General features: G+C 45.8%; 1 protein-coding gene across 1 annotated transcript; it reads right to left on the bottom strand.

The window, feature by feature from the left end:
- Nucleotides 1–3,171: 3,171 nt before the first annotated feature.
- ANKRD46 (ankyrin repeat domain 46) lies at nucleotides 3,172–47,124 on the bottom strand. The gene is made up of 5 exons (XM_082259888.1): nucleotides 46,955–47,124; nucleotides 42,713–42,787; nucleotides 33,852–34,179; nucleotides 27,379–27,612; nucleotides 3,172–3,764 (listed from the first exon to the last, which is right to left on the bottom strand). Exons 3-5 carry the CDS (start codon nucleotides 34,160–34,162, stop codon nucleotides 3,548–3,550), a joined length of 762 nt encoding a protein of 253 aa, XP_082116014.1. The 5' UTR covers nucleotides 34,163–34,179; nucleotides 42,713–42,787; nucleotides 46,955–47,124; the 3' UTR covers nucleotides 3,172–3,547.
- Nucleotides 47,125–72,089: the final 24,965 nt, after the last annotated feature.

A 72,089-nucleotide genomic window follows, 5' to 3' on the forward strand; every position in this document is an offset into this window, starting at 1 on the left:
ACAGAAAATTGATTTTTTTTTTTCAATACAGTTGTGATTTATCTTAAACTTGCTTGATTAGTTAAGTTCGGTCCAACAAAGTTTTTCTCTCCTCATCTCTTATGAATGTGACAAAACTGCAAGATCTCCAAGATTCTGTTCCAGCCCGACTCCTGCTACAACAGGGTCCTTCACAATTTTTGTGCTCTTAATATATAATAAATTGAAGATCCAATTGGAGGAGAGTGCTGCCTCTGTGCAACTGCCACACCTGGTGTGAAAACCTAGAACACCCTGACAGAAGAAAGCATTTTGTGTTATTACTGTAAAACTTATCTAAAAGCAATTTATAATGCAATAATGCTATACTGTCCTGTATTATCATTTTTGCACACAGATTTGTAAATTCTCCTTCTAGTGGTCACCTATATATAAGGGAATGTTATCAGCATGCACAATATCTAAACCCAAAAACAAACATTTTACACATTGCAATTTACCAGTACTCTGCGGTGGCTGCATTAGTATTTTATTGTTCTTTTTCTGTTATTTTCACCTGCTGATCATGCCAGTAACTTATTTCTTGCATAGGATGACACGCAGATTCCTTGAACTGTATCTATAAAGAAGCAGTGTGGTCACACTAGACTGCTCTCCTGGGCTATAAGCATCTCTTCATCTCCATTATTATTATACAGGATTTATATAGCGCCAACAGTATATAGAGGAAAGAGAACCGTAGTTCACAGATAATAGCCAAGAAAGCTCATATTATTTGAGATTTCAGTTCAGCTCACAGGAAGTTACGAGGACTCAAGAGATCAATTAGTATTTTTCTGCACTTGCAGAAAAAGAGGCAAAACGAATGCAGCCATCACATTTATGGACAGGTAAGCTGCAATATATAGAATCTTTGTCCTAAGGTCTAGACATACTTTATTGACTGCTGGAAAAAAAAGCTTTGTTATTGTTATATAGAGTGTACTGAGCCAAAAAGCAAAGTCATTAGGAAGGAAGCAGTGTCTGCATACATAAAAAACAAATATGGCTGCTTCCAAGTCAATATATATACATACACATACATACATTACATCTACACAGTATCTCACAAAAGTGAGTACACCCCTCACATTTTTGTAAATATTTTATTATATCTTTTCATGTGACAACACTGAAGAAATGACACTTTGCTTCAATGTAAAAGTAGTGAGTGTACAGCTTGTATAACAGTGTAAATTTGCTGTCCCCTCAAAATAAATCAACACACAGCCATTAATGTCTGAACTGCTGGCAACAAAAGTGAGTACACCGCCAATAAACACCTCCAAATTGGGCCCAAAGTGTCAAAATTTTGTGTGGCCACCATTCTTTTCCAGCACTGCCTTAACCCTCTTGGGCCACCATTCTTTTCCAGCACTGCCTTAACCCTCTTGGGCATGGAGTTTACCAGAGCTTCACAGGTTGCCACTGGAGTCCTCTTCCACTCCTCCATGACGACATCACGGAGCTGGTGGATGTTAGAGACCTTGCGCTCCACCACCTTCCATTTTAGGATGCCCCACAGATGTTCAATAGGGTTTAGGTCTGGAGACATACTTGGTCAGTCCATCACCTTTACCCTCAGCTTCATTAGGAAGGCAGTGGTCATCTTGGAGGTGTTTGGGGTCGTTATGTTGGAATACTGCCCTGCGACCCAGTCTCAGAAGAGCGGGGATCATGCTCTGCTTCAGTATGTCACAATACATGTTGGCATTCATGATTCCTTTAATGAACTGTAGCTCCCTATTGCCGGCAGCACTCATGCAGCCCCTGACCATGACACTCCCACCACCATGCTTGACTGTAGGCAAGACACATTTGTCTTTGTACTCCTCACCTGGTTGCTGCCACACACGCTTTACACCATCTGAACCAAATACATTTATTTTGGTCTCATCAGATCACAGGACATGGTTCCAGTAATCCATGTTCTTAGTCTACTTGTCTTCAGCAAATTGTTTGCAGGCTTTGTTGTGCATCGTCTTTAGAAGAGGCTCCCTTTTGGGACAACAGCCATGCAGATGATTTTGATGCAGTATGCAGTGTATGGTCTGAGCACTGACATGATGACCCCCCACCCCTTAAACCTCTGCAGCAATGCTGGCAGCACTCATATGTCCATTTCCCAAAGACAACCTCTGCCATGGCGAGGCCAGTTCTGAGTGGAACCTGTCCTGTTAAATCGCTGTATGGTCTTGGCCACCGTTCTGCAGCTCAGTTTCAGGGTCTTGCCAATCTTCTTATAGCTTAGGCCATCTTAATGTAGAGCAACAATTATATTTTTCAGATCCTCAGAGTTCTTTGTCATGAGGTGCCATGTTGAACTTCCAGTGACCAGTATGAGAGAGTGAGTGATAACACCAAATTTAACACACCTGCTCCCCATTCACACCTGAGAACTTGTAACACTAACGAGTCACATGATGCCGGGGAGGGAAAATGGCTAATTGGGCCAAATTTGGACATTTTCACTTTCGTTGCTAGAGGTTTGGACATTAATGGCTGTGTGTTGAGTAATTTTGAAGGAACAGCAAATTTACACTGTTATACAACTCACTACTTTACATTGTAGCAAAGTGTCATTTCTTCAGTGTTGTCACATGAAAAGATATAATAAAATATTTGCAAAAATGTGAGGGGTGTACTCACTTTTGTGAGATACTAATTATATATTACACACACGCACACACACATATACATATACACACAGAAACAAGATTTTTATTTTTTTTTTTTAAACTTTGGCCTCATTCAGAAGGGCAGCAAGAGCGGTGGCAAAAAAAGGAGGCAGAGCTGTGGTTTATTTCTCCCTCAAGAAGATGTGTCTGCTCATGGTTGTAAACATGGCGCCACAAAAATGAAACCCTCTCATGTTCGGGGAGCAGTACACCCAACAAATACCAGTAAATAGTGCTGCCTTTTCAACGTTACAAAGAAGGCGGTGCGGAGGCGACATATCACCTCCTAGGCGTCTGTCAACTGTCCTCTGCTGCCGCTCCCGTGAACCAGGCCATAGTGCTAAGTTTACCTTTACCTCTCCTGTTACCTTGAAGTGAAATATCAGCTGGGGTAGGCTGACCCTATATTGTTTTCGCAGGTTAACAGACATGTTAACGTAGATATCACAAGATTGATTAACAGAAATAATAACTAAACAATACCATTATAGGAGGCACAAAACAATATATAACCGAATATCAGTTTTAACACTTCTGGAGAAGAAATGAAAGGTGTGTGAAAACACAAAATGACCATTTACACTGGAAACCTTCGGGCCACTTGATGAGTCAACAACTTGGTTTTCCTGATGTTGCCAAGTCACCATGATATGGAACAACTCCATTGCTCTAGATTCTTTGTCCCAAATCCAAAGGAAGTCCATCCCTTCAATAACCTTTAACAAGAAGCTTCCTGGAGTCCTTCTAAATAGTTAACAAAGAAAGGATGATTAAGACAAGTCCAATCTAGGAGAGCAGTGGCCAAAATCCAGCCAGTGCTAAAAAAAGGATGACGGGTGGGAACCACGGCTCTAATGGACGAGTTCAGGTTGATTCTCCACGAATGGCAGTACTCCGCTGACATAGTACGCTATGCCAAGAGAAAGCAGAGCAATGACAATGAGGAGGAGGAGCACCCTCCAGAATCCCAGATCCTCCACAAATTCCTGCCAAGTGGTGCGAAAGCTGGACAGGACTCCTTCCCCCTGCTGCAAATTTGGATTCAGGAGGGAATGGCTTTCCATAGCACTGAAAAAGAAGCAGACAAGTCAGAAAACACACAGCAAATATCCAATATATGTACACAACATATCACATGCAGGAAAAGTGGAGGTGCAGAGGGAGGGAAATAGAGGAGCTTCATTCTTCGTCATACAACCACCAATCATATTCAAACCTCTGCTGGGAAATGACACTGGGTGAAAAAGTAAATCTCACTGACTGCTATGTCATGTTACAGATAGAGAGATACATGCTGATGTATTAAATCCAGTGTGTTTTGTGACCCCCAAAGACTAAAGCTAGCTATACAATGTACAGTTTTTAGCCAGTTTCCTAGGAAATTTCCTCAGCGGATTGCCCTGTTGGTTGCCTCCCACCTGAAAAATTGAAGGAGCCAGGTGGAAAATTGTTGGCAGAAAAGTAGCCACAATCAATCAGATGCAACAACTGTTTGGGTATTTTGACACCCGGTCATCAAAAAACAATAGTCACAGCACAAGATCTGCACTGTACAGTGTGAATGAAGGAATCTTGTTGGCTTTTATTGTTCAGCCTGCTCAGAGTAGCCCCAATTCTCCACTTCTTTTGTCTCCCACCAAGTGCATCGAGCACGCTGTGTGTGTTCATAAGCAACACAGTACAGGGCTTGGCCCCGCCCCTGCTTCCCGCCTCACTGGCTGTGATTGACAGCAGCGGATGCTAATGGCAATGCTGTCTCTGAGCCAATGAGGGAGAGAGGCAGAAGAGCAGCTGCTCTCATGCACATCACTGTAATGAGGGAAGGCTCAGATAAGTATTAGGGGGGCTGCATACATAGAATGCATGATGGTAAAAACCTTTAGTGCCAGGTCACACTTATGCGATGCGGGAAGGCTGCGAATTCGCAGCCTGTTCCCGCATCGCAAAAGCACCCTTGGTAGTTCACACTGCCATATGCGATACGCTGGGGGTGTCAATGAAATGTTAACGACACCCCCAGTTTGATCGCATATCGCAGTGCGATCTTTACAGTTCGCACAGTATCGGATCGCACAAGTGTGAACCACTGTGCGATCCAATCCTGATGCGGCTGAAAAAAAGGGTCATGTGCGACTTTTGTGCGGGTGCAGTGCGAATTTAGCCATACAAAGTGTATGGCTGAATTCGCACCGCACAGGCGATCGCATGTAATGAAGGAGCAGTGCGCTCCGATATTACATGCGATCGCCGCAGCCACAAGAGTGTGAACCGGCACTTAGTGCCGGTTCACACATATGCAATGCGGGAACCCTGCAAATCCACTGTGGGTTCCCGCATCGCACTCGACTCGCAGGCAGTTCATACTGCCATATGCGAATCGCTGGGGGTGTCAATATAAAGTTACCAACACCCTCAGATCAGTTCGCATATCGCAGTGCGAGCTGTCAATTCGGGCATGAATCGGATCCCATAGGTGTGAACACCCATGTGATCTGATTCTGGTGCGGACCAAAAAAAAGGGTCCTGTGCATCTTTGGTCCTAATGCGATGCAAATTCAGCCATACAATCTGTATAGCTGAATTCGCATCACACAGACATTGAATGTGATTTGCAAAGCAGTGCGCTCCGAATCACATGCAATGTCTGACATCGCATGTGTGTGAAACGGCACTTTATGTACACTCAACCCCCACATCATCAGTTCTGGTTTGTCAGGTGCAGGAGCCCCTCTATTTATTTCTACGGAGAAATGGATTATATATAATTTAGCAATATAGATTTGGAATTTCAGACACCATATACATAGAACATCTTCAATTTGTCACAGATGCGACTGGAGGTTTTTTCCGTACCTCTTGATAATCGAAAAACGTACAGGTATCAATCAGCATTGATGTGGTGGTTTATGAAAAGCCCAGGGCTAGCCATACAAGGTTAGATTTCATTTGTTCAGTCACTCGAAAGAAATCCACATTCAGCATGGATAAAAAAAAAAAAAAAACTGCTCTACCAGCTTTCGTATTTAAATGGCCATGACACCCACAGCTACCAGAATACCCTGATAAGAGGAAGTCACTGTTTGGCTGAGAATTTTCAACTTGACTTCATCAACGCCAGCAGTGGCTACACCTTTCGATAAAGGCAGGTTTGCCGAAACGCGTCAAGGTCACGCAACGGACAGCCTATCCATGTACTTTTGATGCATAATTCTTGAGGATGTCTGTAAGTGTATTTGCTTTATTTTAACAATAAATCTGTAGCGGTATCACACTATGTTCTGCTCCTTTTCAGTTTATTTTCATCATTTCTGATTTGAGAGCCACCTTTGTGCATATACTGGCTATTAAATTACACTGAGGAACCTGATGACATTGTACGGACTCGTCTAACCATCATACACCATCCAAGCTGTGAAGACCCAGGTACTATATGGTACTCTGAGTCCTCTATTTCTGGTGAGCGCTTATAACCTCTCCTGTTGGTGTTGGGATTCCATGTGCACCTTAACCACCTCCCACCCGGCCACTGTACATATACGGCCGGGTGGGAGTCTCGTCCTTCTGATCCGACGTTCCGGAACGTCCTTCAGAAGGAGCGAGATTGCGCCGCCGCGGGCACGCGCAGTGGCGCGATCTCGATGTGCCTGTGTCCCTCGGAAACACAGAGCAACAAGTTGCGACAGGATGACCCTGTGATTGGCCCTCCTGATCACATGACGGCTGTGTCCAATCACAGCTGTCATGTATTGTAAATACAGCCGTTATAACGGCTTTGATCTCTTCTTCTCCTCACACAGATCCTGACAGTGAGGAGAAGATGATCTGTGCTGCAGCCAGGGGGATCAGTGAGTTTTTCTAATTACTCACTGATCACAGGGGGGGGGGGTCTGTGCTGGTAATCAGAACATTGATTACCAGTGCAGCCCTGGGGGGGGTGCCACTAGAGCCACCAGGTATCCCCTCCCATGACCATGACCACCAGGGATGCCCACCATGGCCACCAGGGATGGCAATCAGGGCTCAGAGAGCCAGCAAGTAGTGCCCTCCATATCAGTGGTGCCCAGCAATGCCATCTATCAGTGCCGCCCACCAGTGCCCATTATTGCCAACCAGTGCGGCCTATCAGTTCCCATCAGAGCTGCCCATCAGTGCCCACCAATGCTGCATATCAGTGCTACCTATCAGTGCCGCATATCTGTGCCCATCAGTGCTGCATATCAGTGCCACCCCATCAGTGTCTCCTCATCAGTGCCTGTTAGTGCGGCGTCATTAGTGCAGGAAAAAACGTATCTATTTACAAAATTTTATAACCTAAACAAAAAAAACTTTTTTTTTTTTAAACTTTTCGGTCTTTTTTTATTTGTGCACCAAAAAAGAAAACCTGGCGGTGATCAAATACCACCAAAAGAAAGCTATTTGTGGGGAAAAAAATTACACAAATTTGGTTTAGGTACAGTGTAGCATGACCGCGCAATTGTCATTCAAAATGCAACAGCGCTAAAAGATGAAAATTGGTCTGGGAAGGAAGGGGGTTTAAGTGCCCGGTATAGAGGTAGTTAATCACCTATTATTACGTTGGACACTTTTCCCTTCACTTTTTTTGACACTTGGGACTTATGCTAGATTTATATCACCGTGGACTATTTAGTTTGATACATATTATTACATGCGTTTGTTTATATGTAATAGTTTACTAGCGCTGCACGTTTTTTATTTTCGTTTGACTTTTTATAGTAAAGCCTTGAAATCGGCTCAATTAATGATGTACAAAGATTTATTGGTTTGAAGAAAAAAAAAAAACTGATGAAAAAAGTGTAAGTGTCAATCACCTTTTGTGAAATGTACATTACAAGCAGTTTCAAATACACACTATATTGGTAAAATTATTGGGACACGTGCCTTTACACACACACACACACGCACACACACGCACACACGCATGCCTTTTAGTGGCATCCCAGTCTTAGACTGTAGGGTTCAATATTGAGTTGGCCCACCCTTTACAGCTATAACAGCTTCAACTCTTATGGGAAGGCTGTCAACAAGGTTTAGGAGTGTCTATGGGAATGTTAGACCATTCTTCCAGAAGCGCATTTGTGAGGTCAGACACTGATGTTGGGCGAGAAGGCCTGACCCATAGTCTCTGTTCAAATTCATCCTAAAGGTGTTCTATAGGGGGTTCCTGCCCCCTTCACCAAATGATTTGGACCAGTGCACAAAGCAAGGTCCATCAAAGACATGGATGAGCGAGTTTGGGGTGGAGGAACTTTACTGGCCAGCACAGAGTCCTGACCTCAACCCGACCAGGCCTTTTTGTCCAACATCAGTGCCTGACCTCACAAGTGCGCTTCTGGAAGAATGGGCAAACATTCCCATAGACACACTCCTAAACCTTGTGGACAGCCTTCCCAGAAGAGTTGAAGCTGTTATAGCTTCAAAGGGTGGGACAACTCAATATTGAACCCTAAGGACTAAGACTGGGATGCCATTAAAGTTCATGTGTGTGTAAAAGCAGGTGTCCCAATACTTTTGTAAATATAGTGTGTATAAAAAAGCACATAGAAAAAAATATATAAAAAAAAAAAAAAAATTGGCAAGACACATTCTAAAGATATATATGAGCATCATGGCCAATAACTGAAACACATGTAGTTACATAGTTATTCTAGTTGAAAAAAGACACAAAGGTCTATCCAGTTCAACCAACACAGAAAAAAAAACACCCACACCCACAAATAGAAAACCTCCATATACAATAATCCTACATTCACAGTTGATCCAGACGAAGGCAAAAAAAACCCCCAATAAAGCATGGTCCAATTTGGTCCATTTGTTTCAACAGGGGAAATAATTCCTTCCCGATCCCCCAACAGACAATCGGATATTCCCTGGATAAACTTTACCTATAAAATATTAGTAACCAGTTATATTATGTGCATTTAGGAAAAAATCCAGGCCTTATTTAAAATCATCTACTGAGCTGGACAGAACAACTCTTGAGGGTGTCTAGTCCACATTTATAGACAGTATATGGTATATATCACTGGTGTGCATCCCCGGATTCCCTGGCTTGTGTGTACGCCATTCCCTACAAGGACATGACTTACTAGAGACATCTACTGGTTATATTGGGAAATGACCATGAAACCACTAAATAAAGGAGAGCATCAAGAATACTAAACTTGAGCCTATAATAAAAGCTACCATTGAGATCAAACAACTGAAAAAGTGTTTAAGGGTCCTTTCACACGGCCGCTCCGTGTGTCCGCAAATCATCCTATTTTTTTGCGGATGATTTGCGGACATAATGTAAGTGAATGGCATTGCGGATGTCAGCGGAATACCATCCACTGACATCCGATTTTCCTCCTTTCAGTTCTGTTCCGTTTTTTGGAATGGAACAGAACCCTATTTTTTCATCCGTGTAAAAAACGGAAAGGAAGGAAAATCGGATGTCAGCGGTGTCATCCGCTGACATCCGCAATGCCATATACTTACATTATGTCCGCATATCATCTGCAAACGGATGGGATGATATGCGGGCACACGGAGCGGATGACACAAATGTCATCCACTCCGTGAAAAAAAAAAAAAAAGTCCCGCAGCGGACTAAAGCAGCGGAGCGGCCGTGTGAAAGAAGCCCAAATCAGATACGAAGCCAATGTTTATAAACTGAACAGAATACTTGTGACATACAGTATATACTGATTTTCTGGCCATTTTTGTTTAAAAAATAATGCATGGTGTTTCTATGATCTCCCTGTGCTTGTATGGATTTCCTTTGGGTACTCCAGTTTCCTCCCACACTCCATAAGAAATGCTGGCTGGAAAATGGTCTTCTGCCTACATTGGCCCCAGTGTATGTATGCATATAAAATAGGAACCTTGGATTGTAAGCTCCTTGCTGGCAGAGATTGATATGAATGTACAATATGTAAAGAGCTGTGTAATTTGTCAGCGCTATAAAATTGCCTATTCTAAAGAACTAAAATTGCACCATGATCCATATCTGGGGCACTTGCCCATGTAGCGTCCATTTTTGGGACAAAATACTGCAATTGTTTGCTGATCTTGTGGGTGATGCATACCCTAACCAGCCCCAGATTTCTGTCCCTTCTCTGATGCCAGGCTCCTACAACCAGATAGTAAATGTCTAATCAGAATGCTTTCAAACCGCAGCTCGATCTGTTATTGCTGAAATAAATCACATTGAATATATGGAAAATCTGATATCTTGGGATGAAGCAAAACCTGATTCTTAGTCTTCTATGGAATGTCTGGAATCATTTCCAGTACTCCTCTACATTCAACGCTTCTGGAAGAATGGTCAAATCACTACCATGGTTTAGTCTCCTGAGTAATTCTGGGATCCTCAACAGTTTGTTGCCCTTCTGTTTTTATGTAGGTACTTAAGACCCTCTCATTCCTCTTCCCTCACCTCTCATTCCCCATTTTAATTACAGTAAAACCTTGGTTTGAGAGTAACTTGGTTTGAGAGCGCTTTGCAAGACAAGCATATTTTTTAAATAAATTTTGACCTGATATACAAGCGATGTCTTGATATGCAAGTAGCGTCATGTATAAAAAAGAAGAGAGGAGCATCTAAAGTGTAGCAATATGGTTACATTTAATGAAGGTTCAATATTTAGCAACTCACACGGTTGATGATTAAAACAGGTACATCTAAGAATGCCGGCATCCAGGGTAAAGCTGTCCACATAGACCGTCCTCCGCACCGCCATCTTCATCATCCCTTCCCCGCTGCACTCCACGAGTGATTCAAAGCCTCACTTTCAGATCACTCTACTGCAGGCTATTCTTCCCGGTCACGATTGCAGACTGACAGTGGTGAGAGTCGGTGGTTCAGAAGACGGTCTATGTGGACAGCTTTACCCCGGATGCCTGCATACTTAGATGTGCCTGTTTTAATCATCAACCATGTGAGTTGCTAAATGTTGAACCTTCATTAACCACTTCCCGCCCGCCCTATTACAGATTGACGGCGGGAATGTGGTTGAGTTATCCTGACCGGACGTCATATGACGGCGGCAGGATAACTCCGCTCTGGGCGCCCCCCGGGGGCGCGCAGAGCGGCGATCGGTGATGCGAGGTGTCAGTCTGACACCCTGCATCTCCGATCTCGGTAAAGAGCCTCTGACGGAGGCTCTTTACCATGTGATCAGCCGTGTCCAATCACGGCTGGTCACATAGTAAATAGGAACAGCCGTTGATCGGCTTTCCTTAGTTCGTGCCTGACAGGCACGAGTAAAGGAGCGCCGATCGGCGGCTCCCCTGACAGGGGGGGGGGTCGGCACTGGTAATCAGATCATTGATTACCAGTGCAGACCCTCGGGGGGGGGATGCCACTAGATCCACCAGGGATGCCCACTATGACCCCAGGGATGCCCACTATGACCCCAGGGATGCCCACTATGGCCACCAGGGATGGCAATCAGGGCTCAGGGAGCCCCCCATTGCCCTCCCCATCAGTGATGCCCACCAGTGTCCTCCCTATCAGTGCTGCCCACAAGTGCCCATCACTGCCATCCTTTAGTGTCGCCCACCAGTGCCCATTATTGCCCACCAGTGCCGCCTATCAGTGCCCATTAGTGCCCATCAGTGCCGCCTGTCAGTGCCGATCAGTGCCGCCCATCAGTGCCCATCAGTGCCCACCAGTGCCGCCTATCAGTGCCCATTAGTGCCCGTCAGTGCCACCTATCAATGCCCGTCAGTGCCACCTATCAGTGTCCATCAATGCCGCCTATCAGTGCCCAGCAGTGCCGCCTATCAGTGCCCACCAATGCTGCATATCTGTGCTACCTATCAGTGCCACATATCAGTGCCTATCAGTGCCGCATATCAGTGCCGCCTATCAGTGCCACCTATCAGTGCCACCCCATCAGTGCCACCCCATCAGTGCCACCCCATCAGTGCCACCCCATCAGTGCCTCCTCATCAGTGCCTGTCAGTGCAGTCTCATCAGTGCTCATCAGTGCAGGAAAAAAATTATTTATTTACAAAATTGTATAACATAAACAAAATTTTTTTTTTTTTTTTTTAAACTTTTCGGTCTTTTTTTATTTGTTTAGCAAAAAGTAAAAATCGCAGAGGTGATCAAATACCACCAAAAGAAAGCTCTATTTGTGGGGGGAAAATGACATAAATTTGGTGAAGGTACAGTGTTGCATGACCGCGCAATTGTCATTCAAAATGCAACAGCGCTAAAAGGGGAAAATTGGCCTGGGCGGGAAGGGAGGGAAGTGCCCTGTATTAAAGTGGTTAAATGTAACCATATTGCTACACTTAGAGGCTCCTCTCATCTCTCTTATATTCTGTAGCTCTGCTAGATTTTTCTTCTAATCCCCTTGGGAAGGCTGCATATTGTGGATGGACGTTTTATGGTTACACAACCTATCACATTGCTATAATCTTTGTATATAGACTATAAACTGAAGGACTTGTGGAACGAATCATCTGACTTTCCATTATTTCTTATGGGGAAATTCGCTTCGATATAAGAGTGCTTTGGATTACAAGCATGTTTCCAGAACGAATTATGCTCGCAATCCAAGGTTTTACTGTATTTTATGTTTATTTTGTGTTTGTTTTTGTATTTTACCTATCCTCTATTTTTCGGTTGTCTATCTTTTGCTATTTCTGGGCTTATTCTTTTTATTACGCTTTCTGTTCAGGGTTTCAGAGGTGCTCTGATTCACAGATAATTATTTGTCAATGTCCTACCTGCAATATATTGCTACAGTGGGGGGGGGGGGTCTGTTTTTTTTCCCCTACTGATCGAAATATGGAACAATGGTTGTTTCCTATTTCATGCAAATACGGTTTTGTTGTTCCTGATGGTTATCATTATATACTTTACCTATATGTGCAGGTTTGGATATGTTAAATGTTCCTTTGATACGTTTGCATTTCCTTGACTTGCTTGTGTGTCTTGATGAACTCAATAAAATGAGATAAAACAAATAACTAAAAAAAGTTTTTTAAACTTTTTTTTTTTTTTTTATAACATGACTGCCATCTCTTTGTCTTGTACTGTAAAGGCAAGTGCTGGGAAAGCTGATGTATAACTGCACCCCAGATGATGTCTATTTAGACGAAACGCTTCAGGTCTACTGCATATGCTGGAGGATATTTATCTGTACAAGCACTTTTTACACTGGATTTCTGTAAGGCCCCTTTCACGCGGTCCGTATTCCATTGCGGACCGTGCTCTGCTCAGCGGGGATCGATCTGCCGATCACCGCTGAGCCGGCAGATGACAGCTCCGTCTCCGCACTGTGTTGCGGAGAGGGAGGTGTCAGAGCCCCGCTGCTCTCTATGGGGAATCGGATGAGAGCGGACCGCCTGTCCATTCTCATCCGATCCGATCCCTAGGATGGATGGAAAATAGGGTTTCCATCCGTCCGGATTTCACGGACAGGATCGGATGCGGATGGCAGCGGGTGTCAGCAGACATGTCACCGCTGACATCCGCTGCTCCATAGGGCTGAATGGGGCATCCGATCCGCCTAAAAAAAAAAAATGACAGGCGGATCTGATCGGAACGCCCATGTGAAAGAGCCCTAAGAGGGTTTTTCCTTTGATATTAAATTGCTCTTAAAAAAGTACACAGTTTTTTGTTTCCTTGAGCTTTTTGTGGATAGTTTTTTTCTTCTGTGGGCATTTTCCTATCATGATTTGTTAAAGATGAGTCTATACCTTTCTATGGAAGATCTGTGACATCTGCCATAAGGCTCATCTACCTTTGTGTCAGCCTGACTGATCCAAAAAGTATACGTTTTGTTGGGTCCCTATTATCTGGTAAGCCTCCGATTTATTTATAATATTGGTGGTGGTCACATATCTAGGATCATCGAACGAGGATTCATCTGTACTCTTTGGTGGATGTTATATGAACTTTTCCATGGACTAATCATTTCTTAAACATATGCACTTTATACATGCATATAAATTGTAAATATTTTATTATATCTTTTTGTGACAACACTGAAGAAATGACACTTTGCTACAATGTAAAGTAGTGAGTGTACAGCTTGTATAACAGTGTAAATTTGCTGTCCTCTCAAAATAACTCCACACACAGCCATTAATGTCTAAACCACTGGCAACAAAAGTGAGTACACCTTGGGCCCAATCAGCCATTTTTCCTCCCCAATGTCATGTGACTCATAAGTGTTACAAGGTCTCAGGTGTGAATGGGGAGCAGGTGTGTTAAATTTGGTGTGATCTCCCTCACTCTCTCATACTGATCACTGGAAGTTCAACATGCACCTCATGGCAAAGAACTTTGAGGATCTGAAAAAAAAATAAATAAATAAATAAATAATTGTTGCTCTACGTAAAAGATGGCCTAGGCTATAAGAAGATTGCCAAGACCCTGAACCTAAGCTGCAGCATGGTGGCCAAGACCATACAGCGGTTTAAAAGGACAAGTTCCACTCAGAACAGGCCTTGCTTTGGTCGACAAAAGAAGTTGAGTGCACATGCTCAGCGTCATATCCAGAGGTTGTCTTTGGGAAATAGATGCATGAGTGCTGCCAGCATTGCTGCAGAGGTTAAAGGAGTGGGCGGGGGGGGGGGGGGGGGGGTCAACCTGTCAGTGCTCAGACCAGACACTGCATCATATTGGTCTGCATGGCTGTCGTCCCAGAAGGAAGCCTCTTCTAAAGACGATGCACAAGAAAGCCCGCAATCAGTTTGCTGAAGAAAAGCAGACTAAGGACATGGATTACTGGATCCATGTCCTGTGGTCTGATGAGAACAAGATAAACTGATTTGGTTTAGATGGTGTCAAGCGTGTGTGGTGGCAACCAGGTGAGGAGTATAAAGACAAGTGTGTCTTGCCTACAGTCAAGCATGGTGGTGGGAGTGTCATGGTCTGGGGCTACATGAGTGCTGTCGGCACACATACACACACACAAATATACACACACACTAGGGATCTACCGATATCGGTTTTTCGTTGCCGATACCGATAGTTTGGCCATCGCATATCAGTATCGGCCGATATTTTGTACATTTAAAGTTTTGAAAAATAAAGACAATTTTTGACACAAATCTGGTACTGAACATGTTATTTTTTGTTTAATCCTTAATGACCGACTTGCTGGCACCCTGTGGTGGTGGGTGGCTGGCTGGCACCCTGTGGTGGTGGGTGGCTGGCTGGTAAAGTGCCTGTGGGCGGCTGGCAGGTAAAGTGCCTGTGGGCGGCTGGCAGGTAAAGTGCCTGTGGGCGGCTGGCAGGTAAAGTGCCTGTGGGCGGCTGGCAGGTAAAGTGCCTGTGGGCGGCTGGCAGGTAAAGTGCCTGTGGGCGGCTGGCAGGTAAAGTGCCTGTGGGCAGCTGGCAGGTAAAGTGCCTGTGGGCGGCTGGCAGGTAAAGTGCCTGTGGGCGGCTGGCAGGTAAAGTGCCTGTGGGTGGCTGGCTGGCACAGGTGATGTGGGTGGGTGGCTGGCAGGTACAGTGCCTGCTGCTGGGTGGTACAGGGCCTGTGTGTGGATGGCTGGCTGGCTTGCTGGTACAGGGCCTGTGTGGTTGGCTGGTAAAGGGCCTGTGTGGCTGGCTTGTACAGGGCCTGTGTGGCTGGCTGGTACAGGGCCTGTGGGTGTGGGTGGCTGGTACAGTGCCTGTGGGTGGCTGGCTGGCACCGTGCTGCTGTGGGTGGGTGTATGGCTGTGATACACTCCTGCGAGACTAGTCCAGACTCCAGATGAGGCTGTCCAAGGTAAGGGAGGCGGCCTAAGAAGACAGAATGACATCACGAAAATAATCGGCAATAGCTGTAACTTCCGGGGCCGATTTCGATATATATCGGGGAAAGTTCATATCGGCCTTGCTGATAATCGGTCGATCCCTAATACATACACACACATATATGGATATGTGGGATGCACCGAAATGAAAATTCTGGGCCGAAACCGAAAATGCAGGATGCCTTTGGCCTGAAAACCGAAAATGACTTTTTTCCCCCAAATAATTTTAAAATAGAACAGGGGCATACACCAGAAACAGGCAGCGACATACACCTGTAGCTGCCACCCTGTCGCAGTATATGTACTGTGACGGGTTGGCAAGTGGTTAAATACCAATGGTATTTGTATTATGCAGCATGAGAGGGTTAATGTATTGCCACTGGTCACTGATGCATTAGTGACCGACCAGTGGCAGTTAATTAACCCCTTTGTGCTGCATTAGTGCAAACAGTGTCAGTGTTAATTAACACTGTTGCACGAATGCAGCACACAAAGGGGTTAATTAACTGCCACTGGTAGGTCACTAATGCATCAGTGACCAGTGGCAGTACATGAACCCCCTCATGCTGCATAATACAAATACCATTGGTAACCTCGCCTCAGCTCCCCCACCACCCACCACCGATGGCAATCTCCTTACTTGTGGGCACCTCCATGTCACAGGCAGGCAAACTCTCCGCTCCTCCTGAATCATTCCTTTCAAAAATCCCGCCTCATGGTGATGTCACTACTACGACTATGTGTATGAATGAACTAACACACCGGGCAGGCGGGCGAGCGGCCGCTAATAGCTGTGACTAAATGAGCCCTTCACTTCCCTGTCAGCGGATATATTCGGCATCTTTAACCCATTTTCGGCCAAAATGGAATAATCTATCTATCTATATATATCTATATCTATATATATATTACACATACGCAAGGAATCTGTCACAATGTAAAAAACCGAGGTGGGAACAGATGGAAGTAACCATTGTCCACACTCCATATGCAAGCTGTGGGGCAATAAGCCTGAACTTATTCATGGATAATAAAGTAATAACATTCACCTTATTAGCACTGAATGGTTCCTTATGCTGTTATGGTTTGCACTGTTGGTAGGCTAAAGTCTCATCATTTGATTGCAATGGGGCTCACTGAGAGTGCTTGTATGTGAACAGTCTAACGGTTATACCAAATTTCACCAGTGGATGGTGCTGCAACTAGATTATGTGGACAGGGGAATATCAGCTCTTGCTAGACACACTAGTCATTCCACTCAAATGCTGATCAGAAACTGCCATCCTATAGCATACTACATTGGGAACAGTATGAGCTAAACCCCATCCCTGGGTTATATCAATAATACATGTCAGTCAATGTAAGACATATGACTCAATGCTCCTTTGAAGGGAAGGACCTCAATATTCTACAAAAATGTGCTACAGAAAGAAATGCTACAATTTTTTTTAAGTACATCAGAATCCATAAACAATTTTTTTTTCAGTATTGTAGCTTACCTATCCTTAAATGTGGTGGCTGCAATTGTTTTCTTTTGCAAACTTTTTTCCTTTTTTTTAACTTGGTAATTCTGCTATTAACACACTTCCTGCCGTAGGGTGACAACCATATGGAGCATCATTGTCACCCAAGGACAGTGAATGTGATAGAACTATATCACACCTCCCTCTCTTCTGCATAATATGGGAGGTGTGTTGTAGTCCACGAAGAAAGCAGGGAAGGATGCTAACTGATAACAGTCCAGATGCAGAGTACAGAAAGTTATCAGCTCACATGATTTCTGCAAGAAAGAAAACCTGTTTTTTCAAACAGATATAATAAAAAGTTTGCAGTGCCATACCTAACAAGGAGCAAACCAGAAAAACGGATTGTTAGAGTTTACACACACTTTAAATGCATACCCTCTTGGATTGATAATAAACTGGAATATATGATTAACTTTAACTCATCCATAATGTTTTAGAAGAGTGTTACACATTAGCCCAAGAAAGGTAAAAATCAAAGGTCACCTTCACTATGAACTCACAAATACAGAGGTCAGCTTCCATTAAAAAAAAAAAACTGAATTTTTGTAAAATCTTACCTGTAAAATTCCTTTCTCTGAGTCCTCCGACAGTCGCCGCCTCTTCATATTCGTCACATATGGGGTATTAGACTTTGCTCCGAAGGAGTAGCTAGGCAACAGAATATGTTAACAATAAAGCTTTAACATATCCCACCCTCAAGGGGTGGTCCCCTCAGTCAATACCCTCCTACTTCCTGCAACCATATCTCAGTTTTAGTGGAATAGCAGTAGAGTATACATTCAAACCCCAAAAGAGGGGCGGGGGCGGCGACTGTCGGAGGACTCAGAGAAAGGAATTTTACAGGTTTACAGGTAAGATTTTACAAAAATTCCGTTTTCTCTTACGTCCTCCGACAGTCGCCGCCTCTTCATATTCGTCACATATGGGGACGTCCCAAAGCAGTGCAAACATGAGGGGTGGGAAACGCATCCGCGCCGAAAGGCAACGCAGTCTCCACATCAAAGAAAGGAACCTTACCAAAGGAAGGAAACCAGCTGGGCAACAGCAAAAATAAGTGCTCAACAGGAGCAACAACCCAGGAAAAGACAAAAAACCAGGGGATACAAAACTTATCCCAACAGCCAGGAGTCCCCAACAAGGGGCCCTAGGGAACAGCCGCACTAAGAACCTTGCGGCCAAAGGAAGCATCCGCCGATGCCTGAACATCTACTTTGTAGAATTTTGTGAAAGTGTGTACGGTCGACCAAGTCGCCGCCTTACACACCTGGGCTACAGAAGCCCCATGACGACAGGCCCAAGACGTACTCAGAGATCTAGTAGAGTGCGCCTTCACAGGCACAGGGGGAACCTTCCCCTGCAAGGCATAGGCCTGTTCAATGGTCTGCCTGATCCATTTGGCAATGGTAGAGGCGGAAGCCGCCATGCCCTTCCGAGGACCCTCTGGAAGAACAAACAAGGAGTCCGTCTTTCGAAAAGACTCAGTCGATTTAAGGTAAACCCTAATCGCCCGAACAACATCCAGAGAATGCAATCTCACCTCCTTTGGATGTGTAGGCTTCGTGCACAACGAAGGCAGAACAATATCCTCGTTAAGATGGAATTCCGAAACTCGTTTCGGCAGAAAAGAAGGATTAGGTCGCAAGACCACCTTATCCAAATGAACAACCAGGTACGGAGACTTGCAGGACAAAGCCGCCAGTTCCGACACTCTGCGAGCCGAAGTGATCGCCACCAAAAAGGCGACCTTTTTGGACAACATAGACAACGAGATCTCCCTGATCTGTTCAAAAGGAGCACGTTGTAACACAGATAGGACCAGATTCAAGTCCCAAGGGGGCAAAGGATCCCTCCTAGGAGGAACCAGATGCCGCACACCCTGAATAAAAGTGCCAACCAAGGAGTTGGAAGCCACGGGACGTTGAAACAGAACGGCCAGCGCAGACACCTGACCCTTTATCGTAGCCAGCGCCAAACGCTGATCGACACCCGTCTGAAGGAAAGACAGCACACGGGAAACCGAGTACGTGCGGGGTGAAAACCCCCTGGACTCACACCAGGCAAAATAGGCCTTCCAAGTACGGTAATAAACCTTTCCCGAGGAAGACTTCCTCGCGTTGATCAAGGCATGAACAACCTCTGGAGAGAGACCCTTCTCCTTCAGGACCTCGGTCTCAACAGCCAGGCCGTCAAAGCCAGCGACTGTAAAGCAGGATGGTAAATCGGTCCTTGAGACAGTAGATCGTCCCGAAGAGGCAGACGCCAGGGGGCGTCGACCGCCAGATTCACGAGGTCTGCGTACCAGGACCGGCGAGGCCAGTCCGGTGCCACAAGAATCACCGTGCTGCGTTCCGAGTGTAACCTGCGAAGGAACCGGGACAGCAACTGAATCGGTGGAAACGCGTACATCAGCCTGTACTGATGCCACGGGGCCACTAACGCGTCCGACGCGTCTGCCCGAGGGTCGCGCGTCCTTGCCACGAACCTCTTCACCTTGTAGTTGAGGCGGGACGCGAACAGGTCCACATCTGGAAGACCCCACTTCGCGCACAACATCTGGAAGACAGCCGGATGGAGAGACCATTCCCCCTGATCCAGGGTCTGGCGACTCAGATAGTCCGCCTGCCAGTTCTCCACTCCCGGAATGTGAACCGCCGTTATCGCCGGGACATGAGTCTCGGCCCAAGACAGAATGTCGGCCACTTCTCGAGCCGCTCGGGCACTCCTGGTGCCCCCTTGGTGGTTGATGTAGGCCACCGCCGTGGCATTGTCCGTCTGCACCCGAACCGGGCAGCCCTGCAGCCGGTCCGTCCAGCGATGAAGACAGAGCCTTATCGCACGCAATTCCAGAATGTTGATCGGGAGGGAAGACTCCCCCTCCGACCAGGTCCCCTGGGCGGACAGAACGCCCAGAACACCACCCCAGCCCGACAGGCTGGCATTCGTGGTGATTATCGTCCACGAGATCGGACGAAACGACTTGCCCCCGGACACCAACGGGGACTGAAGCCACCACAGAAGGTTTTCCCTGGTGCGATGACTCAACGAGATCTGAAGATCCAGAGATTGAGGTCGCCCGTCCCACTTGGACAAGATCTCCGCCTGGAGACCCCGCGTGTGAAACTGCGCGAAAGGAATCGCCTCGAAAGCCGAGACCATCAATCCCAGACATCTCATACACGTCCGCAGAGACGAGTTCGGAACGTCCCTGAGGGACCTGACTTCCTCCTGAAGAGTCCTGAGTTTGTCTTCCGGCAGGAAGACCTTCGCCTGCACCGAGTCCAGTATCATTCCCAGATAGGGAAGACGAACCGACGGACTCAGTGTCGACTTTGGAACATTTATCGTCCAACCGAACTCCTGCAGAGTTTGCATCGTGACAGACAGGTCCTTCTCCAGACCCTGACTGGTCGCAGACCGAATCAGAATGTCGTCCAGATACCCCAGGACAGAAATGCCCTGGGCCCTCAATAATGCCAGAACCGGTGCAAGCACCTTGGTGAAGACCCGCGGAGCCGAGGCGAGCCCAAAGGGCAACGCCACGAACTGGTAGTGATCCTCCGCAATGGCAAATCGAAGGTATCTCTGATGACCCTCGAATATGGGGATGTGAAGATACGCATCCTTCAAATCGATGGAGGCCATGAATTCCCCCGGAACCAGGGCAGCCACCACCGAGCGCAGGGATTCCATGCGGAACTTGCGAACCCGCACAGAGCGGTTCAGAGCTTTCAAGTCCAGAATTGGACGAACCTTGCCCTCCTTTCTGGGCACGGTGAACAGATTGGAATAAAACCCCCGAAATCTGTCCCGATGAGGCACCGGAACCACCACTCCCTGAGCCCTCAGGTCCCGCACCGCCAGGTGCAGATCCCGCAGGCGCTCTGGAGACAGTTGTAGATTTGAGAGAAAAAATCTGCTCTCCGGCCGAGAGAGAAACTCGATCTTGTAACCAGATCGAACGATTTCCAGAACCCATCTGTCCCGCACACGGGCCAACCAGGGTTGAAGAAAACCGAGCAAGCGTCCCCCCACCCCAAAACTGGGTGAGGGCGCCCCTTCAGGCCGAACTGTTATGGGCCGCAGGTCCGGATTGGCCGGACTTCTGTTTCCCAGACCAGGGTTTCTTCTGAGAGCCCTGGCCCTTGAACGGTTTGCCCTTGTAGTGCGGCCGAAAGGCACGAAAGGACCCCTGAGGGGGCCGAAAATTCGCATGCTTCTTCCCAGAAGCCCCCTTAGCCTTGGGGAAATGGGGCAAGAGAGTGCTCTTACCCCCGGTGATCCCCTTAATCAACACATCCAAGGACTCCCCAAAAAGGCGAGACCCATCATAAGGCAGATTGGCTAAGGTTTTACGTGAAGATTGGTCCACCGACCAACATTTCAACCAAACCAGGCGGCGAGACAACACCGCCACGCTGTGCACACGTGCAGCCAACGGAATCAAGTCCAGGTCCGCATCACACAGATACATGACACCCTGGTGGATCTGATCCACCATGTCCAGGGTCGCCGCCGAGGCCGAATCGGCCACTAGGACGCGCCTAAGCATCTGCGTCCAACTTGCGATCGCCTGGGCCGCCATGAGAGAAGCAAATAGAGCTTTAAGCATAGAACCCGTAACAGAATAAGTATGACGGGCAAGAGACTCCAGTCTCCTATCCGTGGCATCACGGAAAACAGGGGATCCCTCTGCAGGAATCGCAGTGGCTTTGTTCAAAACCGCAATTGCATGATCCACTGGTGGAGGCACACACACCACCGTTCATCAGTGGCAGAGGAGAAAGGATAACGCAGCTTGAATTTACTTGGTACCGCAAAAGGTTTGCGCAGATCGCGCCATTGATCCTTTACCGCGCGCTGAAAATCAGCATTGCAGGGAAAAACCTGCGGCGTCCTGCGTTTTCTCTGCGTCCCATAAGCCGCCAAGGCAGCGGGGGGACACACTTCGTCCTGCAAACGTAGCGTCTGCTTAATGGAAGCAATCAACTCATCCATGATTGCAAGCTCTTCAGGCGAGCCAGGGGGAGAATTATCAACCCCCTCAACCTCAGCCTCTACCTCAGACCCCACTAGATCAAGAGAGGAGCGGGACCCCGATAGGGAGGTCCCTGCCAGAACAGCCCCATCACCTTCACCCTCAGAATCGGAGGACAGAGTAACTCTGGGCCGTTTAGTAGATTGAGCAGCCACCAGCATTTGCACCTGGGCAGCAAGGCCAGCCACAATAGTGGCTAAATCCCCCCCTGGGGGGGAAACAGCGGTCCCCTGGCTCTCCACCAATACTGTGGGAAACTTGCCCTCCTGAGAATCCATTGCCCCTGTACGCCAGACAACCAAGGGTTAACTGCCCCCTTTCAGCAAGCGCGGTAAGCGCAGCCCACCGCACACACTCAGGCACAATGAGACCCCCACAGGGAATATACAGACTGAATACAGGCAATGGACAACAGGAATAGAAGGATAAAACCTGAGGAGACCCCGCTGCTGCTGCTGCCTCGACCGGTGTTCCAGGAAAAAGGAAGTGATGCTGCCAGGGCGCTCTATGTAAGCCTATGGAGGCTACAAGAAAATGGCCGCCGTGCATGTAAACCATGCGGCCGGAGCGGGCGCCGGTAAAATGGCGTCGTTTGGCGCCGAAACCGCCGCTCCACAGTGCATAAAAACACACACAATTTCATCCCATTATATGGATACATGTTAGATCGCCGCAGCGATCGCTGTATATGCCCCAACATGCCATTAAAAACATGCCCCACAGCACACAGCTTCCCACACTGCCCAGCCTGACACACACAGTGTCATACAGCTCCCCCCCCCCCTTGCAGCCCACAGCATGCAGCCGAGAGATAGGGAGACAAGCAGTGTGATGTAAAGGCAGGTTACACAGTCCCAGACTGAGACCCCCCCCAGACAGACAGGTCCCCACATAGACACACTTACCTCATATGGCGTGGGGAACCCGCACAGGCGAACAAGCCGCTGCACATGAGGCAGGGAGAGTCGCAATTCAAGACGCCCACAATGGCGGTTAAGAAACCGCACAGCGTCCGGTGAGGTAGCCACCTCACCAAACATCCCTGCACCGAACAGGGATGGGTCGTTCACCGTGCCAGGAGCGTTACCTGGCTGAACGCTCGATGGCAGACTGGGAAGCCACTGACCCACGACCTGCGATCAGGGGGATCAGCCCGAGACCCAGTCCGCATGATCCTCTTCGTCCGAAGAACTAACTAATGCTGACAAAAAACAACAGCTAAGTAAAGGTAGAGAAAAAACTCAAATAAAATATTAAAAAGAAGAAAGAGTCTGGGACAAAAAGTCCCAGCACAGAGAGAGCCAGCCACTCCTGACAAGCTAGACATTAAAACTGAGATATGGTTGCAGGAAGTAGGAGGGTATTGACTGAGGGGACCACCCCTTGAGGGTGGGATATGTTAAAGCTTTATTGTTAACATATTCTGTTGCCTAGCTACTCCTTCGGAGCAAAGTCTAATACCCCATATGTGACGAATATGAAGAGGCGGCGACTGTCGGAGGACGTAAGAGAAAACTGCATTTTAAGAACAGTCATTCAGAGATGCAGCCTGTGCAAGTTGTATCTAAGCTTAAAGCATTTGTAGCTGTGGCCATCTTGAGTAAAGGCAGATAAATTGTGTAGCATGGAATCCATTGGTTCTTAGCTCAGGCAGGCAGTCAGGATGGTGTGCTTATCTAAGAAAGAGCCTTCTCCAGTAAAAAGAAAAAACATTTCCCTGAAGACTCCTGGGATGTATGATGTCATTTTGGCTTAGACCAGAAACCAGGAAGTAACTGAAGAAATGTAAAAATAAATAAACAAGAAGAGGGGGGGGGGGGGGAGTTAACACAAGTGACCTCCTAACCACTTTCAAACTTGGGCTGGTAATGGGGGCAACCTAAATCCCCCCCAATCAATCCTCTCTTGGACCTTTCCAATGGCCCCACTTATTTACCATACCGAGCAATACTTTATGACAAATCGAATCTCAACGCTCTACCCTGACTGTCCATGATGCTTGGCGGACATTACACCCAGAATTAAAAAAAAAAAAAAAAAATATACATATATATCTCACACGTTCTTTTTCCTGCCACATCAAAAATACTCCTTTCCTAACTTCTCTACAATGGTCAACAATTGAACCCATGCTAATCTCTGATCCCCCATCTCGTTATGATGACTTTACTCTTCCCAGATTGTGAACACCACACCAAACTTGGGCAGTTTAACCCTTCTTTACCGAGTTATCCCATTAACCTACAGAACTCCCGTGACTGAGGGAAGTATATTTCAAGTTTTTTTTTCATTTTTAATTTTATTTTTTTTGCACAGTACAATATAATAATCCACTAATCTATTACCATGCCTTTTATCTTTAAGGTACTCCACAAACTAGAAAGGTGGTACGTAATCTTTCCATCCCCTTCTCCTATCCTAACCCTAGTCCCCCACCTTTTTTGTCTCAAGGCCCGTACACACGTACCGATTGTTGGCCGTAAAAATTCGGCCAACGTTCGATCGGCAGATTGTTGGCTTGTTAGTATGATGCTTCCGACAACCGACTGCGACTTTTCGGCCGAACAAAATCTGGTGTGCATGCTATAAAATTTTTGTAGGCCAACAAAGAACGGCCGATTGTTCGTCAGTCAGTACAGATTTCGGCCGACAAACATCAGATGAGCAAGACTGGGCAGAGAAGAAAAAACACACGGAAAGTTAACCATCACATGACATCACTTCTGCAGTTGGTTGTTGTTTGCCTACAAAATTCGTGTGCAGTCTAGAGCACATTTCAACCAACACAACAACAATGGACAAAAGACGGCCGATCGCTCGGCCGACAATCGGTGCGTGTGTACGGGGCTTCACTCTTTCCCTTTCCCTCTCCCTCCTTTTTATCCCTTTCCCCTTCCCTAGCTTTTTTTGTTATCATAGTTTTCAAATAAAATGTTTATTTTCTATCCCGCTCTCCCCTTAAAGGGTGTCTGAGAGATTGAGTGCCGGTTCACATTTGTGCGATGCGGGAACACTGCGAATATGCAGCGTGATCCCGCATCGCATCCGCACCTCTGGCAGTTCACACTGCTATATGCGATACACTGGGGGTGTCAATTAAAAGTTAATGACACCCTCAGTTGCGATCGCATATCGCAGTGCAAGTTCGCACAGAATCGGATCACACTAGTGTGAACCACTATGCGATCCGATTCTGCTACGGATAGAAAAAAGCCTCATGTGCGAGTTTAGTGCGGATGCTGTGCGAATTCAGCCATACAATGTGTATGGCTGAAATTTGCACCGCACATGAGATCGCATGCAATTTAGGAGCAGTGCACTCCGAATTACATGCGATCTCCGCGATCGCACTAATGTGAACCGGGGCTCAAGGACATTTTTAGCTCTTACATCTACATGGGTCCATTGCTATATATAGGAGACTATTCCATCTACTTATGAACGACACACCGTACCTTCTTCATCTCATCTCCCAAACACCACTAATAGGTAGCTGAGGCTCTTGAAATAATTGGCAGGACCAGTGATCGTCAATTGGTTCTGGATGCTTACCTATTCTTCCAGGGATTATGGCATTTACTTTACATAATGGTGTAAAAAATGTTGATTGAGAGAGATTCATTTCGCTTTAACCTTTTCTGTAAATTCAAGCTTAGGTCCACCAGACTGACTCCTGAGGCTCCCAATTGGTCGGTGAACATACCTATCCAGTTAGAGGACCAATAGGCACTCTCGGAAAGAAGGGCTAAGCTCAAAGTTTGGAAGAAAGGTTGAGATCTGTGCATATCTTTCATTACGGATATCTCTGGATCTTGCAATCATTCCAACATGTAGTTTTTCCTGGAGGTAACCTCAGATTTCCTATTTTTCTTCACCTGCTTAGCTTACATTGCCTAGGTTTATGAAATGTTCACTATAAACACTGCAAAGAGGACATTTAAAAGGCAATAATGTATTATGGTGCCATTTAGCTAGGATTTATAACACAGCACAAGCTGCAGGGTGATCGTGAACACAGTGCAATTCAAAACTTCACAGGGCTTGTTAAAGGTAACCTGTCATGGAATACATATGTAGGGTGCCCTTTCTTTAAAACTCACAAGCCATTATTGGTAGGTTTGCTCTGCATGTGAGTAGGGACTTTTGACTTTTTTTTTTTATGAACTGCGCAAGTATTTTAGGTTAGTAACTCAAAGTATTGAAGCCATAGGCAAAAAATTAGGCAGACAACTGGCATCTTCCAAATTAAATTAGCATTGGCTTCTGCATTTCCGTCATGTCAGGTTTACTTGCGATGGTGCATGCCCAGGTTGTGTGCTCGGTGTAGAAGAGGCCATTTTGTTGGTTAGAAAAATATTCATGCAATTCCAGCCTATCAACACTCAAGATCACAATAAAGGATTGTTAGGATTAGGATTGTTCATCTCTTCCATTAACCAATTCGGACTAGCAAAATCAACAAACTTTGCCTGCTGGCGGGATGAAAGGTGAATATAGACGTTCAATGGCCATCTCTCGCCTGTCTGAATTCAGATGACAACCTCATATCTATGCACTAATATATCTAAACAGTAGACTCACCAAGCTGACCAATTTTGATGCAAAAAGTAGCAGTAAAAAGGTTTAAGAATCTAGTCCAATTGTTTTTGGTTTCCCCACACAAGACCTTTCCAGGAGGCATAAACCCATGGGCCAGGGTGATCTGAACATGCATGTCTATGGCCAAAACTGCAGCAAAAGACATCTCCCTGTCCTGCCATCCTAATTCTATAACTAGCCTTAGATTACCCTCCACGTCCTCATATCTTCACTCCCTGGGCCAAATTAATGATCTGCTCCAAAAACAAAGTGGCTTAAATCACCTATACAATTTCCAATTTTATTTTTAACTAACCTTATTTGTGGTACAAAGCCACACATGGCTCTATGGCTTTGCAAGACACCAGCAAGTGGTGCAGGAGCTGGAATCTGTGCAATATTGGCTGATCGTGCAAACAAGTCAGCGCACAGCCAACCAACATTCTATGCAGGGGTGCAGACGCTGTTGCCATTGTCACCTTAAGGCAAAGTCTTACTGGGAAGTCTTACTGGCAGGATAAACAGAAGAAAGAAGAAAAAGGCCACAGGGAGAAAACAACTCCCCCTTAATTATCAGAAAAAAAAACTTTTTTTTACCCCCTTACAAATAAAGCATTTTTGCTGAATTTTAAACTGTCAGAGGTAACAATACATAATACATCCTGCCCTGTAGGGAGATAAGGGTTGAGGCACTGAAGGGAAAGGTTAGCACATGAGCAGTGTTGTGTGCAGGCATGAAGGAATTAGGTAAAAATATAAAAAGCTCCCAACGTACCAATCTTCCTCCGTGGATCCTTCCGACAGAGTGCTGTGTCCCTTTTCCATGAGCATCTCAGAGCATTGGACATATCTTTCGCTTTCAGCCGTCTGCATTGTCTCCATCTTAGAGTGAGTACCTCTATTGAAACCCTTCACTTCTTGCTCCTCCAGAGACTCTAACATGCGGATGACTTCTTTATTCACCCCTCTGCGTTTGGCCAGGACAAGTGGAGTGGCCCCTTGGTGATTGCTGGGAAGATATTCAGAACATGTACATTAAAGAAGAACTCTAAGCAGCACTATGTTTCCAAAACAAAATCCCACAGCCATTTTAGAACCAACTCCTCCCTCTGTGGAAACATTTAGGGGCTTCAAGGATGACAATTGTCACCAAACCAAGATGGGAAATCTCAAATTTTACAGCTGTCACCAGGACAGGGACAGAAGTCAAATCTTCCAACCTGTTTCAGTGACAACTGTTTACCTGGGTAATTCCACTCATTTTGGAAAGATCTCCTCACTTCCTGCCTTGTTTTTGGGACAGAAAGTGAAAAGAAACATCATAGAGATATATATATATATATATATATATATATATATATATATATTTAGTTTTTAAACTACGGCACTGGCGGGGTGGAGGAGGGGGTGGGCCACGGTGCACACAGATCGGATGGTGCCAAGGGAGAGGTGCGTGTGGGGGAGCCTTTCCACGCGACGGAGACGGGTCTACTGGGGGAGGGGGCAGAGGGTGCACGGCGGTGCCGATATATGAAGAGGAAGGCAGAAACTTTGGCTCTGCTGCAGGTAAGCAGCAGACCTGGAGTTTTTTTTTTTTTTTGGAGCTTCCCGGTCCCAGGAGCTGCAAGTCAGGGCTCGCACTTGGTTCTGGAGCGGTGAGGGCTATACATATATACACTACACACACAGTATCTCACAAAAGTGAGTACACCCCTCACATTTTTGTAAATATTTTATTATACCTTTTCATGTGACAACACTGTAGAAATTACACTTTACTACAATGTAAAGTAGTGAGTGTACAGCTTGTATAACAGTGTAAATTTGCTGTCCCCTCAAAATAACGCAACACACAGCCATTAATTAACGACAGGCTGACCCCCCACCCCTTCAACCTGTGCAGCAATGCTGGCAGCACTCATACGTTTATTTCCCAAAGACAACCTCTGTATATGATGCTGAGCATGTGCACTCAATTTCTATGGTCGACCTTGGTGAGGTCTGTTCTGAGTGTAACCTGTCCTGTTAAATCGCTGTATGGTCTTGGCCACCGTGCTGCAGCTCAGTTTCAGGGTCTTGGCAATCTTCTCATAGCCTAGTTCATCTTTATGTAGAGCAACAATTCTTTTTTTCAGATCCTCAGAGTTCTTTGCCATGAGGTGCCATGTTGAACTTCCAGTGACCAGTATGAGAGAGTGAGAGCAATAACACCAAATGTAACACACCTGCTCCCCATTCACGCCTGAGACCTTGTAACACTAACGAGTCACATGACACCGGGGAGGGAAAATGGCTAATTGAGCCCAATTTTAACATTTTCACTTGGGTGTCCTCACTTTTGTTGCCAGCGGTTTAAACATTAATGGCTGTGTGTTGAGTTATTTTGAGGGGACAGCAAATTTACACTGTTATACAAGCTGTACACTCACTACTTTACATTGTAGCAAAGTGTCATTTCCTCAGTGTTGTCACATGAAAAGATATAATAAAATATTTATAAAAATGTGAGGGGTGTACTCACTTTTGTGAGACACTGTATATATCTATCTAGGAGAAGACGTTGATGCGGGAGCCCAGGCCTATGTAGAAGAAGCACATCTGTCCCAGATCCATCCGCATTTTCGTGGAAGAAGAGAAGACACAGGGGACAAACATACAGCCCAGGCAGCTTCCCCCCTACATCCTCAACCCGCAACACCTCCACTACGTCCAGCTCCCGCTGAGTACTGCCAGTCCACCCGCTTCATCAGGTGGGGGCTACACAGGCCTCAGGGGTCCCCCCACCTTACCCTCCGCCAAGGCTGAACCCCACCCACCTCTCCACCTCCCGCACCGTGTAGGTGGGCTACAGGGGGAGGAAGGCCAGCTTGGTGGCTGCAGCACGGTAAGCAGCAGAAGAGCAAACACAGCTACCATAGAAAGAAGCTATTCATCTTCAGACCCTGCTCAGGCCACCAGGGGAGAGAAATCTGGCCATCCCTGACCATGTCACTCATGCTGGGTCTGACAGCCGGACAATGGGCTCCTACCCCGCGTACTGCCTGCTTCCGGGAAAACCATGGAGACCATCAGGGAGGAGAGAGAAGGATCAGCTATCCGGCGCCTCGAGCATATGTCCGGGGGTCAGGCAATGAAGGTTGTGGTGAGTGGGCAAGCAGAAGCCCAGGCAAAGGGATTTATTGAGCCCTGAATCAAGGGACTGCTAGATGTGCTAGTCTCAGTTGATTTCGAGTGACATTAGGTGACATCACTACTGTGCTTCCCACTGTGCCCCTTGCTGGAGAGGAAGCTGTACCTGAGCCCCTACAGTACAAGGACCTACCTACTTCTGCTTCATTCATTTAGTAAATCTGTGCTTTCTGCACCTTTTCCCCTGCTGCCTTCCCATCAGTTATCATATAACCAGTCATCAGGGGGCACAACATGCAATGTACAACATGGGAACTAATATAACCAGGATTTGTCAATTTCTGAACCAGAGAAACAATCTGAACTATAACATAGGCATAGACCAGCTCATGATCTATCTAGATAACACAGAGGTGAACACTGGTCTGGAGAACCTGATAAAATATATCAAATTGTCACACATTATTGTGTACTGTATATAAGAATTCCCCTTCATCTTTTAAACTGTACTCATCTATGACCTCTAAATAAAATGCAAATGTGTCTTCACTGACATTTATTTCAACAAACAGGGAGCCTGAGATCAAATTACATGCAAACGCTCATCCCTATGGTAATCATAGATGGAAATCGGTGCACTGAATAAATGCAAAAGTAAAACTATTCAAGTTCCTACATTTCTTAGAATTACCCTGCTGTATCTATTTTAACATGCCCCTCTGTCTAAACCAGCGGTCTCCAAACTGTGACCCTTTGCTTGCCTTTATATGGCCCTTGGGGCACTGTTCTTCCCCCTGATATGAGCCACTATTCCTTCTACTGACACCAACAACGAGGTACCATTCCTCCCACTAACACCATTGTTGTTGCACTATTGCTTCCACTGACACAAAGGATGGGGCACAATTCCTTGCACTGACACCAATGATCATGCACAATTCCTCCCACTGACACCAATGATGGGGCGCGATTCCTTTTCCTACTGACTGCAGGCCCTATGTAACTTACTTACCCCGCCACTGACCCCAAAGGCCAAAGCATTGTTTATTTCAGGAACATTTTCTACTCCTATTGGCCACAGTCTGGCCTCCCTAAAGTCTGAAGGATGAGAAACTGGCTCTTTGTTTAGAAAGTTTGGAGACCCCTGTTCTAGACTATGGGCATTAAAGTATTTTCATTTGTCTAACAAACAGTAAACAGTCACCTCTCTAGCTGCTTGCACTGTGAAGTAACTCATCACAGATCCTTAAGTTGGTTTCAATCAGCTTAAAAATGGAGATAGACCTAACGACCCCAAAATGTTTGAACCCGGACGCGAACCCCATTGAAGTCTTTGGGAGCTGAACAGGAAAAATCAAAAGTGCCCATTTTGAAGGCTTATATGCAAGTAATTGGCCATACAAAGTATATGGGGGTCCGGGTACTGCCGTGGGGGACATGCATCAATGGAAAACATTTTTTTTTTTAAACGTTCGTTTTTTCAGGAGCAATGATGCTTAACCACTTTACCACCGGAGGATTCTCCTGCTAAAAGACCAGGGGTTTTTTTGCGCTTTTTTACTGCGTGACTTTAACGGACAATTGCGCGGTCGTGCGACGCTGTACCTAAACAAATTTCATGTCCTTTTTTTCCCACAAACAGAGCTTTCTTTTGGTGGTATTTGATCACCTGTGCGATTTTTTGATCACGCGCTATAAACAAAAAAAGAGCGTAATTTTTGCAAAAACAACAATATTTTTCACTTTTTTTATATGAAATTCCCCCCCAAAAAAATGTAAAAATCAAAATTTTTTAAAATTTTCGGCCAATTTGTTTTACGCTACCTATGTTTGGTAAAAAAAAAACGCAAAAAGCGTATTTTGATTGGTTTGCGCAAAAGTTATTGCGTTTACTAACAAAGGGAAAGATTTTTGTCATTTTTGGTGTTTTTTTTTTTAACGAGTAATGGCGGCGATCTGCGATTTTTTTTGCGGTACTGCGACATTGCGGCGGACAGATCGGACCCTTGACTGACATTTTTGACACTTTTGGGGGTACCAGTGACATTACTGCAGTAATCAGTGCTATATATATGCACTGTTACTGCAAAAATGACACTGGCAGGGAAGGGGTTAACAGTATTGGACAGGGAGGGGTTAAGTGTGTCCTAGGGGCGTGATTCTAACTGTGCAGGGACAGGTCTACTAGTGTAAAAACAAAGATCAACAGTTCTACATAGTAGAACTGTCTGATCTTCACTTTTACACAGGGAGAACTGACAGGCGGCTTGTTTACATAAGCCGCTCTGTCTTTCTCCCGCTGTACCGGCGATCGTAGTGTGACCGGCGGACATCGGGTCCGCCAGTCACACTCCCGCACTCCTCCGTGAACGAGCCGAGGCGGGCGCACGCCCGCCCGCTATTGGCTCTAGAAGGAGTGACAGGCGAGCGACGTAGACCTACGTCACTCTGCCTGGCCGGGGCCGACTGCCGCAGTAAATATACTGTGCGCAGTCGGCAACCGGTTAAAGTGCAACAAAATTAATAAAAAATACCTTTAAATATAGTGCCTGGGGGAAGGGGGGGGGCTTAGTCTGCCTATAAAGAGGTGCATGTGTAGCATATATATAACATGCTGCAGCAAAACTGCTATTTCTAAAGGAGAAAAAAAAGGAGTCAAATCCCATTTAAAATAACCCACTGTTGCAATTGCCAGCACCCGGCTATTAAAAAATTAAAGAAAAATGGCATCCCCCCCATAAAAAAATTCTACCAGACCCTTATCCGCACATGCAGCCTGGCAAGTCAGGAAAGGGGGGATTGGTATGGGGTATGAAGTACCCCTACCTAGTCACCAAAAAAAGTGTACAAAAAAAAAAAAAAAACACACACCGTGTCCCTCGATGTAAATCCATAGTCAATCATGCCGCCCGCCAACCCGAAAAAAACAAACCAAAACCATCCACCTTCTAGGACGGCAGCCCGTCGAATACCTCCTCCGCGCTTTGACAGTTCTTAAATGAATAAGTGCAGGGCCACCCAGAAACATCACCTGGTTGCCACGCCCCTTGTGACATCACTGACCCAGCATGCATCGGTCCATGATGTTACAAGGGGGCCCTGCGCTTATCTATATAACTGTCAAAGTGCGGAGACGGCATTCAGCAGGCGGTTGTCCTAGAAGACGATTTTTTTTTTTTTTCCAGGGTGGCTTGATTGAAGACGGATTTAGATCAAGGGACACTTTTTAATAAAGGATTTGTTAAAAAATGTTTATTTTTTTTAAACTTTTTTTTGGTGAATGGGTATGGGGTACTATACAGAAACTACCCCATACCCATTCACATAGGGGGGGGCAGGATCTGGGGGTCCCCCCTTGTTAAAAGGGGGCTTCCAGATTCCAATATTTCCCCCTCCCGCAGATCCTGACAACCACAGCCCAGGGTTGTCCAGAAGAGACCATTGCCAAGCCCCCCCTGCCCCAGGCATGTGGCCTGGTATGGTTCAGAAGAAAGGGGGGGGCGGGGCGGAGTGCTCGCTCGTTCCCCCTACCCCTTTCCTGACCTGCCAGGCTGCATGCCCGGATAAGAGTCTGGTATAGATTTTGGAAGAGACCCCATGCCGTTTTTCTTTAAAATTTTGGTATGGGGTTTCCCCTAGAATCCCTACTGGGTTTGGTATGAAATGTGAAGGCGGGGAAACCACCCTGCAAATTCGGGTGTTGGGCGAACGGTCGAACAGGATGATGTTTGGTCGAACAGGATAATGTTCGACCCAAACTCATGAAGCTGCAAATGATCTATACAGCCGGCCACAGCAATGTATGTAGCCATACTTGGGTATACACTGATGTTTTCGTGTATCAGGCCAAACACGTGTATGACATTCCGAGAATAATGAAATTCTGCGTACAGGGAATATGTTCTATGTGCATACATATATTTGAACGACCTGATTTTTTTGGTGATTGTCAAAATCATGTCATCACCTTTTCTATCCTCTGCTTAGTGGCAGGGGACATATTACCTATAATGACACTTGTGATTATATTTACAGTCCTCCTTTGCGTAATGGGTCTGCTTGGTAGGAATCTGAGGTAGAGAAACATGAAACACGGACATCCCTGCAGCAGGCACTTACCATATGTCAATCTTAAGGCCATTGGAGACAAGGAACTGAATAGTGTCAACATGGCCACATAAGTGAAGTGCTGTGTTTCCCTGGTAATCCGTTGCCAGAAGATCTGCTCCAAACTTGTGGAGGAGCTGACAGATGTCTACGTTTCCTCTAGCCGCAGCCAAATGCAGGCCAGTGCGGCCACGAGTGTCCCGGATATTAGGGTCAAAGCCACTTTCAAGGAGCCGCTTGGAGTAGTTGAAGTCCCCATCAATGCAGGCCTGCAGCAGGGGCACATTGGTCAGGGATGAATCATTCACAAACACATAGGACATGGTTGCACGTGGATGAGCTGTAATAATCAAAAAGAAAGATATTTACTCACAGAATATTTCCACTATAGAAATGTTTTTTCCGCCATAAATGGTTTGTCTCCCTCTAACTGCTGCATCTGCAGGACAGCTTGTTCTGTTGAAAAACAACAGACTTACTGGACAGATCACCAGGTGAAAATAAAAAAGCCTAAATAAGAAAACTATTCCAGCCATCACATCTAAGAACTGGTAAGCTGCAATATAATGAATGTTTATGTTTGAGTTTAATACTGACACTTGAAGTTGAAATCAGTATTTTTTGCTAGAAATTGCTTAGACCCCTAAACATATATATTTTTTCACAGAGGTCCTAAAGAATAAAATGTTGGGTTTTGCATTTTTTTATGTTACATGGTATTAGTGTAGAGATTTTTAAATGCAACATTTCTGGGAAAAACAAAAAAACAAAACACTTTATGAATTTTAATGCACACAAACACATTAAAATACCCAATTTTTTTGATAAAATATAAAAGATGGTGTTACGCTGAATAAATCGAAACCCAACATGTCACACCATAGGCAACACTTTTAAGTCTTTTACAGGTTACCAGTTTAGAGTTACAGAGGAGGTCTGGTGCTGGTTTTATTGCTCTCACTCTAACGTTCACGGCAATACCTCATGTGTGGTGCAATTGCAGTTAATGTATGTGTGCGGGACCACAGGGGGGGTCCCGCACACATACTTTTATTTCTGTCACAAGAAATGTAACCATCCCTAGGCAGTTCCATAGGCACATCCAAGGACAGGATTGGCCTATATAGTGTTTTTCTGACAGGTTTACTCTAAAGCAGGCATGTCCAACCCGCGGCCCGGAACAACAGGCAATGCGGCCCACCGCCGGTGGCTCACAGACACTCGCAAGTGCCGCACGATCTCCTGGCTGCCACGGGAGACTTAGGATGGCTGCAGTCAGTGACAGAGCCGCTGCTTCCTGTATAGTTCCGGCTCTGTCACAGGCGGAGTGATATGAAATGCACTCCGCCTGTGACAGGAGCCATATGTACAGTACCTCTGCAGTTAGGGTTTCGTTTCTGGATACAGCGTGACTCAAAATGGTCCCTTGTTTTACAGTGGATGAGATGGAAGCACCACTGCCACAGCTGGGAGCCGGTGTCACTTCAGGCGCACGGGTGAAAAGGGCAGCGATCGGATTGGAAGCTGTCGAGCATGCAGCTGCATACTGGTGCTTTGCACCTTTAGCGTGGCTAGACAGCACTGTCTCTCCCATGTTCGAAATGTCAAACCTTTTACGACACAGTGTACATTTAGCACGTCCCGGGTCCTGATCTTTCTCCAGCCACCTCTCATACTTTTCATCATGAAGCCATACATTTTTAAAGCTGCATTTCCCTGGCATTGCTACACTGTGAACACGCTAACTTTAGTTGAAACTGTGTTACCCCCAAAAAGTTAAAACTTGTAATTTGACCAATATTGTTATACCTGAAGGGTTTCACATGTACTGTCACTTTAAGGCTGGCTCCACCCAGGAGTGATGACAAGGGTCAAGGGGCAGAGTGGCCATCTTAGAGACATGTAAGAGATGCATGGATATACTGAGCTGTCCTGTAATGCATGTTTGAGTGTACAGTGAGTCCTGAACAAACAAACGTTGTTCCAGATCAGAGTCCTGTGTCTCTCACAACACGGAAAATATAACAGTGGCGACGAGGATGGGATTTACAAGGTTACGATCAGTGTGAGAAAAGAAAAGAAGAAAAAAAACTCTGGATTGTCACCTGGATACAAACACCCACAGAGCCCAGCAGGAAAATGTCATTGATCGGGACATTAAGTGAATTTGATGGAGAACAGACAACCTGGAGTTCCTGGATTGAGAGACTGGAACAGTATTTTTGTGCAAATGCCACCCCAGTCGACAGGCAAGTAGCAGTATTTCTGACACTGGTTGGTGCTAGGACATATGACACTCTTAGTGATCTCCTTTTCCCTGAAAAACCAGCAACTAAGACTTTGGCAGAGCTCCTGACACTGTTAGGGAATCACTTCCAGCCTAAACCACTAGAGATTGCAGAGAGATTCAGGTTCTATCAGCGGCAGCAACAGCCGGGTGAAGATATTAAGGCTTATGTGCTCGCCCTTCGCAGACTAGCCTCAACCTGTTCTTTTGGGGAGTAGTTACCGACTGCACTGAGGAATAAGTTTGTCATGGGACTGAATAGTGAGTCTAGCCAAAAGAGATTGTTAACAGAGAAAGACCTTACCCTTACAAAGGCAATTGAGATAGCTTCAGTGATGGAAATGGCTGTGAAAGATACAGAGGCTTTGAACCCCCAGAGCAGAAGGGAAGAGGTTAAAGAGGAAGTTTTCAGAACAGCAGTCAAGCCAACAGCAGCAAACTGGAAAAATAGACCCTCACCAACCCAGGAGTAAGCTTGCTACCGTTGTGGGAATACAGACCATGATCACAAAGTCTGCCGGTTTAAGGATCAGTTCTTTCATAATTGTGGTAAGGCAGGCCATCTGAAACGAGTCTGCCGTAGTAAGAAGGTGTGAAAAAAAACAACCTCTGAACACCAGGACAAAAGCATATATACTGGGAAGATGTACATCGTCATCGGAATCAGAGGATGAGGAAGTGCTCCACAGATTGGACATACATCATATGCATTCAGCACCGTCAGCAATGACTGTAGAGGTAACCGTGGAAGGAAAGAAACTCAAGATGGATGTAGACACAGGAGCAGCAGTTTCAGTTATCACCCAGAAACAATGGAGAAAACTTCTGATCTGAACAACTGTCCGTCCAACACCAATCAAACTGCAGACGTATTCAAAGCAGATACTCCACCCACTGGGTTACGTGAAAGTACAGGTATCCTACAAGGGTCAGACGAAGAGAATGCCATTGTATATCCTGGAACATGGGGGACCCCCCTCTCTTTGGGAGAGACTGGATTGCTCACTTTGGCATGCCAGACATCACCATAAACCCCTGCAAAACCGTGACCATCCCATCAAGAGATAACGAGGGATGGGTGGAATCCCTGAAACAGCGATTCCCACAAGTCTTTGATAACCAATTGGGAAAAATAAAGCATGACTGTGCGAGACTGAGGCTGAAACCCAACTCCCAGCCTAGGTTCTTCAAAGCTTGGACGGTACCTTTCGCACTCCGAGCAGGTGTGGAAGCTGAACTAAGCCGGCTGGAGGAACAAGGTGTCATCTCAAAAAGGTAGAGCACAGCGAGTGGGCATCACCAGTTGTACCAGTAAAGAAAGCGAATGGGGACTTAAGCATTTGTGGCGATTTCCGCATGGTACTAAATTCTCAACTGGAGATAGACCAGTATCCCCTACCCAGAGTAGAAGACATTTTTGCCTCTCTTGCAGGAGGTCAAAAGTTCACCAAGCTTGATCTCAGGCAAGCTTATTTACAGTTTGAGGTCCACCCTTCGTCCCGCAAGTTTCTAACCATCAACACTCACAAGGGACTGTATGAATACAATTGGATGGTGTTTGGGGTAGCCTCCACCCCAGCCATTTGGCAACGCAAAATGGATGAGATTTTGGCGGACATTCCTTTCACACAGTGCCTGTTAGAGGACATGCTCATCACGGGCCTGACGGACCAGGAACACAAGCGTAACGTGGATCTTGTGTTGGCCAGACTCCAAGAGCAGGGTCTAAAAGTGAACTTAGCGAAATGCCAATTCATGGTACCTAAATTGGAGTTTTGTGGCCACCTTGTGGATGCAGAGGTTATACACACCACGGAAGTCAAAGTTGATGCTTTAGTAAAAGCTCCAGCCCCAACCAACGTCCAACAGCTGCGATCATACCTGTGCTTGCTGAACTATTACCAGAAATTCCTGCCGGATCTAGCACACACTTTGTTTCCATTAAACAAGCTTTTGGAGAAACACTCCAGATGGAACTGGTCCGCTGCATGCAAACGTGCTTTTGAAGTTTCTAAGCGAAAGCTGTTGGCGTCACGCATGCTCGTGCACTATGACCTCCAAAGGCCTCTCACCTTGGCTTGTGATGCCTCACCCTATGGTCTAGGGGCTGTACTATCTCACATTTTACCAGATGGGTCAGAGAAACCTGTGGCATTCGCCTCCAGGTCCTTGACAAAAGCAGAAAGCAATTACTCTCACATTGACAAAGAGGCTCTGGCGCTCATATGGGCAATTAAGAAGTTTCATCTTTACCTGTATGGTAGGGAATTCACCATACTGACTGATCATAAACCACTCCTTCAGATCTTTAGACCTGACAAAGGCATCTCCCAGACGACCGCGGCCCGTCTTCAACGCTATGCCCTATTCTTGGGAGCATATAGCTACAAAATCCAGTATCGCAGCCATGATGCGAATGCGGACGCCATGTCCCGTCTGACAAGGACATTAACAGACTCTTCTCCACCTGTCAAGAGTTGTCGTTACACCAGCCTGTCCTTTCTGTCTTCCGGGGAAGTAGCAGCCCATACAGCCAAGGATACCTTCCTTAAGACAATACTCTCCTGGGTACGGTACAGTTGGCCTGCAACTGTCACACAGGATTATGAACCTTACTTCCGTAGGCGTCTGGAATTAACTGTGGCTGGCAACTGTTTTATGGGAAGACCGTGTGATCGTTCCACAGACCCTCCGGGGAGACATTCTGGACTTGCTACATACTGGTCATCCCCGGGGGCGCACGTATGAAACAAAAGGCCCGAGGCTATGTGTGGTGGCCGAACCTCAACTCAGATATCACGACATATATGAATGCGTGTGCTGGATGTGCACAAACTGCAAGAGACCCTCCTCGAGGGTGCGTCCAGCCCTGGACTTGTCCCACGGTTCCCTGGTTTGGCCTACACTTGGACTTTGCAGGCCCGATCAGAGGACACACCTTTTTGATCATTATTGATGCCCATTCAAAATGGCCTGAGGTCATTCCTGTTACCCAGCTGACGACTAAGGCGATGATTTCCATACTGTTACATCTCGCTGCTACGTTTGGATACCCCAGAGAAATTGTCACAGGCAACGGTGCACAATTCACAAGCCAGGAGTTTCAGAGTTTCCTGACTGCCCACAACATCAAACACAAGTTGACCGCACCTTACCACCCGGCTACAAATGGTCAAGCAGACAGGTTTGTACAGACCTTCAAATGCTATTTCAAAGCTACTGTGGCTACAAGTAAACAACAGTCCCTTTCACCCCAGCAGCTGGACTCCTTCCTGTCTGCTTACAGAAACACACCACATGCAACCACTGGGAAAACTCCAGCTGAACTTCTTTTGGGTCGGCAGCCATGGACTGTTTTGGACATGCTCCGCCCTCAAACAGTCCAGGAACATGTACGGCAGTCCCAAGACAAGAGGGTCTAACACGACGAGATTCCCAGGTTTACAGCCCAGCAAAAGGTATGGGCCCGATCTTATGGCGCTTCCAACACTCATTGGCTTCCTGCTATCGTCGCAGAGACTTTGGGACCCAAAATGTATAGGGTCTGCCTGGAAGATGGTTCCATTTGCAGACGGCATGCGGACCAATTGCGTCCTTCTTCTCAGCTGCCCGAATCCCTGACATCGGCTGCACCTCCAGTGTCTCAAGGATCTGCTCCTACCGGATCAGGAGGCATTGAGACTGATGCTTTGGGGGGACTCTGAACTTTTGAACTCAGCTCCAAAGAAGATTAATGACAGCTCCTGCTTGGGGATAAAATAAAGCTTCAGTTCAGGCAGTCATGAGGTGCAGCCGGACTGGTATGGATGGCACAGTCAGATGCACAACTTGCGGCGCTTACTCTTTAGGCCGAAGCCACAGTCATAATGGAGGTGCAGGCGGACTGGTATGGATGGCACAGATACACAGATGCACAAATGCGGCACTTTCTCTTGTCTATACTGGAGAAAGAACATTAAATGGGCGCTCCTGCTTGCCAGGAATAAAGCAGTTCAGGCGGTCATGAAGGCGCAGCCGGACTGGTATGGATGGCACTGTCAGATGCACAAAATGAGGCGCTTACTCTTTAGGCCAAAGCCACAGTCCCATGAACAGGGAGAAAAGAGTTAACAAAAGGTGTCACTCAGTGGAGCGGATGCTTAATAATTTTATTGACACATATTTTACATTGGTGTAAGCATCTATTGGACTGGTAGGCATCCTTCCGGGTCTGCGGTTTGCCCGGAGACTGGCCAGCAGCAGCAGCCAAGAGATGACAACCAATCAGGCAGCGGAAGCGCATAGTCACTGGAGGGAGGGCCGGCCGCATGAACGTGATGACGTGGGGGTGTGGTAACCGGACCAGTTACCGCCCCCCACATCATCACGTTCATGCGGCTGACATTCCCTCCAGTGACTAAGCACTTCCGCTGCCTGATTGGTTGTCATCTCTCGGCTGCTTCTGCTGGCCAGTCTCAGGGCAAACCGCAGACCCGGAAGGACGCCTACCAGTCCTATAGACGCTTACACCAATGTCAATAAAATCATTAAGCATCTGCTCCACAGTGGCGAGTTCTCAATATTCCATGACTTTTCCAAAACTTATTGGGGTTTAGTCATTTTCCATAACTTTCCCAGGCCTGGAAAGTGTCATGTCAAAATCCCATGACTTTTCCAGGAATTTCATGACCGTACGAACCCTGCATATAGGAAGCAGCGGCTCTGCTCTCTACTGCAGTACCCACATGACCAGCATTACCCACCAGCAGTGCCAGCATTACCCACCAGCAGTAACGGTATATGCATTAGCCTGTGTAAATTGTTGCAATATGTTTTTTAATAACTAGTTGTGATTTGTCATAATATGTCATGTCCTTGTTCATACATGTATGAATATGGACATGACATTTTATGGCTGCCTAAGTCAGTCATATGTGATAGGGGTGCAACTAGCCGCCAGCACATAACTGTAAATATTCCAGTATGTGCAGTGTTTCTGACTCCTACCACCATGACCACTTCAAATCACTGAAGTGGTCATGGTGGTTAGAGTGTCCCTTTAATATCTCTCTCAGAATAAGTAAACCTCTGTATACTGATTCCATTTCATTTGATCATCCACTAGTTGTGTTAAATTAGTGTGGGTTGGGTGCGGCAGGGTTTTATTTACTTCTATACCAGAACTATAGAATAGTATATATTTTATATGCGGCCCGAGGAAATTTCTCTACACTCAATGTGGCCCAGAGAAGCAAAAAGGTTGGACACCTATGCTCTAAAGGATAAGTTCACCTTTACAAAGAAAAAAAAAAAAATTTGCATTTTTAATTGTTTTCCCTAAGAAGCCTGCAGAGCATTGCACCTGCGATTAGTAGATCGTGGGTGCAATGTAAAGATCCTACAGACTCTCATGAGAGCTGCCTGCCCATACCTCTGATAAGGGCAGGCAGTTACTTGAGTGTGGGAAGATCAATGTACTATAAGAGTGCTCACCAGTACCCTCGCAGTTAATTTGAAAACTACAAGCAGTCAACCACAATGGCTGACGGTACTTGCAGTCTATCCATTTACAGGAAACTGGTCGTGTGGCCGGAGTCCCTCATGGTATAGAAAATATGGTTAATTAATTATTATTTTATAGTATTTATATAGCGCCGACAGTTTACGCAGCGCTTTAATTGGGCCGACCTACTAAATAATTTACCCTACAATGCCGTCACCAATCAGTGTTTGCCGACATAGCTTAAGGACATACAAGTAAAAAATACCCCGTATAGACACGAGAAAAAGAAGCTATGTCAGCAAGGAATTAAGGCAGAGGGAATTGTTGAATAGAGAATTATCAATTTATTAATGAATGGCAACATTCAATGGTTTCAAGCTGGTTAGCAAAACTAAATTAAATAAAATGATACAACAGTGAACAAACACAAGACAGAAGACCAGACAAACATGTAAACAATTGTACAACCGGCCGGTCACCAGGTACCCCTTGCCTATAGAGGGACACCTACGGCATACGCCGTGTAGAGCTACCAAATGGGGATATCCAAGGATCCCTCTAGATGTAAGCCCCTGGGAGCTCGAGCTGCAAGAAGGAAGGAAAGAAATGAGGAGGAATGGAGGATACTTCCATGTGAGATGGATATGACAGTGAAGTTCAATAAATTCCTTGGCTAAGTATGGAGGGGAAATGTCCAAGATGAACCGTTTTTTTTATCTTGACTGATGGTAAACAATGCCTACCAGTCCATCTAAATTGGAAATATATATATATATATATATATATATATATATATATATATATATATATATTCTCTCAATAGGTCTCCCCTAGAGCAAGATGAAGATGATGTCTTTACTGCCTATGGAAGTGGATCCCTTGGCTCCACTTCTGGATAGCCTCCGCTGAAAGTATATGTAGGGATGATGAACGTTCGGGGGAGTTGGCTGAAGGTGCACAATAGCAAAATATAGGGCCGTTTTCAAATTGTGACAGCGGGTTCAGGGAGCAGATAGTGCACCTGCTAATACATGGTCCCCATGTGCCAATAAAAAAATTGTAGTTTGTCTTTAACTAAACTAGCATGAAAAGAAATCAACTTACTTGTCTTTCAATCAGCCAATGGAATCCAGTCTATATCTCCACTCCGTTCAGTTTAATATCTTGCAGTCCAATTTACTTTCAGATCTGGAAAACAGAAGAATATTTCTGGTCAGTTCACACATACCGTATACAGATTCTCCATGAAGGCAATACTCAGGGGCATGTCTGAGATTCCAGGCATTGCTGGTCACTCCATGTTCAGTCAACTTTGCTGTACAGATTCTCATTTATTTCTCTTTTTTTTTTTTTTTTTTTAAACTAGAAATTTTAAAAAAAGAGGGTTCCAAAATGATTATAAAAAGTTACAAGACTCCCAGGGCTACTTCCATGGAGCAGGTACAGTGGGTACGGAAAGTATTCAGACCCCCTTAAATTTTTCACTCTTTGTTATATTGCAGCCATTTGCTAAAATCATTTAAGTTCATTCTTCTTCCTCATGAATGTACACACAGCTCCCCATATTGACGGAAAAACACAGAATTGTTGACATTGTTGCAGATTTATTAAAAAAGAAAAACTGAAATATCACATGGTCCTAAGTATTCAGACCCTTTGCTGTGACACTCATATATTTAACTCAGGTGCTTTCCATTTCTTCTGATCATCCTTGAGATGGTTCTACACCTTCATTTGAGTCCAGCTGTGTTTGATTATACTGATTGGACTTGATTAGGAAAGCCACACACCTGTCTATATAAGACCTTCCAGATCACAATGCATGTCAGAGCAAATGAGAATCATGAGGTCAAAGGAACTGCCTGAAGAGCTCAGCGACAGAATTGTGGCAAGGCACAGATCTGGCCAAGGTTACAAAAAGATTTCTGCTGCACTTAAGGTTCCTAAGAGCACAGTGGCCTCCGTAATCCTCAAATGGAAGACGTTTGGGACGACCAGAACCCTTCCTAGAGCTGGCCGTCCGGCCAAACTGAGCTATCGGGGGAGAAGAGCCTTGGTGAGAGAGGTAAAGAAGAACCCAAAGATCACTGTGGCTGAGCTCCAGAGATGCAGTCAGGAGATGGGAGAAAGTTGTAGAAAGTCAACCATCACTGCAGCCCTCCACCAGTCGGGGCTTTATGGCAGAGTGGCCCGACGGAAGCATCTCTTCAGTGTAAGACATGAAAGCCCGCATGGAGTTTGCTAAAAAACACCTGAAGGACTCCAAGATGGTGAGAAATAAGATTCTCTGGTCTGATGAGACCAAAATAGAACTTTTTGGCCTTAATTCTAAGCGGTATGTGTGGAGAAAACCAGGCACTGCTCATCACCTGTCCAATACAGTGCCAACAGTGAAGCATGGTGGTGGCAGCATCATGCTGTGGGGGTGTTTTTCAGCTGCAGGGACAGGACGACTGGTTGCAATCGAGGGAAAGATGAATGCGGCCAAGTACAGGGATATCCTGGACAAAAACCTTCTCCAGAGTGCTCTGGACCTCAGACTGGGCCGAAGGTTTACCTTCCAACAAGACAATGACCCTAAGCACACAGCTAAAATAACGAAGGAGTGGCTTTACAACAACTCCGTGACTGTTCTTGAATGGCCCAGCCAGAGCCCTGACTTAAACCCAATTGAGCATCTCTGGAGAGACCTAAAAATGGCTGTCCACCAACGTTTACCATCCAACCTGACAGAAATGGAGAGGATCTGCAAGGAGGAGGAATGGCAGAGGATCCCCAAATCCAGGTGTGAAAGACTTGTTGCATCTTTCCCAAAAAGACTCTTGGCTGTATTAGATCAAAAGGGGGCTTCTACTAAATACTGAGCAAAGGGTCTGAATACTTAGGACCATGTGATATTTCAGTTTTTCTTTAATAAATCTGCAACAATGTCAACAATTCTGTGTTTTTCTGTCAGTATGGGGTGCTATGTGTACATTCATGAGGAAGAAGAATGAACTTAAATGATTTTAGCAAATGGCTGCAATATAACAAAGAGTGAAAAATTTAAGGGGGTCTGAATAAGAATAACTCCACAAAAAAAAAAAAAAAAAAAAAATGGTGTGGGGTACCCCCAAAATCCATACCATACCCTTCCCCACAACCCTGGCCCAGTGGTTGTGGAAGTGCAGGGGCTGACCTATCGAAAACCTGGTAGCCCCCCCCCCTATGTGAATGAGTATGGGGTACCGGACATAGTACCCTAATAATTCACCCAATAAACAATAGTTATAAGTAAAAAAAAAAAAAAAAAAAAACAGCCAGTTTTTGCCAAGTCCTTTAATTCATAAATAAATAAAAAAAAAAACCCAAAGTAAATTCACTTTCAAACAATGAAAGCTGGCTGCCCTGACCCTTTCCAAAACACACACTCGCCAAAAACGCAATGCAACACAACCTGTGCAGCCTGAACAGCAAAATCTTATGCACTTTTATGCTGTGTGAGTGGCTGCACTCTGTATAACCTTTGAACAAATCTTCTGTCCTCTAGGACAGTGGTCTCCAAACACTGGCCCTTTGCCAGCCTTTTACCTGGCCCTTTAGGCACTATTCCTCACATTGACACCGATGAGGCATTAATTGGAGGTCTGCATTAGAGAACGCAAGATTTCAATTAACCCCTTGGCACCGGCGCCTCCCGGCTCTTTAAGGTGTTTCAGATGATAGAAGGTGGAGCAGGGTTTATGATCATGTGACCACCGTAATTGGCGGTCACCTGATCGGAAAGCTCCCAAACACAAGCAGGGATGGGGAGCGTTCAGTTAGCCGCCGGTAACAGTGTTGGGAGCGCGCATTCTCTCTGAACAGCTGTGTTTGCAACGTGGTACGCAAATAATCGTCTGCTCGGCTCCACGGCCTACACGATGGGAGGCCCCATATTTGAGTGCCGTCAGCATCAAGGGGTTAAAGAACCAGCAGCACAAGGGACACATCCCAATCCCATTGATTGTAAGTAATGTCCCTTGTGCCAATTTTTTTTTTTTGTTGGGGGTTTTAAAGTAAGGAGGGTTATAACCCCGGTAATTTGTGTTACCATTTGTGTACCATTAGAAACATTTCATTCGGCAAGGTCTCGGCATCCACGCCGCAGCTACGGCCACATCGCAGCATCCCCGCCGCAGCTATGGCCACGTCTCGGCATCCACGCCGCACCTACGGCAACGTCTCGGCATCCACGCAGCAAGCTACGGCAACGTCTCGGCATCCACGCAGCAAGCTACGGCAACGTCTCGGCATCCACGCAGCAAGCTACGGCAACGTCTCGGCATCCACGCAGCAAGCTACGGCAACGTCTCGGCATCCACGCAGCAAGCTACGGCAACGTCTCGGCATCCTAGCAGCAAGCTACGGCAACGTCTCGGCATCCTAGCAGCAAGCGACGGCAACGTCTCGGCATCCTAGCAGCAAGCGACGGCAACGTCTCGGCATCCTCGCAGCAAGCGACGGCAACGTCTCGTCACCCTCGCAGCAAGCGACGGCAACGTCTCGTCACCCTCGCAGCAAGCGACGGCAACGTCTCGGCATCCTCGCAGCAAGCTACGGCAACGTCTCGGCATCCTCGCAGCAAGCTACGGCAACGTCTCGGCATCCTCGCAGCAAGCTACGGCAACGTCTCGGCATCCTCGCAGCAAGCGACGGCAACGTCTCGGCATCCTCGCAGCAAGCGACGGCAACGTCTCGGCATCCTCGCAGCAAGCGACGGCAACGTCTCGGCATCCTCGCAGCAAGCGACAGCAACGTCTCGGCATCCTCGCAGCAAGCGACGGCAACGTCTCGGCATCCTCGCAGCAAGCGACGGCAACGTCTCGGCATCCTCGCAGCAAGCGACGGCAACGTCTCGGCATCCTCGCAGCAAGCGACGGCAACGTCTCGGCATCCTCGCAGCAAGCGACGGCAACGTGTCGGCATCCTCGCAGCAAGCGACGGCAACGTCTCGGCATCCTCGCAGCAAGCGACGGCAACGTCTCGGCATCCTGGCGCAGCTACAGAGAGCTCATCTAAGCCCCTCACTAAAAATGCACAGCTCCTGACCATTTGGTCTCAGATGCCTTTTGCTGTATCCCCCACAATTCTACACCTTATGACCCATCCCTGGACACTGCCCTACAACAACATCTGGGCATCCTGCCACAGCTATGGCAATATCTTGGCCCTCTATCACTGCTATTGGAAGCACATTTTAACCCTTTATCAATAATGCACCGAGCTCCAACCAAACAACATGATCACCAGATCCACCTTCTTCTGGGCACAGATGTCTCCCCTCCCCTAGTCCTGGGCACCTCCAGGTCCAGCCCCCACCATTACATCTTGTGCATATCTGCTCGCAGCCTCTTACCTACAATCCAGCTCCCGGGCACAGTACAGGCCAGTCCGCTGCTAACCATCCATCAAACAACCGGAAGTGAGGGAACCAGGCTGCAGGAGGAGGGGGAGCGAGGAGACAGGCGCGCTCCCGCACAACACTAGCAGGTACGCGGAATATGCATAGCTTAATGCAACGACGTCATGCGCGCGCACGTCGAGCTCTGCGTGAGCGTGCTTCGTTTGGTGTGACGTCAGATTGGCGTCCAGAGGGCGATGTTCTGCAGAGTTTGGGCTACACACAGGGTTTGCTGCACAAGGACTATTCTGTGGGACTATAAGTTCCAGCATGTGTCTGCTGCATGCTTCCTTACATAACTATGTGGGCTGCCATTGCTGGCTACCAGCCTTTCTCACACTTTTGTCCCCAGAGGAATGCTGGAATAACTTCTAAATGTAGGCCCCATTCACATTTCCCCTGCGCGTTAATGTGTGTATTCACACGCCATGCATAAGGCGGCCCCTTCCTTCAGATACAATGCCACATGCATGGCAAATGTGCCAATAGAAGCTTCTGCACCAATTCCTAGTGATCGTCCAATATCGGTTTTTCGTTGCCGATACCGATATTTTGGCCAATTTTTTTTTTTGACAGGTACTTTTGTGGAGGGACCTGGGGGTCTAAAAGACCCCAAACCCCTCCTCTGCACTTAAAAGCATTCAAAAATCCAAGTTTGGCTGTTTTGAATGCTGTAATTTTTTGGAATCTGGCGCCAGACAGTACCCGGAAGTGATGTCACTCATGTCATCACTTCCCGTTTTTTGCATGGAGACCCAATCAGCCGAATGCGGCTTTGATCAGGTCTTCGGCGGCCGTGCAGGCTGGTTGCCCGGGTCTCCTGGTGGGACGGGAGGAGGCCTGAGCGAGCCACGAAAGGTGGCGGGAGGGGCGTCCCCTCCCGCTCCTTGTAATGACAGCCGAGCAGCTTCTCAGCCACATCGGTTGTCATTACAAGACAGCCAACCGTCGGTACCGGGGTGGTGCCTCTAGCTGCAGGTATCACCCCAGTACAAGCACTTTCCCGAAATATCGGCAATATCGCTAACCTTCGGGGCCGATTCCGATATTTCGGGGAAAGTGCATATTGGCTATAGGTAGTCGATTCCTACCTATTCCGATATATTTTACCATTTCTCAGGCATTTTGTTGCATGGCAAAACACACGTTTGGGGTGCCATTAACATGTCCAAAAAACATGGTGTTTGTTTTCTATGTATTCTGGAACACGCATGCTACTGCATGTGTTTCTGCAATGCGCAGTTGTCAATGGGCCTTCAGGGGAACTCCAGCTAAAATCTAATTCAATGGAGGTCAGTGCCCCTTAGGGGTCCTTCACACTTGCTGTGGAGTGTGGTGCCCTCTGAAGAGTGATCTGCATTTGGATCACTTTTGAGAGTATGACAGTCGGTAGAGCTGCTCGATTCTTGATAAAATGAAAATCATGATATTTTTTTTTTTACTTAGAATAAAGATCACAATTCTCCCATGATCCTCTGCGTAATATCATCTTTCACATTATACAAAACGGGCTAACTTTACTGCTTCGTTCTTTTATTTTTTAAATTTATTAAAGTGTATTTCTCTTTTGTTCACTGACGGACACAGATCCATGTCTCCTTAGACCAGGGATGGTGAACCTTTTGTGAGCCTGAGTGCCCAAACTTCATCACAAAACCAACTTATTTTTTTTAAAGTGCCAACACTGCAATTAAACTGCACACCTCCAGCCACCCAAGTTACATAGTTACATAGTTAGTCAGGTTGAAAAAAGACACAAGTCCATCTAGTTCAACCAAAAAAAAAACACCAGTATTGAAAACCCAACCATACAATCCCATATACACAATCCTTTATCCGCAGTTGATCCAGAGGAAGGCGAAAAAACCCCAGCAAAGCATGATCCAATTTGCTACAGCAGGGGAAAAAATTCCTTCCTGATCCCCCGCGAGGCAATCGGATATTCCCTGGGTCAACTTTACCTAAAAAAATTTTTTAGTACCCACTTACTGTATATTAAAGCGGAGTTCCACCCAAAAGTGGAACTTCCGCTTTAGGGAGTCCTGACCCCCCGACATGCCACATTTGGCATGTCATTTTTTGGGGGGGGGGAGCGGGTACCTAGTTTTGACAGGTACCCGCTCCCACTTCCGCTCGGAGCGCCGCGGCGCCCTGAACGGAAGTTCTCCTCTCCCCCTCCCTCCCTGCAATCTTCTGGGACACGTCAGAGGTCCCAGAAGATTGCCGGCCAATCACGGCGCGCAGCGCGACTCGCGCATGCGCAGTGGGTACCCGGCTGTGAAGCCGCAAACTGTAACAGCCGGGTGCCCACAGCAGTGATGCCGGCGCCAAGGGAGAGGATCGAGGCTTCCGGCGGCCGCATCGCTGGACCGTTGGACAGGTGAGTAAATGGCTGGAACTCCGCTTTAAGAACACCCAGGAAAGATTTCAGGCCTTTTTTAAAGCAATCTAGTGAGCTAGCCAGAACCACCTCTGGAGGGAGTCTATTCCACATTTTCACAGCTCTTACGGTGAAGAAACCTTTCCGTATTTGGAGGCGAAATCTGTTTTCCTCTAGACGTAAAGAGTGCCCCCTTGTCCTTTGTGATGACCTTAAAGTGAACAAGTCAACACCAAGTTCACTATATGGACCCCTTATGTATTTATATATGTTGATCATATCCCCCCTTAATCTCCTCTTCTCAAGAGAGAATAAAGTTCCTCTAATCCTTTCTCATAGCTGAGGTCCTCCATGCCTCTTATCAGTTTGGTTGCCCTTCTCTGCACTTTCTCCAGTTCCCCGATATCCTTTTTAAGAACTGGTGCCCAAAACTGAACTGCATATTCCAGATGAGGTCTTACTAAAGATTTGTATAGGGGTAACATGATATCTCTCTCTCTGGAGTCCATGCCTCTGTTAATACAAGAAAGGACTTTGCTTGCTTTGGAAACCGCAGCTTGGCATTGCATGCTATTATTAAGCTTAGGATCTACCAGAACACCCAGATCCTTCTCTGCTATGGATTCCCCCAGTTCTACTCCACCTAGTATGTATGATGCATGCATATACTTAGCCCCAAAGTGCATAACTTTACATTTATCAACATTAAACCTCATTTGCCACATAGTCGCCCAATGAAACGGGCGTTTCAATGAAAAGTGCATTGAGGTCAGCTTGTAAGTTGGAGACATCCTATAAGGACGTTATTCCACTGCAAAGCTTGGTGTCATCTGCAAAGACTGAAATGCTACTTTTAATCCCAGACCCTATATCATTTATAAAGATATTAAAAAGTAAGGGTCCCAACACTGAACCTTGGGGTATACCACTGATATCCTTAGACCATTCAGAGTAAGAATCATTAACCACTACTCTCTGAATTCTATATTTTAGCCAATTTTTTATCCAATTACAAACTGATCTTTCCAAGCCAGTAGACTTTACCTTACACATTAGCCGTGTGTGGGGAACAGTGTCAAACGCTTTTGCAAAATCCAAGTATACTACGTCCAGGTGATGATCGCACACTCCAAGAGAGGTTGTACTCAATTCAGTACTCACCTGGCTCCGGAGTCCAGTGTCGGTGTGCCTGGCAGCAGCTTCTCCTTTTGTTGGGACCTTTGATCACCCTCCTCACTCTTGATGGTGTCCTCTCAGCGCCGTCTTATTTTCTCAGGGCATGCTGGAGCTGTTGTTTTTATTTAATTGATTAAAATGGAGCCATAGTCTTCCCGGAAAACATGTCCCATGGTGCACTTGTCTTGGCTCCTTATTAGTCCCCTGCTTCAGCCAATGGGGAGGCAGAAGGAATCAGAGTGGGTGACGATCCCTGCAAGTTCCGCTCTGTCCCTGTCCCATGCTGCTTGACAGAACTGGGGGGGCAGGTGGAGGAAATAAGCTGACAGTCCACGCTGACTTCTCCTCTTGTCACAGGGTGGGTAGTAGCGGCGGCTCTCGCATGTGGCACGTGTGCCATAGGTTCGCCATCACTGCCTTAGACCCTTAGGCTCCTTTCACACGGCCGCTCCGTGTGAAAGGTCCGCTGCGGGACTTTTTTTTTTTTTTTTCCACGGAGCGGATGACATTTCTGTCATCCGCTCCGTGTGCCCGCATATCATCCCATCCGTTTGCGGATGATATGCGGACATAATGTAAGTATATGGCACTGCGGATGTCAGCGGATGACACCGCTGACATCCGATTTTCCTTCCTTCCCGTTTTTTACACGGAAGGAAAAATGGGGTTCTGTTCCGTTCGTAAAAACGGAACAGAACTGACAGGAGGAAAATCGGGTGTCAGCGGATGGTATTCCGCTGACATCCGCAGTGCCATTCACTTACATTGATGTCCGCAAATCATCCGCAAAAAAATAGGATGATTTGCGGACACACGGAAAGCAGCGGAGCGGCCGTGTGAAAGGAGCCTTATGCTTATGCTGCTCTTGCTTCAGGAGTAGGACTAAGTGGAAACAATTTTAGCTACGCCCCCCTGAGGCAGTCCCAGGGGGTATAACATTACTTCCTGCTATAGGACTTCAGTTTATACTGCCTGGTCAGGAGTAAGGACCTGGCTCTCTGCTGGGATTTGCAGTCCTGGCATTTTTTCCTTTTTAAATTTAATTTTTTTCCTTTTCTTTATTATTTTGTTGGATCTCGTAAGGGGCAGGCCGCGTCTGCTGCAACCATTTCCAGATGGATCAGGCAGATGGTGATGCAGGCCTATTCTATTAAGGGGCAGGTTCCTCCTTTCCCTGTCAAGGCGCATTCTACGAGGGCGCTTAGTGCCTCCTGGGCTTTCCGTCATCAGGTGTCAGTGGTTCAGGTGTGCAAGGCGGCTACATGGTCATCTGTACACACATTTACAAAGGTGGGTGTACTTGCATCTTCGGATGCTGCTTTTGGCCGCAAAGTTTTGCAGGCTACAGTTGCAGAGGCTTCCGCTTCTCGAGGTTGTATTTTTTTTCTGGTGTTACGCTCCAGTTGTTCCTGGTTGGCTATGTTTAGCCTTGTTGGGAATTATATGTATTGCTGTGTTTTTCCCACCCTTCATATGAAAAACTGCTTTGGCACATCCCAAGGGTCTAGAAGACATGAAGCTATGTCTGTCAGTGACCGAAAGGGAAAACTGGATTTTTGTCTTACCGTGAAATCTTTTTCTCTGAGGTTTACTGACAGACACAGCTCCCGCACCTCTGTTGGGTTGAGTTATGTATTCTTCTGACACTGTTTGTTACAAACTAAATTCCTATAGCAGGAAGTAATAGTATACCCCCTGGGACTACCTCAGGGGCATAGCCAAAATTGTTCATGCCTAGTCCTACTCCTGAAGAGAGAGCAGCCTAAGCCAAAGGGTCTAGGAGACATGGAGCTGTGTCTGTCAGTGAACCTCAGAGAAAAGAATTTTACGGTAAGGCAAAAATCAATTTTTTTCCCCCAAAAAATTGCATTTGAAAGACCACTGCGCAAATACAGTGTGACATAAAATATTTCAACAACTGCTATTTTATTCTTTAGGGTCACTGCTAAAAAATATATGTTGTGACTTGTGAGCAGAAAACGGCTCTGCACTGAATTGTGGAAATGCGGGATTAAGATCGTGAGGTGGGATAAATCGAGATTGCGTCTTTTTATCGATTAATCACGCAGCTCTAACAGGCGGTGAGATGGCGTTATAACACCTCCTTAGCACCTCTTTTTTCCCCCTTAATGTAAGCTTTTTTTTCGATCCTTCCCGGGTAGCTTACAATACACAAACATAAAATCTGATATCAAGAACCAACACTTTGCCAGTTACATGAAAGAAAAAAAAAAATCAGCAGCATATCCCCAAAATATTACCAACCCATAGTCTTAACACCTGATTTAACCATGTAATGGTGCACTGCTGTACTGGAATCGCTTGTATTGCATGCAACTGTACTGTTAAACTTAATGGAGGAGTTTGACAGCCAGTAGAACCTGTGTTGGGACAGCTCAGGTAGGCAACTGGGGGGGGTTGTAAAATGACAGCTTAGCTGCCGCTTGTTACTACCTCCCCCCCAGTCACCCATCTGACCACCTGGTGGTCAGGAGGAAGAATGCCCCCATTACAGACAAAAGATCAAAAGTGTAATGTTGTTGGGTCTGCCATGTGGGTTTGGCACCGGAACTATGGTTGCACCATACACTATCAGATGGGAGATCAATCAGCCACAGCTCAATGGACCACCAGCAACCTCTGAAGTAGGGATGAGCGCAGTCAGGTTCGAAGATGAGCTTTCCTGCCAGGAAGTTGTCAAAGGCCAATTTCACACTGGCATATGGAAGCATATGCGCATGTAAGGGCCATGTTTGCGTTCACAGAGATTCAGAGGCCTTTCATGCAGACAGTCCTATTCATGTCATTTGGGACACAGTACTGCGTTCCGGGACATGCACCAGCACTTATGCAGCTGTCTAATTTGGAGCACCATCTGTGTCCATGCAGCTACTGTGTCCCAATAGAAATGAATAGGACTGCCTGCATTGTGAAGCGCATAACACATTGTGCATCCCTGTGTGAGCAAACACTGCCCTCGCACAGGTGTATGCTGTAGCACGCCCATGTGAAGCCAAAGCTGGCAGTTAATCATAGGTGGCATTCTCCACGCCTCAGCCACACACATGCAAGGGGTGTGTGTATGCATGCAGCTGCAAGTTGGGGAATGCCTTCGCTGCCTATGATTTGCTGTCGACTTTGACAGCTTCCCAGTAGGATAGCCCAGGCGTGTCTGGGCTCCTGTCTGAACGTGCCTTGAGCTCATCACTGCTCTGGAGAAACCCTAGGGTTCCATGGAACCCTGGTTAAGAGTGGCTGCTGCAAATGATAGTTACCTGGACTTTGAGTTGGCTTCCAAAAACAGAGGTAAAAAATAATGGGACAATGGGTTTTTGTACTTACCATAAAAATTCCTTTCTCTGAGTCCATGGAGTGACAAAACTGCCCCGTCTAGATGGATCAGAGAGAGTCAGGTGTAAACGGACAGCGGTGATTAAATACCACCAAAAAAGCTCTATCTGCCTCAAAAAAAGTGCTAAAAATGTCATATGAGTACAGTGTTGCATTACTGTGCAATTGTCATTCAAAGTGTGACATTGCTGAAAGCTGAAATTTGGCTTGGTCAGGAAGAGGGTATAAGTGCCCAGGTAAGCAAGTGGTTAAAGAGCCTATCCCTTCAACATGCTTTTTTGATGTTTCTGTGATGCTTGGATGATGATTTTTGAAGCTTGGAAAATGCCTTGATTTTTGATTTGTTTTAAAGGGGCCCAATAAAAACCCAGCTCAGTCATACCCCATTTCAGCAGATCCCCAGCTCATTGGTACCTTTGTTCAGTAGATCCCCAGCTTATTAGTACCCTCATGCAGCATATCCCCTGCTCAGTAGTACCCCCAGCTCTGCCAATCCCCTGCTCAGTACTAACCACCCCGCTCTACTAATCCCCACTCAATGCTAACCCCCAACTCGGCTGATCCCCCACTCAATAGTAACTCCCAGCTCTGCTGATCCCACACTCAGTAGCAGCCCCCACTTCTGCTAGTCCTTTGTTTTGCTGATATTCCTTTCTCTCTGGTCCCCACTCACCTCCTGGTATATTGCTCCCATGTTGCGCACAACGTGAGACATTGCCAGTTGCTCCTGCTCCATTCCCCCAGCTTTACTAATCCTCTGCCACTCAGTCTTCTCTGATGTCCGCTCTCCTTCTTCTGTTTTGTTCCCATGTTGCATACCACATGTGTCCACTGTTATTTGCTCAGCTCCTCTGGACCCCGCTCACCTTTCTGCTGCGCCACACTACACATCAGATGTGACATCTGCACTAGACACTTCAGGAATATATACAAATAATCAGAAGTTACCGCTAATGACGTCTTTCTGGTTTGCTTGTTGGTTTCACGGTGCATCCCGTGATATCTTATTCCTGCAATACCTCCAAAACAAAGCGAAGCTAAAGCTGAATAAAAGCCTCTCAAAAGCTGCAGGTGTTGTTAGCGAGCTTTGTCATAGATTTCTATGGAGGCTTTGGAGATAATTTGAAGCACCAAGAAAGTGACATGGGGTATAATTTTTGAAGCAAAGCAAACACAACATGTAAACAGGACTGTAAGCTTACAATTTTATTTAGTGACAGAAGCTTTGCTTGGCATTCAGAACGCTTTAAAAAGGCGCGGTTGCCTTAGCAACGAGAGACGCCACGCCACGCCACGCTGTTCAATCTGACTTGCTAGGCGCTAAGCGGTCGTTGCAGGACAGAGGCGGGTGGACGCTGCTTCTATGCATTCGTAAATGCCTTTTTATCATGCTCGGATTGTGGGTAGCATTCTGTGGGGAACTGGGGACTGGTGTGTATTTCAATAAATGTTTTGTGGAATTACGCTATGTGTCCCCTGTTGTGCTTACACCTACATGGGCATATGGGCGATTGAGAAAAGAATTTCAGTTGAGAGCCAAGCTGTGGGTGCCAATTGTCCAGTGGTGGAAGAATTTGCTGTGATGCTTACAGGCTTTTATTTATCATCGATCTGGTGAGTCTCCATTTTGATGGGTGATCACGGCTTGCTGGTGGAGGCACACAGATTATGCAATTAGCTGCACTTCTACCTTACCATCTTTGTCACCTGCACATATATGTTGGACTGTTTTTTGGCTCAATTGATATTCATATCTCTAGCGTGTGCATTGGATTACAGATGGACATTCAGTTGATGATTTTTTAGCCATTTATGTGTATTATATGTTAGCGCTGCTAGTGTTACAGATTGGCTCGTTGAGTTTAATCAGTTGCACCTGTTTTATCTATCATCCATTTGGTTATAGCAGCAGCTTCAGCCTTTAGGGCTTTGTTTTATATAAATTTTATATAAATTTTCTGTTATTTAGCGCTGGGTGAGTGAGATTGATTACCCAATACAGTGTTTGACTTCTTGCTCCTTTTTTTAAATTCAGCATGTTGAAATTCACAAAATAACAGTTCAACATGAAACGCAAACTTTTTCTAAAATCCCTAGTCCCTAACGTCATGCTTGCGGCTGCCCCACAAAAGGCTTCTTCTGAAGATTTTATGTTATGTCCACCCTTTCTCTTCTTTCCTCAATACAGTACATATTACGTTTCTAAAGTCTCTTCTCATTAGTTTTATTCCCCAGACCTTTCAATATTTTTGTTGCCCATCTCTGGCATTCTTCTTTCTTTTCAATGTCTTTTTGTAAGTGATGTCTTCAGAACTGGACACAATATTGTAAATTAGGTCACGATCTAACTAAAGATTTGTATAGAGGAATCAGGACCTCCTTCCTCCTGCTGGCAATCCCTCAAGTTGTACACTTCAGAATTCTTTTTGCTTTCCCCACTTCCTGGTCACACAGTTTGCTTATTTTGCAATCACACTGAAATTAACCCCCCCCCCCCCCAAATCATTTTTCCTCTTTAGCTCTGGTGGAAGTAAATCCCCTGGAAGTTTAAAAGGCCAGTCAACATCTTAAGCCTCATACACACGCAATGAGTTTCCGCCAACCGGTCGTCCGTCTTTTGTCCAGAGTGGTGTCTGTTGGTTGGAATGTGCCTAGACTGCACACAAATTTTCCCGCACGACACAATTCTACTTTAGAAGTGATTTCATGTGTTGGTTTGCTTTCTTTGTGTTCCTTCTTCTCTGAGCATGCCCAGTCTTGCTCATAAGATTTTTCCCTGTCGAAATCTGTACTGACTGCACGAAAATCGGACGTGTTTTGACGGAGGACAAAATTTTATAGCCTGCACACCAGAATTTTTTCGGCTGAAAAGGTAGAGTCGGTTGTCGGAAGCATCATACTAACAAGCCGAAAATCGGCGGATTGTTCGTCGGACGAAAATTCCCGGCCAAATTTCAACGCTTGTGTACGAGGCTTTAGCCAGCATGCACTCTGCACTTTGACAGCAGATGATGTGATACAACACACAGCATACCTATATTCAGCACAGTGTCACGATAGGGATCAAAGTCAATACCATCTGAACAGCACACTCTAATCATTAGTCAGCACCTGTAGCAGATTAAACCCTTTGCAGGGATCTAGACTAATCCGATAAATTCTGGGCCTTTTACATCAGCATGATACAGTTTACAAGGCTGATCTAAAAAAATCTACATTGAATGGGATAGGGGTTCCAACCACTTATTGTTGGGATACTGAAAGGAGGGCCATCCTCTACAAAAAGGTGAGATCCTGGAGCCCCCACTCACAGACTGGTGAACCAATAACCACTTGCCTATCAGTGCCTTTTTAACAGTGTGGGGACCAGCATGGCAGATGGAACCACCCATTTGCCAATTTCTTCTCCAGGGAACAAAGACTGAAGGGATGTGTATGTCACTTTCTGGTTTGGCTGTCACTTTCCCTGGCTGCTGTGGACAGGTAAGAAGCTAATGGAGCATGATCATATCAATACATATTACCACTGGGCCATCATCAGTGATAACATTTTAACTGATAACCTGCATATGCTTTTAAAGAAATGCATTAGGACAATTTTGGTCACCAAAATTCACTGCCATTTCACGGACGTGCACAATTTTTGGGTATCCATTTACTCATCGTAAACTAATTTTTTATATTTTACCAAAAATTTAGCAATTTTATTTCTGTGCACTAAAACTAATTTTAGTGTATTTTTTTTTTTTATTGAAAATTTGAGTTTGATACATGTGTGCTAATATCATGTGACATAAAAAATGATAACTAATACAATTTGTGGCTTTTAAAAAATATATATTGTTTGGGGTGGGGGGTCTAACTCATCATCAGGCCCAAAATGTGCATTTTTAAATATGTGCAAAAACAGAAAAAAATTGTTCTAGTAAACAAGTGGTTAAACAGAAACCTAATAAATGATTTGCGAAAAAGTTATGTTACCAAAAATTCTGTAAGGATACCTGGGCCAGGAGGACTCAAGCGCTAGTAGGAGCCACAGGTGTAGTCTCTATCATAGGGAGGTTTAAGAATGCTCCAATAGACATCTACCCATTTCCCTCTTCATGGGCAAGACTATCAAGTGCTGGTGTTCACAAGGATGGGCTCCATTACCCGGTCTCTGAAAACTGATCATCCTCAGGGGCACTGAAAATACCAAGATAGCAGACAGAGACTTCTAGGGAGGGAGAGGTAAATGTTTAGTACCTCTATACTCAGAATTGGCCACCAGGAAACTGAGCACAATCCACAATTTTTAGTGTACAGAACATTCACCAAATATGCCACCCCCAGGGCCCAAGTTGTGTCTCCCCACAGTTCAGGCAGCAGCAGTAAGCAGTCATGATCTGGAGATGGCACCCACAAAACCCCTTTTACAGGCACAGCGCTGCATGCTGCAGTTGGATACCGAGCATAGGCACAGGAGCAGATCCAACCTCCGTCCACTTCATGCAGGGATGAACAGACCATTTCACAGACAGTCTGAACTGACAGCTGTAGGCAATTAGCCACTGTATTTTCATCAACTGTTTCTCCCATCCATTGATTTTTAGAGGACAGGAGAAATCTATTTTTTACAAACTGGCAATGAGAATACGGTCAGTTAGCAACCCTACCCAGGAGGTTACGACAAACAAAGCATGCCAGCCCAAAACACCAACCTTCAGCAGCCAGGTTGCGGTCTAGGACATCATAACTGAAAGTGGTGGACAATAGTCAAGCAACTAATAAGATTTGCTCCCCACTCTCAGCATTTTTCCAGTTCTGTGTTCAAAAGATACATCTTGAAATGCGATGATATCATGTGCTAACACAGCTGCTTTTACTACTGCAGAACGACTGCAATTCCTGAACCTACCTTCACTCTTTGCATTATTTACTCTTGACCCCTGCACCTTGTGCTAAGAAGCTCAAAAGTACAGGTGGATATTTATCCAACATGCAATATCCGACTGGTCCAAATCTGCAGAAGGATAATGGCTCCAAAGTCATAAAGAACTATCTTCAGTGAAAAGAACAAGGAGTCTTTGAAGAGATAGTGTGGCCCCCACAGAGCCCTAATCTCAACATCATTGAATCTGCCTGAGATTACATGAAGAGACAGAAGCAACTGAGACAGCCCAAATTCACAAAACTATTGTTGGGTCTCCTAGATGCAGTTACTTATAACATTTTATGCTTTCAGAACTTTTTCAAAACTGGTAAATTTTTACACAATTCTGTATATTTCTTGCTGTCGCATATTGTTCCAGCTGATTTTTGTATGTTTTGTAATATTGAATCACATTTTGTTGGTAATAGGATGACTAGTTTGCTAATTATTGTGGGTGTCAAGCTGTTATGAAGGCCATACTTTTAATTAGGGTGGTTGTTAAATTAGTGTTGCTTTTAATAAACCATTATTGCTTTTTATTCTCGCTTACTTTGTTTGAAATGGTGTATTATATCTAGTATAATAAATATTATTGTGCTTTATATAAAGCAGGAAGTATTTGTCACAGCGCTGGTTCCTAGACTAGCATATTGTGAAATTTTTATGCTTAGTGAAAGATTTAAAATGTATGAAAAAATCTTTGCACTAGAGGCTCTCTGTTCTGTACATACAATCTACACCGCAAAACAACCTACTATCACCCCCCCCCCCCCCCCCTTGTGGTTTTTCTGACACTTTTGTTGTACAACGTTGTAGAATTGCTGAAAGGTATGGTACACAAATTCACAACAATCACATAGTATCCACCTTCTATGAGAACATTTGATCATAATCACCGATTGCCTGTTTTTGCATTGTGTGTAGTGTGCCCCTTGCCTTATGACATAAACTCATACTGCAGCATTTCTACGGAGTAGCCAATGTATTGCTTCGTTCTAGACATTTAGGCTGGGTTCACACTGATGCAAATTGGATGCAGGTTTTCCCACATCCAATTCGCATGACAGGAGGGTGTGACCGAGTCTCAATGGATCCGGTTAACCCACTGCCGGGGTGACCGCGGTCCGCATTGCAGAAGGGTTCTGTGAATCTTCTGGTCCATTTCAGGTGCAAATTTATCCAAAAATTCCGACATAATTCACACTTGAAACGATGAACAGACATGCACCGAACCCCCTGCTGTGAGCAATGGCCGCAGCTAGTGTGAACCCAGCTTTCTACTTGATTTTTATGTTATGCTGTAAATACTCTCCCAGTATTTCTACCACCATGGGGTCCATACTTAGGTTTGTTCTGTTCCCAAAGCAGCCTCTTTCATGAGCTTGAAGAGCTTCCAGATTTCATATGACAGGCTTTGTATTAGAAACATAATTTATTTAAAGGTACTTTTTATAGCACTGTGAATTTACATATATTTATACTGCTGCAAGTAATTAAAGGAACACCTTTTAACCAGAGTAATCAAGTCATATGGGATATTGATCTGGTCCGTCAATTAGCAGAGGGTGTTGTTAGTCAGTTTCAGCTGCTTTGGTGTTAATGAAATTAACAGGTGCACTAGCTGAGCAACAAGACAACCTCCAAAAACAGGAAAGGTTTTATAGGAGGCAGACTTTTTTTTTCACTACTCATCTTTTCTGACAGTTTTTCACTTGTTTTGCATTTGGCTAGGGCCAATGTCAAGTTGTCAACACTGATAGCATGAGACGATACCTGGACCCTATAGAGGTTGCACAGGCAGTCCAACTCCTCAAGGATGGCACATCAATGCATGCCATTACCTGAAGGTTTGCTGTGTCTCAAGAGCATGGAGGATATTCCAGGAGACAGACAGTTACTCTAGGAAAGCTAGACAAGGCCGTAGAAGGTCCTTAACCCATCAGTAGGATTGGTATCTGCTCCTTTGTGCAAGGAGGAACAGGAGGAGCACTGCCAGAGCCCTCCAGCAGGCCATTGGTGAATGTCTCTGACCAAACAAAAACAGACTTCATGAAGGTGGCCTGAGGGCCCAACGTCCTCTAGCGTGCCCTGTGCTCATTGCCTGGCACTGTGGAGCTCAATTGGCATTTGCCATTGAACACCAGAATTGGCAGGTCTGCCACTGGCACCCTGTGCTTTACACAGATGAATGCAGGTTCACCCAGAGCACATGTGACAGACATGAAAAGGGTCTGAAGAAGCAGTGGAGAATGTTGTGCTGTCTGTAACATCGTTCAGCATGAATGGTTTGGTGGTGGGTCTGTGATGGTCTGGGGAGGCATATCCATGGAGGGATGCGCAGACCTCTACAGGCTAAACCAAGAATGGGCAAACTATGGCCCGGCAGACCTTTTAATCCGGCCCGTGGATCGCTAGCCAATTTATTCATTTACAGTGGCGGCCGGTCCTAAGCTTCAGCAAAGGGTAAACCCGGGGCGCAGAGCAGTGCGCCCCGTGCCCACCCATTGTGTGACAATAGCGAATGAAAATTCGCTATTGTCACATGGATTCTCCTCCTTCCTGATTGGCCGCAAGGCAAACCCCATGCCATTGGCCGAGGAGGAGGCGGGAGGACTCGAGGAGACGCCGGGGGACTGAAGAGAAGCCGCTGCAGGTAAGTGCACTGGTCTCGGGGGGGGCACACTGTATTGAAGGGGGCATGCACGCTGGTCTCTGCATTGAAGGGGGGCACGCACACTGGTCTCTGCATTGAAGGGGGGCACGCACACTGGTCTATGCATTGAAGGGGGGCACGCACGCTGGTCACTGTGCATTGAAAGGGGGCATGCTGGTCACTGTGCATTGAAAGGGGAGCACACTGGTCTCTCTGCATTGAAAGGGGGCACACTATACCTTAATTACTTAAGGCCCCTTTCACACTTTGGCGACCTCAAAGTCACGCAATTTTTTACAGCGTTTTTTGCCATCTACTCTTGGTCCGGCCCCCGGGTCCAATATATGAACCCATTGCTGCCCTCAAGTCAAAAAGTTTGCCCGCCCCTGGGCTAGACAATGGCACCCTGACTGCCATTAGGTATCAGGATGAAATTCTTGGACCCATTGTCAGACCCTATACTGGTGCAGTAGGTCCTGGGTTCCTCCTGGTGCACAGCCTGGCCTCATGTGGCGAGAGTATGCAGCCAGTTCAAAGGGTATGAAAGAATTGATACCATTGAATTGGCCCCACGTTCGCCTGACCTAAATCCAACAGAACACCTCTGGCACATTATGTTTCGGTCCATCTGATGCCACCAGTTTGCACCTCAGTCTGTTCAGGAGCTCAGTGATGCCCTGGTCCAGATCTGAGAGGAAATACCCCAGGACACCATCTGTCGTCTCATAAGGAGCATGCCCGACATTGTCAGGCATGCAAACAAGCATGTGGGAGCCATACAAACTACTAAGTACCATTCTGAGTTGCTGCACAGAAATTTCAGGAAACTGGACTAGGCTGCTGCATAATTTTTTCACTTTGATTTTTTGGGGTGTCTTTGAATTCAATTGATATAGATATCCAGCTTGAGAGATTTTTCAAAGTGTTCCTTTAATTTTTTTGAGCAGTGTAAATTGTACCTTCACATCAGTCCCTGCCTTCAAAGAGCTTACAATCTAAGGTTCCTAACTCACATTCATACATACACTAGGGCCAATTTAGACAGGAGCCAATTAATCTACCAGCATGTCTTTGGCGTGTGGGAGTTAACTAGAGGACCCAGAGGAAACCTACACAAGCATAGTGAGAACATACAAAAGGAAAAACCTCAGTAAAAGGAAATAAGTGAGACCCATATAAAATTGGATTACACAACTGATGTCAATGCAAGTATGATAAACAACTGTGGGGTTGATTTACTAAACAAAAAATAGACTTTGTATTTTCTCTGAAGCTTACTAATAATGTGAAGCTTCACTTTGCAAAGGATACGCAATCCCATTCAAGAAAAAAAAAAAAACACAGTTATGTTCCCTTGCTCATGATTGTATGATGAAGTCAGCAGAGCTTCCCCTCATTTAGGCAGCCTGTACATTATAATAAACAAAAAAGTTGCGCTATAAACTGTCAATTGTGAAATAAAAAAACAAAATATTAAAAACAGTGTAAATAGTTTGTGATATTTTACGGTAATGAACCACATAAGGGGAATGATGTTTTTATGACATCCCATGTAAATTGTGATCAGTTCTGGAAAAATGTGCTAGAAGTCCACATAAATTCTATGTAAACAGATCCAGAAAGGATGTTTTATGCAGGAGGTGACCAGCGCTATGGAGTTTATAAAAATACAAAAAAAGACCTAAGGTGTAAGCTGCCAACAACCAACCCTGAAAGGGTTAAAAGTGATAAAAATGTAAGAAAGGTTGAAATCGGCGCTACCTTCAAAGTGCTAATGTGCCAAATAAATAAATAAATAGTGTATGAAATAAAGTGCTGGTGTGTCTAATATGATGAATATTATTTATTTAAAGTGCTCATATGCTGAGTGATAACGGGTTAAATATTGCAACACTTATCAATCATAAGTGCTAGTGCCAGAAAAAACTTGAAAAGAAACCAAACCCAGTGCTTTTATTCAAATTAATATTGTGTATTACAGTGGTAAATCGTGGAAGTTTACATAAATAACATATAAACAAAAAGTGCTTATTTTATTGGAAAAATGACTGTAAAATAATAACCTGTTATTTTGACGTGCTGTGATCAAAAAGTGATGTGAAACTTCACATATATATACAGGTGAAAAAATAAATGAAGTAGTGAGTCCTCTCTAGTAGAGAAATGAGAAAACAGGTGTTGACAAAGAGGAAAGGAGAGCACGGGTTGCAAAACACCAATGTAACCACTAGGTGTCGCACCCGGCCAGTATACCACCTGTATATCAATAGGGACCAATATGGAATCCTGGGGTTCCCTCACCACGATCTCTCCTCGTCCCGAGTACCTCAGAATACAAAAAGAGAGAGAGAGGGGGACCCCTTGGTGCGATGTATGGTGCCAATTTTTCAAGGGCGAGGTAGTAACTCACGGTTAGGCTGTCCTCGATCAGTGAAGAGAAGCCGGGAAGCTTCCGCGTTCCACGGCCCAAGCTCCAAATACCGGAAGTGATGTAGTGACGTAAGACTCCACCCTACGCGTTTCGTAATACAACGTCTACTGGAGCGGCCGCTCCAGTAGACGTATTACGAAACGTATTGGGAAACACCAGACAGGCTGGTTATACACAAGTTGAACAATATATCGACTTGTGTACAACCAGCCTGTCCATAGGTTAATCAAAATTCATCCAGTCCCTGCTGACTAGGTTGATCTCCATGTATGGCCAGTTTTACTAAACTCTGGGAGCAAAATTCCCTTGCAACTGCATGTACACTTAAAAAAAAAAAAAAAAAAAAATTATATATACATACATACACACTTTATTATTTAGGTTTGCACATGTCAACTCAGATAAAAATTTTAGTGACACTAAAGGGAACACTTATTTTTACATTTTTGGATAGAGTAAGGGAGGGTTATAACCCCTGTCAATTTTTTTTTGCCATCTTACATAGTTACACAGTTTGCGAGGTTGAAAAAAGACATCAGTCCATCCAGTTCAACATATGATGTGTGTGTGTTTGCTGTGTCCTATTAGGGAGATTTTCCTTCACTTCCAGTCCCATAGCCAAAACAGGAGGTGATGGAAATCCCTTCAAAGTGAAGGAATCTTTCCCCTCGATTACTGTTCTGATGTCAACCCAAAATTTGGGATTTCCTTTTACTTTCAAGGATTAATGGTAAAAACCGGACAAATAGAGAGGGCAAATCTCTGTAGCAGTGGAACAGACCTCAATAAACACGTGACAGAGGTTCTAATTCCTCTCCACTCTATTTAAAAAACTTAAACATTTTTGCATTTAGGGAAACATTTTTGCATTTAGGGACACTTTAACCATTTAAGCCCCGGAAGATTTTACCCCTTCCTGGCCTATTTTGAGATTCGGCACTGTGTGACTTTGACAATTGTGCGGTCGTGCGACGTTGTACCCAAACAAATTTGACGTTCTTTTTTTCCCCACAAACAGAGCTTTCTTTTGGTGGTATTTGATCACGCGCTATAAACAAAAAAATAGTGACAATTTTGCAAAAATAACAATATTTTTCAAAAAAATGGATACCGTGAAATGTATGCCATCATCCCCAAGAAACTAGAACAAAAAAAAAAAAACAAAGGGGTAGTAGGGGCCAAGAGAAGACCCAAGAAAGCGGGACTATACCGGCATAACTGGTGGTTGCAGGAATACAAATACAACACTCATATATGTATAAAAAATATATTCATTTTATTACAAAAGAATAAAAACATGACAAGACAAAATACCAGTATCACATACGGTATGTGTATTTATCTGCAGATAAATGTAGATAAATACACATATGCGATACTGGTATTTTTCTTTCTAGGCAAATTCCCTTCTTGGTTGGATTGTATTTTCTGACATCTGCATTGAAGGTTTCAAGTCGCAATTAAGGCTACCAGCCCCTCTCTCTCCTTAATATATATCCCCTATATATCCCATATGGTATTTTCATCCATATACACACACAGATCGATCTATCTATCTATCTATCATAAGCCGAGTTTTTCAGCACATTTTTTTTGTGCTGAAAACGTCCCCCTCGGCTTATACCCGAGTCAAAAAAAAAAGTTCCCGGCCACTCCGACGTGTTTAAGATTTAAAAATGGCGCCGCCCGGCGTATACATGTCATCGCGCATGCGCCGCCACCGCTCAGGACAGGCCGGAAATAGCCGAACATATACCAGCTTTCCCGAGTGGCGGCGGCGCGTGCGCAATGATGTGTCGGTGCCAGGCGCACCATTTTTAAAATGAAGGCGCCTCTGGAACAGGTAAGTGAAACACAGCCGCACTAGTATGCCCGCAACCCCGCATCCTCTTGCAACATGCTTGCCACCCTGAATTCTCCTGTACCATGCCAGCCACCCTGCATTCTCCTGTACCATGCCCGCCACCCTGCATTCTCACACTAGGCTTATACTCGAGTCAATCATTTTTCCCATCTTTTTGTGGTAAAAGTAGGGGCCTCGGCTTATACTCGAGTATATACGGTAATATCATCTATATTAGGCTTTTGTGCCTATGCTAATATTATACCACCACCTTTATGATCCACATATATTGGTCTCCCGGCACCTGCAGAGGAGATATCCCTTCATCTTGTCCGTCCTATTTTGAGGTTAGCATAATTATAGTTAAAAAATGATGCAATATGTATCAATGTATGAATATGAAATATTTGTTTATGATTGTAATTTTTGTATTTTCACTATATTCTCTTTAGTGCAGTACCTATTTGGTCTTGGCAATGCCCTGATAAAGCAATGAATGCGAAACGCTTAGGCTTATCCAGGGACCAATAGTCTGCAAAATATATATTAGGATCCAGTATTGTGGTATTTTTGGTACACAGTTATACACACACGGACCGGTATATTTTTTATGTACTGTATGTCTTGTCATGTTTTTTATTCTTTTGTAATAAAATGAATAAATGGATTTTTGTAAAATCTTACCGTAAAATCCTTTTCTCTTAGCTCATCGACAGACGTAGTCCTCGGTGATACACCACCTTCGGGTTATGTTACCTCCGCAGGAGCAGGACTAGACAGGAAATTAAAAAGCTCTGGCCACACCCTAGGGGCAGTCCCAGAGGGTATATCCTCTCTCTCTGCCTCAGCAAATCAGTTATGTGAAAAAGCAGTGCTTAGAGAATTTAACCCAACCCAACTCCAAAACAGAGGGGCGGGGACTACGTCTGTCGATGAGCTAAGAGAAAAGGATTTTACGGTAAGATTTTACAAAAATCCATTTTTCTCTAGCGCTCATCGACAGACGTAGTCCTCGGTGATACACCACCTTCGGGACGTCCCAGAGCAGTATCACAACTGAGGGGTGGGAAAATGGAAATCAAATCCCAATCTAGAAGGCCCAACCGGTGCCAACTAGAAGTTTACAATGCTCATCCTTAATGATGAGACTCAAGCAAAAAAAGAGAAAAAACAAATTTTTTTTTTTTTTTCAAACAGAAAAAAACCCTCGAGGTAGACCACCGGTCTCCTCAAATTGCGGCCTGCAAAACCTTGCGGCCAAATGAGGCATCCGCCGATGCCGTCACATCAATTTTATAGAATTTTGTAAAGGTATGTACCGACGACCAGGTGGCCGCCTTACATACCTGGACCACTGACGCCTGATGGCGAAAGGCCCAGGAAGTACTGAGCGCTCGAGTGGAGTGCGCCCTAACAGGGAACGGAGGACTCTGACCCTTAATAGAATAAGCCTGTACCACCGTTTGTCTAATCCATTTGGCAATGGTCGCGGCAGATGCAGGCAAACCCTTTCTGGGGCCATCCGTGATCACAAAAAGTGAATCCGTCTTACGGAATGATTCCGTAGCTTTCAGGTATACCCTGATTGCCCGAACCACATCTAAGGAATGCAACGCATGTTCCCGATGATGCTTGGGCTGAGGACACAAGGAAGGTAGTACAATATCTTCATTCAGATGAAAATCTGAAACCACCTTGGGAAGAAAAGATGGCTTAGGATGAAGTACTACCTTATCCCTATGAATCACTAGGTATGGTGACTGGCATGATAATGCAGCCAGTTCTGACACCCTGCGAGCAGAAGTAATAGCCACCAAGAAGGCCACCTTCTGGGATAGAGTAAGCAAGGGAATCTCCCTGATGTTTTCAAAGGGAGGTTTCTGTAGAACCGACAAAACCAAATTAAGATCCCAGGGCGGTAAGGGCGCGCGGACTGGAGGAGCCAGGTGCCGCACCCCCTGGATGAAATTCCGCACCAAGGATTTGGTAGCTAAAGGCTTCTGAAAGAAGATTGCTAATGCTGAAACTTGACCCTTGATGGTGCTCAAGGCTAGCTTCTGCTCAACCCCTTGTTGCAAAAAGGCCAATATTCGAGTCACCGAATAGGTACGTGGAGGAAATCCTAAAGATTCGCACCACGCAATATAAGTCTTCCATGTGTGATAATAGACTTTGCTGGAAGTCGCTTTCCTTGCTTTAATAAGGGTAGGAATGACTGAAGTAGACAAACCTCTGTCCTTCAGTACTTGGGTCTCAATGGCTAGGCCATTAAAACCAGCGACTGTAAAGCACGAAGGTAAATTGGTCCTTGAGACCACAGACACTCCCTGAGACGAAGTTCCCACGGAACGTCTGCGACTAACATGTCCAAGTCGGCCAGGCCGGCTTGAGGAGGCCAGCCTAGAATTTCTAGGACCACTGGTGCTGATTGGATCTGAACCAGGCGTCCCTAGAGGTATCTGGCCCCGACCATCCGAGAAAGTCTGGTCGTTTTCTGTTCCCACACATTTATCAGATACCTGATAGTTATCAGGAAAGGTGATCTTTTCTGGTTGAACCTCAGGGACCGAAGTCACCCGACTAGAGGCTACTTGGCCTATCTGGTCAACCAGATCCGATTCCTGTGAGGTATCGGGACTAATCTTAGGAAAAGGTAAAGGAAAAGATCTTTTCAGGGAACGGTAACTACCGCTTCCTGTGGTACTTAAATGTTGGAAGGGAAGAATCGCACCGGTAGTAGTGGTTGATGCTCGATCTAATGTCCTGAATACCGGTGAAAACGTCCCCCCACCCTGAAACCGGGTGGGGGCGCACCTTCAGGCTGTGTACTCCTTTGCTTCGGGTTTGGCTGGGTTGGTCCCCTTCTTGAACCCTCCTGGAGGAGTCTTGCCTTTCCCGCTAGTACCAGTGGGGCGCCCTTTATGGGCGGTAAAGAAAGGTCCTCGCTTGTTGCGAGGTCCCTTAGCTTTTGCAGCCTGTGGCAAAAAAGTGCTCTTGCCCCCAGTGGCATCCTTAATGATTTCATCTAGGTTGGCTCCAAATAGACGATTCCCCTGAAAGGGGAGATTGGTCAAGGTCTTTTTGGAACCTAGGTCAGCTGACCAGCATTAACCACAGCACACGTCTGAGGATCACTGCTAACTTAGATGCATGCCCTAATAGGGGAGTAGTGTCCAAGGCTGCGTCACAGATAAACCGTAGCCCTTGTATGATCTGTTCCATCAAATCAGATGTCTCCTGGGGAATATCTTTTCCCCTAAGATCTTGGCGTACCATCTTCGCCCATCCTGTAAGTGTCTGGGAAACTAGACCAATAACGATTACTGGTCTAAATGCTGACCCTATCAGAGAAAAGATAGTGCGGGACTCTGCTTCTATCTTTCGATCCACCGGATCCTTAAAGGACGAAGTGTCCTCCACTGGAATAACCGTGGCTTTATTCAGCCTGAAAATAGGCGGATCCACCACTGGTGGTACCGTCCATTTCTTAATGATGGATTCCTCAAACGGATAGCGTCTAGCAATACGCTTGGAAATAGTAAAGGTACGTTTAGAATGCTCCCATTCTCCTTTAATCTGATTACCAAAACATTTAGGTACAGGAAAAGCCTTCGCCGTCTTGATGGGCTTATTAGTCCCAAAAGGCCTCTCTGTTTCAGTTGCCTCTGCCGGTAAAGCCTCAAGTTTGAAGGTTTCTTGCACTGCCACAACTAGTGCGTCCACCAATGCTTCTTCCTGAATTATAGCAAGAGAAGAAGCGTCCTCCTCACTGTCTGAGGGGGCTTTACCTGGGATAACAGCCCTTGCAGAGGAACCTGCAACTGCCGTGACCATCTCTGAATCTGAGTCAGAGGTGTCAGATGGTATAGGGGTAGGCGGGGGTCGCTTCCTCGACCCCCGTCCCTGACAGGCCGCCTCCACCCGAGCCACCATAGACTCCAAAATTGCTGTAAATGACTCTATACTCTGTGCACCGGCGGGTCCCGAGGCCCCCTCGAGGGAAACAGGTGGGGGAATATGTGTGGCAGGGTCCATAATAACTCCAGTTACTTCCTGGATAATATAATTCAAAAGTAAAGAAAAAAACTTTTTTTTTTTTTTTTTTCTGACCCCCAGCGCCACAAAAAAGCCCCTTAGTGTTACCTGCTTAGGGATCCCTATCGATCGAGAGAGAGAGAGATAGACCCCCAGGCTCACCACTTGATGCTCAGAGTTAAACTGCAACAGCTTACAGCGCTGTCTTGACAAACAGGAAGTCTTTTGGCTGGCTGCCCAGGAAGAAAGGAGGCGGCTCCGCCCCTCTGCACGCCTTCCGGCACCTCCCCCAAGCTCCACGAGGTGTAGGATCACCTCAAACATGGCCGCCCCCATGCTGGAGACACGAGGCTACGCCAAAATGGCGGCTCGTGCGATCCAGCAAAAAAAATGGCGGCGGCCTAAACTGAATAGCGGTGTCCTGCAGGGCACACAACACTCTCTCTGCATGGGGATATGGCGTGGTTGGCGGTACCGGCCCTGGCGGACCGCGTGGCCGTTCGGGAGGCCTGCTAATAGCTGGAGATCTGATTTGGAAGGCAGTCTACATGTCCGTGGCTTCTGACTGGTAGGTAGCTTATACTTAACCCATAAGATTCCCAGAATGCCACAGATTACATCTTTAAAACATGTATACAATAGATTGTTAGCTCCCAAGCCAAGCCTCCTGGCTTTGCACACATAAATCACACTCAAAGTAGGAGGATTTGTGACATGTTATAGGATAGAAAGGACTCTTTCTTACCATACAGAGAGGGGCCCGCGTTCACCACAAAACCCGTCCGGGAAAAAGGGGGAACATACTACTCACCATACCGGAACCAGGCGGGCACCAACTCCTGACAGTACCCCTCTCCACCGGGGCGGGAGGGCTGTCGACCGATACGGACGCCGTGACTCATGGTCTTTGGCGTTTCGGCGAGACGTTTAACTCGCGTGGACAGTCCTTTAATGGGACTTTGTCGCGGCCGACCCAGCGCGGAGCTATGGCCTGCACGCGCTCGTAGGCTGAACTGGGGTGACCACCGGATCTCAACATCCAGCCCGTCGCCCAGTTCAGCTTTCTTGCTTGAAGATCTCACAGGAACACTGGAGAAAAAAGCTGTCTAAAAAAAATCCTTTAAGAAAAAATTCTTGCCAGGACCTAAGATCCCAGCAAGGTGTCTAGGTCCTTACTCCTAACTAGACAAAAAATAACTGATTTGCTGAGGCAGAGAGAGAGAGGATATACCCTCTGGGACTGCCCCTAGGGTGTGGCCAGAGCTTTTTAATTTCCTGTCTAGTCCTGCTCCTGCGGAGGTAACATAACCCGAAGGTGGTGTATCACCGAGGACTACGTCTGTCGATGAGCGCTAGAGAAATATTTTTTATACATATATGAGTGTTGTATTTTTATTCCTGCAACCACCAGTTATGCCGGTATAGTCCCGCTTTCTTGTGTCCTCTCTTGGCCCCTACTACCCCTTGTTTTTTGTTCTAACAATATTTTTGAAATATGAAATTCCCCCCAAAAAAAAAAAAAAAAAAAAAACGTAAAAATCAAAATGTTTTAACATTTTAGGCCAATTTGTTTTCTGCTACATATATATTTGGTAAAAAAAAAAAAAAAAAAAAAAAAAAAAAAAAAAAAAAATCGCAAAAAGCGTATTTTGATTGGTTTGCGCAAAAGTTATTGCGTTTACTAACTAAGGGAAGGATTGTCATTTTTTATTGTTTTTTTTTAATGAGTAATGGCAGCTATCTGCAATTTTTTTGCGGGACTGCGACATTGCAGCGGACAGATCGGACCCTTGACATTTGACACTTTTGGGGGTACCAGTGACATTACTACAGTAATCAGTGCTATACATATGCACTGTTACTGTAAAATGACACTGGCAGGGAAGGGGTTAACTTTATTTGAGAAGGAGGGGTTAAGTGTGTCCCTAGGGGCGTGCTTCTTACTGTGATTGGATGTGGCTTGTGATGTAACAGCACAGATCTACGGTCCTACATAGCAGGACCGTATGATCTGTGCTGTTACACAGGGAAGAATGACAGGCGGCTTTGTTTACATTAGCCGTCTGCCTTTCTCCCGGTATTACCGATGTTCGCGAGTGACCGGCGGACATCGGGTCTGCCGGTCACTCGCACGGGGGGGTCCATGAGCGAGCGGGAGCGCGTGTGTGTGCGCAATTTATTTTAAGGAATATATCAAATTAGGATGAGTTCATCGTATGTTTAATGCACTTTTATTGGGTCTCTTATACGATTAACTTATACCTAGCACAAGTATAGC

The sequence above is a fragment of the Pelophylax lessonae genome (genome assembly GCF_965119305.1).
Source record: "Pelophylax lessonae genome assembly, chromosome: 5".
Taxonomy (NCBI): Eukaryota; Metazoa; Chordata; class Amphibia; order Anura; family Ranidae; genus Pelophylax; species Pelophylax lessonae.

What these genes read in the sequence shown, in the direction of transcription:
- ANKRD46 (XM_082259888.1), bottom strand. Translation starts at nt 34,162, where the DNA reads ATGTCCTATGTGTTTGTGAATGATTCATCCCTGACCAATGTGCCCCTG. An exon ending in GGCCTTAAGATTGACATATG is followed by an intron (nt 27,613 to 33,851) that starts GTAAGTGCCTGC and finishes ATATCTTCCCAG; the next exon opens with CAATCACCAAGGGGCCACTC. An exon ending in GGATCCACGGAGGAAGATTG is followed by an intron (nt 3,765 to 27,378) that starts GTACGTTGGGAG and finishes CTTCTTTTTCAG; the next exon opens with TGCTATGGAAAGCCATTCCC.